This window comes from Chionomys nivalis, chromosome X (genome assembly GCF_950005125.1).
Source record: "Chionomys nivalis chromosome X, mChiNiv1.1, whole genome shotgun sequence".
Lineage (NCBI taxonomy): Eukaryota > Metazoa > Chordata > Mammalia > Rodentia > Cricetidae > Chionomys > Chionomys nivalis.
The window spans coordinates 1,286,581-1,355,531 of record NC_080112.1 but is presented as its reverse complement, the minus strand read 5'-3'; the positions used below and the strand labels follow the sequence as shown (position 1 = coordinate 1,355,531).

The 68,951-nt window shown below is 48.6% G+C and overlaps 4 protein-coding genes and 1 non-coding gene across 8 annotated transcripts; 3 read left to right on the top strand and 2 right to left on the bottom strand.

The window, feature by feature from the left end:
- Positions 1-8,391: 8,391 nt before the first annotated feature.
- Flna (filamin A) lies at positions 8,392-35,191 on the bottom strand. 3 transcript variants are annotated; one of them, XM_057760481.1, is made up of 48 exons: positions 35,133-35,191; positions 31,398-31,886; positions 28,315-28,563; positions 27,959-28,056; positions 27,723-27,870; positions 27,041-27,159; positions 26,884-26,961; positions 26,628-26,790; positions 26,344-26,544; positions 25,658-25,795; positions 25,452-25,575; positions 25,167-25,303; positions 24,876-25,069; positions 24,581-24,694; positions 24,346-24,489; positions 23,195-23,318; positions 22,947-23,107; positions 22,772-22,862; positions 22,517-22,686; positions 22,215-22,332; positions 21,828-22,090; positions 20,718-21,315; positions 20,461-20,634; positions 20,209-20,371; positions 19,968-20,128; positions 19,704-19,874; positions 19,222-19,345; positions 18,980-19,136; positions 18,197-18,386; positions 18,015-18,038; positions 15,376-15,623; positions 15,173-15,268; positions 14,911-15,013; positions 14,682-14,822; positions 14,232-14,360; positions 13,859-14,032; positions 13,611-13,772; positions 13,185-13,388; positions 12,953-13,105; positions 12,727-12,849; positions 12,372-12,638; positions 12,077-12,214; positions 11,767-11,882; positions 11,103-11,235; positions 10,276-10,452; positions 9,897-10,115; positions 9,610-9,813; positions 8,392-8,899 (listed from the first exon to the last, which is right to left on the bottom strand). In XM_057760481.1, exons 2-48 carry the CDS (start codon positions 31,768-31,770, stop codon positions 8,712-8,714), a joined length of 7,944 nt encoding a protein of 2,647 aa, XP_057616464.1. In that variant the 5' UTR covers positions 31,771-31,886; positions 35,133-35,191; the 3' UTR covers positions 8,392-8,711. The 3 variants fall into 3 exon arrangements, with proteins under 3 accessions (XP_057616464.1, XP_057616465.1, XP_057616466.1); XM_057760482.1 differs by lacking the exon at positions 18,015-18,038 and having other exon boundaries at positions 35,133-35,190; XM_057760483.1 differs by lacking the exons at positions 26,344-26,544; positions 26,628-26,790; positions 26,884-26,961; ... (4 more) ...; positions 31,398-31,886; positions 35,133-35,191 and adding an exon at positions 26,067-26,085.
- A 5,889-nt stretch (positions 35,192-41,080) lies between these two features.
- On the top strand, positions 41,081-43,539 carry Emd (emerin). Of its 2 annotated transcripts, XM_057759888.1 has the most exons (6): positions 41,081-41,377; positions 41,539-41,646; positions 41,784-41,861; positions 42,069-42,202; positions 43,022-43,068; positions 43,151-43,539. In XM_057759888.1, the coding sequence occupies exons 1-6, from the start codon at positions 41,296-41,298 to the stop codon at positions 43,479-43,481; spliced, it is 780 nt and encodes a 259-aa protein (XP_057615871.1). In that variant the 5' UTR covers positions 41,081-41,295; the 3' UTR covers positions 43,482-43,539. The 2 variants fall into 2 exon arrangements, with proteins under 2 accessions (XP_057615871.1, XP_057615872.1); XM_057759889.1 differs by lacking the exon at positions 43,022-43,068 and having other exon boundaries at positions 43,151-43,538.
- A 15,877-nt stretch (positions 43,540-59,416) lies between these two features.
- Positions 59,417-61,540, top strand: Rpl10 (ribosomal protein L10). The gene is made up of 7 exons (XM_057759545.1): positions 59,417-59,428; positions 59,522-59,567; positions 60,235-60,293; positions 60,378-60,485; positions 60,612-60,750; positions 61,070-61,232; positions 61,324-61,540. Exons 2-7 carry the CDS (start codon positions 59,545-59,547, stop codon positions 61,474-61,476), a joined length of 645 nt encoding a protein of 214 aa, XP_057615528.1. The 5' UTR covers positions 59,417-59,428; positions 59,522-59,544; the 3' UTR covers positions 61,477-61,540.
- LOC130868714 (small nucleolar RNA SNORA70) lies at positions 60,887-61,021 on the top strand. Its single transcript, XR_009056539.1, has one exon. It is a non-coding gene; the product is annotated as a small nucleolar RNA SNORA70 (small nucleolar RNA).
- An 81-nt stretch (positions 61,541-61,621) lies between the features above and the next one.
- Positions 61,622-64,829, bottom strand: Dnase1l1 (deoxyribonuclease 1 like 1). The gene is given in 8 exon segments (XM_057760528.1): positions 61,622-62,165; positions 62,167-62,244; positions 62,367-62,615; positions 62,696-62,808; positions 62,956-63,056; positions 63,801-63,887; positions 64,164-64,252; positions 64,542-64,829. Coding segments are annotated over 8 exon segments (912 nt in total). The 5' UTR covers positions 64,695-64,829; the 3' UTR covers positions 61,622-62,123.
- Between the last annotated feature and the right edge of the window lie 4,122 nt (positions 64,830-68,951).

Genomic DNA, 68,951 nt, shown 5'->3' with positions numbered 1-68,951 from the left:
CACACACATGCATGCAAGCTTGTATATTACATATAAAATAAATGAATCTAAATTTTTATTTATTTTTATGTGTATGAGTGTTTTGGCTGCATATATGTAATTATACCACCATGTGCATGCCTGGTGGTCCAGGAGACCAAAAGAGGGTGTCCATGTAAGCCCTTCAAAGCATGAACGGCTAGAGCCTACTCCCAGACTTCTCAAACATCCTTATGCCTGTCCCCAGCCCCTTGAGGTGCCAGGCCCTCCCCTACAGAAACAAAGCCTAAGATCAGTCCATAAAATCCTAAGGATCCCTGAATTTACACCAAGATCAGGCCTCAAAATCCCTCCAATCCCAGGCCACCCTGGAAAGCTCCACCCACACCATGATATCTCATAAAAGCCAGTTCTTTTTTTTTAATTTTTTTATTTATTTATAAAAGCCAGTTCTTTGCTGCTTCTTCCCTGAGCAGAGGCAGCCATCCTTCCTCCTGTGTCTTCCCCTGCTGTAGGAAATCCTTCAGCCAGTAGCCTTTAAGTTACCCACCCACTTGGGCGTGGCCTCTTATGCTATATATGCTGATGTAAAGCACACAGTTGTACTCTCTTCTGGCTGCAGGATTTGGTTGCTGTTCCCTGTTCTAGCAGAGGACTGTGATCTGTGAGTCTACCCCTAAATAAATAACCTTTTATTATACTCAATTCTGAGCTAGTGTGGGATTTCTTTTTAGCGTCTGTCTTCATTCCCCCAATAAATCTCTATATGAGATTTGTCGTGTGGTGTGACTTTGTTGTATTCCTTCACTCCTGACTGCCAGTATACCTTTCCCTTCAGAACTGTAATACTTTACAGTCCTGGACTGTCCAGGCAATTATGAGCTGCTATGTGGGTGCTGGAAGCCAAACCCTGGTACCCTGAAAGATCAGCATATGCTCTTAACCACTAAGCTATCACTCCAGCCCCTATTATTTGGTTTTTGAGATAAGAGTTCAGAGCCCAGACTGACCTAAAACTCCCTGTGGATCCGAGGCTGGCCTTGAACTCCTTATCCTTCAACTTTACATTCTGAGGGCTGAGATTACTGGTATGCAACACCACACCCATTTTAAATGTGCCCTATTTTAAATGTGCGGTTCCCACTGTTAATTCCACTTAGATCTAATTGTCCCAGAGAGATAGATACACCTTCAAGACTGTCAAGGCTGTTAGTTGAAATAAATAAGTTACAATAATAAAGAAAGAAAAGAGTATCAGCTGGAGGTTGTACAATATAATGCAGGGACCCTACCAAACACCTCAAGACCAGAAGAAAATGAACTAGGTGATTTCTATAGACATGAAAGTTCCCAGTGATTTATTGTTGCACAGGAAGATCACAACAAAAATAAACAGGCATCTGTCTTGTTCTAAAGCTGTGTGAATAGTTTGTTGGTGATCCCAAGCAAAAGCAGAGAATAGAGAAAACACAGTCTTGCTTAAAATATTCTTGTCTGGCAAATTTTTTCAATGATTTGATCTAAAAATATGCATGCTGCTATGTAGGCAACTTGACAATTTCTACTAGACTCATATATCCACTCCCACATGAACTAGCAACCACTGCCTTGGGCTTTAATTTAAGGAAGAAATAGAAATATGATTCTGCAAAAACCTATAGAGCTGAATGTTTAACCCCAGACTTTTGTGTAATAGTTTAAAAGTGGAAGTGAAGTGTTACAGATGTAGCTTAGTAGAGTGCTTATCTAGCATGCATGAAACTCTGAGTTCAATTCTCTGCCCTGCATAAATCAGGCATGGTGGCCAGGCATGTGCGTGAAATCCCAGCACTCCAGAGGTGGATGAAGAAGGATCAGATTAGTTCTATATTGAGTTCAAGGCCAGTCTTGGATACTTGATATTTTGTTTAAAAAAATAATTGAAAAACAAAACTCTGGTATTGTTTTAGCTTCAGCACAGTGGTTGTGCCTTAATGTACTGCAGTTTCAGCTAGTCATTGCAACTTTGCAGTTAGCAACCTGCTTCTCCACTGCTCAGGCTGCAGACTAACTGGAATTCTGTTCCCGCAGGCATCAGCTCTGTCACTGCCACTAAAGGTAGCTCTAACTAAATCTCTATTGTTCTATTCATAAATAAGACTCAAGATTCAATAACTTGGCTGAAAAGCTGCTAGCTAAGGTTGCAACTAGGTAACCTTCTCTCCTTGCCAGGTCTCCACGAGCTTCTACTTCACCAAACCAGAAAAAACCTGCACCACTCAAAACCCCTCCCTACTGCTCTTCCAGTGCCATTTCTTTATCTCTTTCAGATACCCTCTCATGTTCTAGGATTACTTTCCTGTCAACTAGTTGCTAACTCAGCCTCCTGACCCAAGGTTCATTTTATTTAATTAATGTAAATGTTAACTTGGGGTTCACAGTGTGATCAAATATTCCCCAATGCTCTGGTCCTTTAAACTAGTCACTGCTCCAACTGTGGTTCACCCAAATGTGAAGTATTGTACAGTCGTGAAGGGGAGAATTATTGACAAAAGCAACCACTCAATGGTCTCTTGAAAGCATCAGACTGAATAAAAACAAGACTATTGTCCAAGGTCGCCGGCTATGTGGGTACACTGCTGGCAACAGTCTTCCAGTGACTAAATTCAAGACCTGAACAGGAAGCAGCTTACACACTAGGTTCCTTGAATTTCCAGGAAGAGGGAAGCCTCTAAAAAGTCAACAGGATTCTTGCTGGGTAGTAAAATGGACCCATGTGACAAGTAAGCCCAGCACAAGCACTTTAGATACTCAGTAGGCCCAGCACAAGCACAACACTTAAAGTTGTTTTTTTTATTCCTTCCTTTGATTTTCGAGACAGGGTTTCTTTGTGTAGCTCTGGCTGTACTGAAACTCGCTCTGTAGACCAGGTTGGCCTTGAACTCACAGAGATCTGCCTGCCTCTGCCTCCAAAGTGCTAGGACTAAAGACATGGGCTACCACCAACCAACTAGAGTTGTTTTTAAAAGGGCTTGTTTTCTGAATTGCTAGGGATGGAACCCAAGATATTGTTAATACTCCAACACTAACTACATACATCTTCAGCCCTTCTTAGAGAGTCTGAAAGCCGGGTGGTGGTGGTGCACACCTTTAATCCCAGCACTCGGGAGGCACAGGCAGGCAGATCTTTGTGAGTCTGAGGCCAGCCTGGTCTACAGAGCTAGTTCCAGGACAGACTCCAAAGCTACAGAGAAACCCTGTCTCGAAGAGAGAGAGAGAGAGAGAGAGAGAGAGAGAGAGAGAGAGAGAGAGAGAGAGACTGAAGCTGCACTAAAGTCATCCAAGAAGCCCAGAACAAGGGCAAAGACAGACGTCACAGGTCTCTTGGATGCTTCTGGGAAACATTCAGTTAGTCTGTGGTTTATACATGCATTCATAGCTACATTAGTGGCTAAGGCATGAGGAAAGCAAGCTTGGCACCAAGACGAGCCATGGGCAGGACCCTGTCCCAAAAAGGGGCGGGGTGGAATTTGGAAGATTTTGTTTTGTTGGTTTTAGCACGGGATATAAACAGCACTCTTGCAAGCATCACGGGTTCAATCCCAAGCACTAAACAAAAAGGGGTGGGGAATACACTGAAACCTCAGATGTGCAGAAAGCCACATTTGTCTATTCAAACCTCAAACCATCAAAGAAAATATTTGAGATGCAAGACAGCCACGGAACACACAAGCAACGAGCACAATTAAATATGCAGAAAAAGCATCCTCCACGAGAGGGGTGGGACTTCCTTGGTGGTCGTGATTTCTCATTGGCAGATTTAGTCAGCCTCTGAGGAAAGCAGAAAAGAATTTCCGGTACAGAGCACAGCCACTGAGCTAAAGGCAAAGCGGGATCAGCGTCTCTTTTGGCAACGCCTTCTGTGTCCTGGGACGGAGACGTTGGTTTATCTCTTTTTGGTGTATTAGTTCCTTACTCCGCGAAAATACCGAGGAGAAACTTCTGTCGAGGACCAAGGCACAGGCAACCTTGTGGATTGTGGGTCTACCCATCCTTTCACCACAAAACTCATTCCGAGAGACAGGCCTTGAAGGTCACAGAAAGAGCCCTGCTTGGCAGGAATGTTGGCCATATTCCCAATCGGGTAACCATGTAATTCCATCACAATGCCTCTGGCCATGACCCAGAAGTACTCTCCAAACTCTCTTGCGCCACCTCCCGTGAATTTCATTCACTGAACCCTTTTTCCTTCCCGCTGTGTTCTGTTTTCCAAGTGTCCCTGAGCTTGAGTGGGAGAGTTAACCACTCTCCCAAGAAGTAGACAGAGTTTGCTAGCCACCTGGTGACAGCACTGGAGGCTGCTGTCAGAGGTGTTACATTCTTCTGGGGCGGGGAGTAGCGCGGTAAATAACAAAGGCCTAATCATATCACTTGAGAAGTGTGGCTCACCAGAAGGGGAATCCTATTCTTCCACTGGACCACGTGTATCTTGGCCTCATTAAGCGGGGTTTTTTCAGTCCCTGGCTCTAGTGTTTCCTAGGATAGACAAGGGAAGTCCTGTGGAGATAGCTGGTGACTTTCTACAGGGTCGCATACACCAGGGTTTCCAGAAGCTGATCACAGTACGTCCCTGCCCACAGGTAGGACCCCGGGGTCTTTTGGAGACAGTGCGGCTACTCTCGGCACCTGCACTCAAAGCCTCTCCAACTGTTTCAAACCAAGGGCTCTGCTTTGGCTACAGAGCAAGTTCTACCACCTGCATTGAATGTGGCCTAGGACTGCTTGTTGTGGGCTAGTGTTCTGCCCCTTGGGCACCCCTCACTGACCATGGTAGCTGGGCCTCAGTGTCCTCTCTGGTCTGGGCGTTGTAGAGAAAGGACACACAATGTCCTTCTGTCAGGGGATGAGGAAAGGCCCATGGAGGACACTGTCATACACTGTCCTGTCTCTGGTAGTCCTTGGCAGGCACAATGACTCAAACTGGTGCCCTCTGCCTGCCTTCACTTTCCAGTCTTGGGACCCTGGTTGATCCCTCCTGTCACCCACCTGTGTCTCCCTGCCTCTCTTTCAGGCCCTGGCTGCCTGGGATGTGCATGGGTGTCTGCTCCTCCACTGATGTCTGCAGCCCTCACCCCTGCCCGGCAGCTGCCTTGTCTGTGGCCTCTGTGGGTTATTCCCACAGTCACCTGCTGTTTGTCCCCTCTGCTCTTTTCCCACCCTGCCCCCTTGGCCTGGGCCAGCTCTCTAGAAGCCCAAGAGACTACTGGCCAGTTCTTGGTGGAGTACAGGTGCTGTGGCCCCCACTGCCAAGGGGAGCTCTACTGAAGGCATTCTCCCCCTTGCCTTATGGGGGTGGGGGGTTGAGCAGAGTGTCTGGGCTGTCAGGCTGACTAAGGGAGGAGGAATGGTCAGCTGGGCCTGCCCCCTGCCTCGCCCTGCCCTGAGTCCAGCCTGAACTTTCAGTCTATGCGCCCTGCTTTCAGCTGGAGCCAATCAGCCCCTGGTCCCCTTCTTGGTGTCACTGGGTGGAAGGGAGGTCAGGCTGTGGAAGGCTTTGGCCATGTGCCCTTGACCTCTTGGCTTCTCGTACCTGTTGGCCAACAGAGCCAGGGCATGGACTCTGTTGTGGTTAGGTATCACCACCCCACTGCAGACTCTAGGCCATGCAGCCTGGCTGACTTGCAGAACCAGCCGAGGTGGACACAACTGTGCACCCTGCCTGCCTCTTCTGGTAGCCTGTGGGACCTCCTGTATTTATTTCCTAAGTGGCTGGGTCTGTCAAGAATGGTAGGCACAGGACTGGAGAGACGGTCCAGCTGTGACTTGCTGTTCTTCCCCAAGACCTGGAATTGACTGGTTCCCAGCATCCATGTTACGATGGCTCGTAACTATCTCTAGTTCCAGACACAGGCAATCAAATGCCCTCTTCTGGCTTTTGTAGGCACCAAATCCATGCAGGCAGACACTTAATACACATAAAACAGTTAACTCTTTTTAAAAGGATCCATTAAGGATAATAGGCATACTTGCAGGTATCATATGCCTGACTCCCGGCTGGGATGGAGCACCCATCTCTTTTCCTTTTGCCTCCCCGGCTAGGTATCTTCCAGTTCACTGCCTGGAGCCTCTCACCAGGTGTCCTCAGAAGCCAGTCCCATCCCCAGTCAGGCATCTTCTGCCCTGTCTACAGCCCCAGGTATCTCAGCCCCCTGTGTCTGATGTAGAGACATGGAGACGGGGACCCCTGCTTAACTCAACTCAGCCTTGGGTGGTCAGTGGCTCCCCTGAGTAACTGCCAGGCCTTGGCTTGAGAAGAGGATGTAAACGTGGGCCTGTGTAGGAAGAACTGGTGCCAGGACTGGTTAAGAGACTCTGTCTGGGTGATTAGGGAGCAGGGGTTGTCCCAGGATGCAGAGTCCTAGCTATGTAGCATGGATAGTATTGGTCTTAATAATAAAACCCTTAGTCAGATATAGGATTAATGCTGAAAGCTCAGAGAAGCAGAGCAGCCAGCCACTAGTTCTTACCTCTACTGAATCCTCAGACCAAAGGGGCGAGCCTGTTCCTACAAGTACTCAGACTGAACGCCATCTCTGTGAAACCTCAGACTGAATCCTGAGCTTCTGTCTCCTCCCGTCTTATATTCCTTTCTCTGCCCAGTCGTATCTCTTCCTCCTTAGTGCTGGGATTAAAGGTGTGAGCCACCACCACTTGGCTGTTTCTCTTTTAGACTGAGTCAATCTCTTGTTGCCCAGGGTGGCCTTGAACTCACAGAGCTCCATCTGCCTCCTGTCTCCCGAGTACTGGGATCAAAGGTGTGCACCACCACTGCCCAGCCTCTATGGCTAACTAGTGTGACTAGCTCCACACTCTGATCCTCAGGCAAGCTTCGTTTGTTACAGCACAAAGTATCACCACATAGCTATGTAGAGGGGGAAGCTGTGTCAACTGCCTGTTAGTGCTGTACCTCCTCAGGCTTGCCTTTGATGCCTCTCTTCCCCTGTCCAGGTGGGCAGCTTCTGGAGACTCCTAGAATGTTGGGCCCTCCTCTCTATCCTGACTGTTTAACAATAATACCAATGGACGAAGGGAAGGAGTGTATCTAGTTGTGTCTGCCTGCCCCTTGGGCAGTGCCTTCTGGGACTGAGCAGCCTCAAATGCACAAAGTGAGGATCCCAGGTATACCTGCTTCTGCCTAGTGTCAGTGTAGGAATAGAGTTCAGAACCTTACAGAGTCATGGGACTTTTTTTAGTCTCAGCAGTTAAATCCTTTATCCCCTTTATATTTTTTCTTAAATGAGTAGCCTCTGGCCAAGTGCTCTGATGCCCTGCCTGATGGGGTTCAACAGAGATCATGCCAATGAGTTAATCAAGTGCTAGGAGCTGAGAGAGGACATGACCTACATGGTAGGCTTTGGCTCAGTTAGCCTGACTTCCTGGCCCTGGCCTACAACTGAGTGAAGTGATGACACTGGGCCTAAGAGCCTTGCGGAGGACTAGGTCAGTCTCAAAGAGACATCCCAGCCGCCTGCACTTTGCACTGGGAGCTTGGACTTAAGACATTGTTTAATTTTAGCTCTAGGAGACACTGGGCAGATTCCACATACAAAGGATACAGAAAGGGATTATTGAGAAAAAGGCCAAGAGATTTCCCCACTGCACTTGTGGCAAGGAGGCTCTATAAGCCCCATTTGAGGACAGAGAAGAGGACCATCAAGAATCTTAGGACCAGAGCACTATGCTTCCCTAGGAGTAGACATGTTTTCTTTTACTGATGGATAAGAAACATACCCTATTGTGGTAAGAATCTTTATAATGGTGCCTTATTTAAAGGGTTTATAGCAAGCTAAGCATGGTGGCTCACCCCTTGAATCCCATTTGGCAGGCAGATGCCAGAGGATCTAGGCCAGCCTAGTCTACATAGATTTCCAGGTCAGCCAAGGTTACATAGTGAGACCTTGTCTCCAAAAAAATCAAAACAAGCCAGGCTGTTGTAGTGCATACCGTTAATCCCAACATTAAGGAGGCAGAGGCAGATGGATCTCTGAGTTGAATGTCATCATGGTCTATAGAGGATTTCAGGATAGCCAAAGCTGTACAAAGAAACCTCTCTCAAAAAAACAAACAAAAATATTATTTTTGGTATTATGTTCATGGTGTCTAATAGATGGCTAGGCACCAATACTATTTCAAAGATTATTTACCTGATCATCACTGTTAGGGATCACCAAATAGCTAGCAATAAATCTTAATGCCCCACATTTTGCCTACTTGATCCTATATGCCATTCTAGGTGTACCATATGCCCACCTCTGTGAAGCAAAGAACAAGCATAGACTGTGCTACCTGGAGATACCACAGCCTATGCTTCTGCCTTACTGGTGCCGTTGCCAGTTTGACCTTCATCACTCTTTCCATGAAAGCTACAGACACTCACAGGACAATGAAAGCAAAATTTTATTCCTCCTAGCTGGGAAAGAGAACTAGCAGATGGTTGTACATAGGACTCCCACCGTCCCAGAACCAAAGGAGACAGGATCTGCCACCAAATGGCTCCCTCTGCCCAAGTGAAAGCCCAGAGAGGAAGGTGAGTACAGCGCAGGGCAGGGGCGACTGCAGTGACAGAGTGGCCAGAGTAATCTAGGGGAGGGAGGGCCCAGGGCTCAGGAAAGAAATATGGAGCTTCTTGGGGTTGGGATAGTTGTGAGGATGCTCTTTGCCATGGGAGCTTCTGGCTGGAATAGGTACCAGGCTCAGGGAACCATAACACGGTATGGGCTGCCTGGGATATGCTCATCACCCCACTTGACCACCAGTGTGTACTCCCCTTTGTCTTTGAGCAGGTAGGAGACACTGTAGATGCGGCTGCCCATGTGTTTCACCAGGATCTCTTCACAGGGTGTCCTTGGGCCGTGCACCCCCACCAGCAGCATGTTGTTACCTGAGGTAGGAATAGGCCTCAGTGACCAACCTTAACCCCTTCCTTCATCTGTAATTGCTCTGAGCCCTTCTTCCTATTCCACATCCTGTCCCTTGCCTGTTCAAAATAACCCTTTCCCAACAAGCTTTTCACAACCCACCTAGGCCACCAGAGGATGGATTCCAGGTCCTCCAGGACATTTTCTTCATATATTTACATATTTATACCAACATATACATACATTTGGGTTTTTCTGAGATGGGCTTTCATTGTGTAACAGTCTTGGCTGTTATAGAACTAGCTCTGTAGACCAGGTTGACCTCCGACTCAGAGATTCACCTGCCTCTGCCTCCCACGTGCTGGGATTAAAGGAGTGTGCCACCACCACCCGGCAATTTATTTTATGTACATTGGTGTTTTGCCTATATGTTTGTTTCTGTGAGGGTACTGAATCCCCTGGAACTGGAGTTATAGTTAGTTGTGATCTGCCATGTGAGTGCTAAGACTTGAACTCGAGTCCTCTGGAAAAGCAGCCAGTGAGTGCTCTTAACTGCTGAGCCACCTTTCTCCAGGAAGCCCAAATAGAAGGTAACCCCAAAAGCAACAACCATAACCCTAAAGGCAGTTCCTGCACTTCCCACATGCTGACCGTCCTGTTACTTCTGGCTTTGCTGACTGTCCTGTTATTTCTGGCTTTGTACTTCCAAGAATCTAGAAACAGGGCTGCTTACCTGCTTTGCTGCAGTCTACTGTGAAGCTGCTCTTCTGGCCTGCATAAGCCTTGTTCAGCCCCAGGCCTTTAGCTACTACCTTGCTCACATCAGCAGGACTTGGGCCTGAGGCTGCAAGCTGAGGAACAGTGGCAACTTTTGTCAGGGAGTCTACAAACACAGATGATGTCTCATGGAGGCTGTGGTTGCTAACAAGGCGGGGACCTGCAGGACAGAATGGGTGAGACTGAGAAATGACTGGAGTATCAAGGAATTGGATGGCACCAACAGCTTAGGCTGAGACTTACCTGTGACCTTGGCTTTGAAGGGACTTCCCCCAATGTGATAGGGCCCACCATACTTGATGGAGATGAGGTAGCTGCCAGGTGCCATGGGGGTATAGGTGACACGGTAGCCCTCAGGGCACTCCTGGCAATCCATCTTCACCTTGGAGGGTCCATCAATGGTAACCGAAAGGGCACCAGCTCCCGCATTGCTTGTGTTCACGATAAACTCAGCTGGGCTCCCTGGGAGCATGGAAGATCAGGCAGAGTCTACCTCACTGGGTTCCCTGTCTTCAACCACCCAGTACAGACTTAATACTTCCACATGCCTCCTGTTGCTAAGAGTTTAGATGCAGGGCCCCAACAACTGCATCCACACTCAGAGCTGTACCCGTGAACCTACCTGTGACACCACCCTCCAGGCCTGCTCCATAGGCGGACACCAAGCCTGGGTCCCCTCCATGCCCAGGTTCCCCAACTCGGATCTTGAAGGGACTTCCAGGGATATGAGTACCATTGAACTTGACATCAATCAAATAGATGCCATTCTCTCGTGGGATGAAACGCACAGCATACTTATCTGAGATATAGAAGGACATGTTAAGACCTGGGGTACTTTTCAGTATGTAAGGAGCAAATAGTGTCTGAAAGGAATAGCCTTAGTACTAACCATCCCTTTCGTTTCTCTTGCTACCAGCAGGAACCCAACTGCTCCATGGAGACTCCTCTGCTTCCAGAATTGTGCTGGGTGCCCACCCCAACAACACATACATCCTGAGGACTAAAGCTATAAATACCTAAGAAGTCTACCGGTGAGTCTTTTTGACTGACAAGCAAAATGCCCACATTGCTGCCTCCTTAGACAGTGTACTGTTAATACCATGCTGTCTACAAATTAGCAGGCTTAGCGAGGAATCCGCTCAGATCATGAACCTGGGGGGAGGGGAAAACTAGTGTGCTTCAATACAATTGCTATTCCTCTGGCCACAGGGATAGACTGTCTTTCTTGCTCTTTGTATCTCTGTCTTTGTCTCATGTATGGAACTGCTAAAGCTTTCTTCCTAGTGGCCATGCTGATAAGCCATATCTTCATGGGTGCTTATCAATCTGGGAAGCTGAGGAGCCCAATTTTGGTTGCTTACAGAATCATTACTTTTCTTGTATACACTCAGCATGGTTCTAGTCTGCTACGGCAGATAGCTGAATGGCTAGACCGGAATAGAGCCTCACCTTGGTCAATCTCTGTGACATAGCACTCCTCCAGAGCTCCTGAGGGGCTGTGCACCTTGGCATCAATTGCCCCCTTGGCTCCATTCAGGCTGACTGCAAAAGAGGCTGGCTGGTTGACCTTTAACCCTGACTCCTAGAAGCACAGCAGATATGGTTAGACAGGATGGCTAGATCCAGGGTAAATGGAAGAGCAGGAGACCCACAAGGTCACTTACCCATCTTGTGTCCAACATGGTTTAAAGAGGGAGAGCCATTAATCTGTGAGGGCAGCAAGTCACAGGCACACCCCCAACCTCCTATCCCCTAGACATGTGCTCCGCAATCACACACCCAGGAAGCAGAAAGGGGAGGTGGCCCCACCCTGTGGGTAGCACTCAGCTCTAGCAGGCTCTCCCTCTTTAAACCTTAGCCCTGGTGCTCAATGGGCACAGGCTTCTGTTCAAAGCCTTTAGACCTGAGACACGAGAAAAACGCCACGCGGTAGGCAGGGCACTTCCTGCCAACCCCAAGGGTGGGCTGTACCCGGTCAGAGCAGAAACCTAGCACCCAGAGTTGTTTCTGGGTAGTAGGCCACTCAGCTCACAGCCAATGCCTGCTTGCCATGGTGACTCTGGTCTGGCCGGGCCTAGGAGCCCCAGGTGGGCAGTTTCTCTCAGTGCCTCACCTGAAGACTAGAAACAGTAAGGCGGCGGGCATCACCAGACGGAGAAGCCACAGGCACCACGAAGGGACTATCAGGTATGTGCTCTTCATTGAACTTCACTGAGACTTCATAGTCACCTGGATAGAAAGAGAACATAGGCTGTGTTGGGGATGCCACATATCTCCAAGGACTAGCCTACGAAAAGTCTATTGCCTTCCACAGCCACCTTGGGTGTCCCTGGAACCTCAAGATGGAGATTCAGCACCTGAGGTCAACACACCCACACTCAGGTTCTACCTCCCCCTGCCCTGGCCAATTCTTTTCCCAGTACCTGGCTCCTGAACTACATAGGCCACACCACAGGAACCATCCTTGCGATCCTCGAAGGAGATCTCAGCCTTGCTGGGGCCCTCAACTGCAATGGCCAGGCCTCCAGCACCAGCTTCCCTGGTCCAAATGCTGAACTCAGCTGTGTGAGAAAGCAGTGGGTGTGCATGAATTAGAGAACTGATCCCCAACCTCAGCCAACTCCAAGCAAAGCCAAGATCAACATGATGGCCAGCTACTTCCTACAAACACCCATCTAGGCCCACCCAGGATAGCAAGAATTAGACAAGCACACCTACCTGGCACTCCAGCTTCAGCCCTCTCTAGGCCAGGACCTCCAGCACGGACCTTGTGGGCGCCCCCTTCCCCCAGAGGCCCCACAGTGAACTGGAAGGGGCTCCCAGGCACATGCTGGCCCTTGTACTTGACACTGACTGTATGCATTCCCATCTCAGCAGGCACAAATCGGATACAGTAAGTATGGTTCTCTCCTTCTACAATCTCTGCCTCGTGGGTCTTGCCTGATGGGCTGGTCACCTGGGCTGTCATATCCTGGATGCTAATTTCTACAAGTAGAAGACAGCTTGCTGAGCAGGATCCTGTCTCTACTTGTGCTTAGGGTTACCCTAGGAACCCTCCTGATCTTTTCCCTACCAGGAATCTTCAGGCTGAGGTCACAATGACTGCCAACATTGGCCACTGAAGGGGCACGTCGCCTGCGTGTAATACTTTCTTTCACCCGGCCCTCACCCGTCACCTTCACAGAAAAGGGACTGCCTGTAGGAAAAAAAAATGACAGTCCATACCCTGCACATATTACAGGTGGGCACTGGGGTGTGTCTAGGGGCTGCCAAACCAGAGGTGTGGCTGCCGCACTCACCAGGCACATGCTGGTCAGCAAACTTGATGTTTATGATATAGTTTCCAGGCTCTGTGGGACAGTAAGTGACCCTGCATGTGCCATCCTCCAGGTCTTCTGTGTTGATGTCTACTTTGCTAGGGCCTTCAATGGAAAGACTGAGCCCACCATAGCCTAGGGGATAGATAGCAGTTATAAGCCAGAATACCAAGTGAAGCTGTATTGCCCTATCTGGTAGTCCACCACTGCCTACCTGCATCTCTGGTGTCAATAATAAACTCTGCAGGTTCAAAAGTACGACCTTCATGGAGGCCTTGACCAGAGACCCGCACACGGCTGGCATCACCGATCTCCGACTGGCTGATCACTACTGGGATGGGACTGCTTGCCACATGCTGGCCATTCTTCTTCACATGCACCAGGTGCTCCCCTGTCTCCTTGGGCACGAAGGAAATCCCTGGGCACAGAGTAGGGCCATCAACAGGGTGTGGGTGGGCCCATAGCCTCTCTCCTTCCTTCTTTTTTCCCTCCACAAGCCAGGATGGCTTTAACTCACTATGTAGCCAATGATTGATTCCCCCAATTCTCCTGCCTCCACCTCCAAATATTGGGATTATAGGCAATCATCACACCTGGTTCTCTCTTTCCCAGAAATGCTTGATCCCTCTTAACCTCTTACCCACGTGGCCATTGCGCAACCGCTTCAGCAGACAGGGCTCCTCTCGGCCTGAGGGTGGCACCACTGTGGCTGTGAGTAAACTGAGGTCTGTTTCTGAGATATTGATGGGAATATCAGCAGCAGAACCCACCTTTAAGTGGGACATACGCATGGAATCATCACCTGATAAAGGTACAAGTCATCAGTCACTATGGATCCAGCCCCAAAGAGACTGTGCCCACCCTGTCATTATTCCTGATGTTCCCCACCTGTGACTCTGGCAGTGAAGGGGCTGCCTGGGATGTGCTGATCATTGTACTTGACTAGGATGCTATAATCACCAGGTAGCACAGGTAGGTAAGAAACACTGCATGTTCCATCCTGGTTGTCAGTGCAGCTGATTTCTGCTTTAGATGGACCCTCGATGGCCAGAGACAAGCCCCCTGAAAAGCATTACAGGTAAGAGTAGGAATTGTGCCCAGACATGCATTGCTTGGCCTTCGTGGATGAGCTGACTTGATGGCTCAGCAGAGGCAGGAAGACACGGTAGAGAACTTTATTCAGGATCATCTCCCATACCTAGCCCTCAGCCAAGGGAAGCAAAGACAACTTTGGCAGGCCAAGCCTAGAGCTTCTCCTTACCCTCTCCAGCATCTTTGGTGTTGACAGTGAAGGTGGCAGGTTTGTTGACCACTCCGTGGGTAAGACCAGGACCATAGGCAGTGACATGGCCACAATTAACATAATCCACATAGAACTGCAAAGGACTTCCTGAGGCAGGAATAGAAACCACAAGGAATAACAGCCTCATTCATGCACTAGTCTATTTGTTTTTGTTTTTTGAAACAGGATCTCACGTATCTCAGGATGGTTTTGAACTCGCAGCTATGAAGCTGAGGATAACCTTGAACTCCCTAATCCATCTGCCTCTACCCCCAGTGCTAAGATTACAGGCATGTGAATATCTAGTTTATTCAGAGCCTCATACATGCTAGGCAAGCAGTCTGACCTATAACAGTACTCTAACCTGTTCTTTCTAAGATGGTAGCAATAGGGGTCTGGGATGGGGTGGGCAAGAGGCTGTGAGCCCACCTGGGATATGCATATTGTCATAGCGGATGTCCATTTCATGCAGGCCAGCTTCACTGGGTGAGTAGCGTACAGTAACGGTGCCATCCTTATTGTCCGTGATAGAAGGCTGGGCCACCTTGCCTGAGGGCATTCGAACTTCCCCTAGAGGGCAGTGGTTTTGAAGTCAGGACAGGCAAATGGCACACCTTGGTATCACTGGTTTCCAAGTTCCTTCCCAGCCCTCACTCACCAGTGATCTCTCCCTTCTTAATGGTAAAGGGGATAACAAGATCAAAGGGCCTCAGGCTAGTCATATCCAGCCCATTAACACCCACCATGGGTCTCTCTGGAACCTACAGTGGAGACAGAAGAATCAGGTGAGGAGCTACAATAAGATCTGAGGTTTCTCTGCACATATGGAAGAACAGGGCAACATGCAACACCCCAAATGGCCAGCTGCAAGTGTCCCTATGGGTCAGGCAAATTGAATAATAGACCAGGTCATGACTTACCCAGGTTTGCTGGCTACCCTGAGGATATGTATACTGTGGAGCCAATTGCTGAGGCCGTAGTGGGGTCTGCACTGTAGGTTGGTCCCCAGCCAAAGCCTGCAAGGCAAAGTGAGAAAGCTAGAGACTGTTGTCACAGGGACCTGGAAGGACAAATTAGGACCTTCCCAGATCTCCCTCCCCACCCGTCTTTGGCCCCTTCTCACTGTAACTTGGAAGGGGCTGTTGGGCACATGCTCGCCACCGAAGCGCACACAGATGACATATTTGCCCGGCTGGGGGGCTGTGTAGAAGATGTCAAAGGTGCCATCCTCATTCTCCACCACGTCCACATCTACCTCTGAGCCATCGGGTGTGCACACAGTGCAAGTCACCTTGCCTTTGCCTGCTGCTTTCGTGTCCACAGTAATCACTGTCTCCTCCCCAATCTGGATGGTGGGGCCAATGCCAGCACCTGGGAGGGCAGAGTGGATCCCCAGAGGGGAGCCAGCAGGTAAGCCTGGTATTTTGGCTACTACCATCAGCCTGCCACCCATCCAGGTCTCTTACTGCTACAACCAAGCACAGCCAGCCCCAACCCCTAGCCCAACCCATACCCCAAGCTAGGATGGTGAGTGGTTTCTCAGAAGGCAGGAAGGATTCTCCTGACCACCTCAAGCCTCTTTATGAGAGAGGCCCAACAGGTGGTACCAAGGTACCTGGGAGGAAAAGTAAAGGACCATCCCATCCTAGCACAAGCATTTACTTCCTCTGCCAACTCAGTCTCAGCAGGTACCATGGTCTATGCTGACAAATACCAGCACTGTGACTAGTTCCATGGCTACCTGCGCCCTTGTTTACTGGCCCCGGCCCCAGTGCTATGTGTGGACGCAGTGAGGCGAAGTCCTGCTGCAGTGTGGGGAGTGTGACATTTTCCTCCCTACCCACCCCCCAGGCCTGAAGGTGAAACTGGAGTTTCCTGACAACTGAGAACGCTTGCTCAACCAGAGGCTTGCAGTGAGAAGCAGCCCAGCACAGCCTGGCACAGACAAGAGCAAGCAGCAGGGAGACAGCAGGGTTAGCACCCATGCAATGCATTACAGGAGGCTTGGCAAAGCAGTGGCAGCACCCAATGAACAGGGAATAGAAGGCCCAAGCCACCACTGCAGGGTTGCAGGGTAAAGCATCTAAGCAGCCTCTAGGGCCCCATAATGCCCAAGGAAAGGTAAGGACAGTGACATTATGATCTGGGGCTCAGCTGTGGAGGCTTGGGAGCTGTGGGTTGTAAGGCCTGGCAGCAAGAGCACCCCTGCAGTCCAGCCTCCCACAAGGAAAGCAGCTAGGAGCACCAAACCTACTTGAGGACCAAGTTTAAGGGCCTTCCTTACCAGCCTGCCACCAAGCCCCTGTTGACCTTGGTCTCACACTGGCAACATGAGACTCAGCACCTTTAGCTATATCGTTGGCTGCCTGCTACCCATGCTGCCCTATAAGTTTTCTGAATACCTGCCCTGTATCATCTAGCTAATGATCTGAGCCCTCTCCTGACAGCTACTTGATTCCTCATTTTTGTATCCAGGATCCAGGTGATCAGTAGGTCTTAACCATAGAATCCTCAAAGTATACCTGTTAATTGGGCTACTGCTTAATGTCCCAACAGCCACTGACCTGGTCCAAGCAAACCTTTTGGCTTGTCCAAAGGTGATTTAAGTTCCCTTACTGGCTTCCTGCCTCCATTCCACTCATAATGGTCAGAAAAATTGAAGTCATTCCAAGTCCCTAGCCCATTTTCCGATCTCCTATCCTATGAACACGTGTGTCATATCCTATCCCATGGACTATTCTACAAAGCAATCTAGCCTCTTGCCACAAAGACCTAGCTATCTTAACAAAAAAAAAAAAATTTGCCGGGCAGTGATGGCACACGCCTTTAATCCCAGCACTCGGGAGGCAGAGGCAGGCGGATCTCTGGGAGTTCGAGGCCAGCCTGCTCTATAAGAGCTAGTTCCAGGACAGGCACCAAAGCTACAGAGAAACCCTGTCTCAAAAAACCAAAAAAAAAAAAAGACCTAGCTATCTTATAATCCTGTCCTTGGCCACCTACCCAAGTGCCAGGCCTACAGCCTTCAGAGGCCTATAAGTAATTATAGTTTTATATCAGTATCCCTGGGGAGTCTTTGTCTTTGGGCAGACAAACCTGTCTGATAGGGGCTGTCTAATTAACGTCACTGCTGAGGGAATAGAAGGAGAGAAGGAAAAGAGATGGGTTGCAGAACGCACTTTGGGGCTCTGAGGCTGGGCCAGGCCCCGCCATGCTGGCCACCCAAGCAGTTGACTCTGGCACTACTGCATCACCAGCCAGCCCCACCCACTCATGCACCTCCCTCAGCCCAGGACACAGATGCCCCTGGGAGGCAGGGATGGAAGTCTGTGGATCTGATGAGGTCTAGAGACTCCCACTGGGTGGAGGAAACCACCTTGTCCCCTGAGCCCACACAGGAACCCTTGCGAGAAGGAAGCACCTGCTGCCATCCCCAGGGGTACCAAGATCCCCAGACCCCAAAGTCCCCAGTGGGGTGCCTCCTAGGATACACTTTACCCCAAAGCTCTCAGCTGCAACCCGAGTTCTCAGATGGGGAAATGGAGGCCCAGAGAGGGGAGAACCAGAGCATTCATGCTTAGCTCCAGAAACCTCCCTGGGCCCTGACCCTCCAGCCCATGACCTTGTCTGCACAGCCTCCCCCGCTCTGTCCTTGCCTAGAGCTGCAGCTGGAACTGTCCTGGGAATGAATTAGCAATGAAGAGGAAAGAAAACTGCCTCTCTGGGCAGCAGGGGCATTGGGAGTGGCCCCAGCAAGCAGCTTACCTAGCCCGTGACCTCCGATTGACACTGAGGTGAGAGGGCAGAGAGCAAGGAGAAAGGTCAGGTGAGTCACTCAAGAGGGCGGCCCCCATTCCCACACGCCGCCCCAAGCAGCGAGCCCTTGCACACAGGCACACCCAAGCCCCGTGCTGAGCGCCACGGTGGCCGATGGTGGGCTAGCTCACCTGTGACTGTGCACTTGCTGGCATCTCCAGTGGGCACAGCCCGGACACGGTATGGGGAGAAGGGGATCTCATCACCACCATACTTGATGAGGATTGTGTACCGGCCTGTCACATCTGGCACATAAGCCACTGTGTATGTGCCATCATGGTTGTCTTGGATATGTGTTTTCTTGGGCTTGCCTTCAGGGTCCTATGTAGCAAAGCACAGGGGAGGAGGTTGGTCCAAACCTAGCAAGGCCTGGACTATCTCAGGCCTTCCATAAAACACCAAATACTGCTATAATAGAAATAGTTTCTGTTCCCCTCTACCCCCATGGCCCCAGTGGCTACCTGCCTGTGGCAGAGTCCAGAATGGAAGCCCCCAAACATCCAGCATTCCTTGACATGACAAGAGAGCAGCTTGGTGCCCAACCTCAGTACTGGGCCTGTCATAGGGGCACTAGGAGCTTACAAGACCTCAATGTTATAACATTATACCTGTCCTGTGAGACTATTACATGTGAGGAAGCTGAAGCATGTATAGGCTTTGGAACCACACTCAATAGCAACAAATGTATATTTGAGAACGCTTGTTCCTTTCAACTTGGAGAAAACTGCTACACATCCTAATGCAGACCAAAAGCAGAGGTTCTTCCCTTACAGTACAGCTCCAGGCAGATTAGTTATCTAGACTGGGCTGCCTGTCCATCTGCAGCCTTACACTCCATCTGCCCAGGTCTTGTTCCTCGCCTCTCCTCCCTTTGCCTGAAGTTACAGCACAGCTCAGGGAGCCAGCAAGCTCACCGTAATCTGGACAGCCAACAGACCCTCCCCAGCATCCTTGGCATCAATGGTGAACTCCACAGGCAGGCTGGCAGGTACACCAGTTGTGTTGAGTCCAGGTCCACTGGCCTTCACCTTACTGGCATCATGTGTGGGCAGTACTTTGACCTTGAAGGGGCTGTGGGATCAGGGTGTTATGAACCATCAGAAAAGTTTCAGTGCCCAGCCTGCCCCCAGCATGCACAGTGAACTCTGCTTCTTACCTCCGTGGAACCTCTTCTTCCCCATATAGCACAGAAATGCTATAGGACCCTTCTCGGCTGGGCACATAGTTGACAGTCTGAGTACCATCGGCATTGTCCACTACATCCACTGGCTCCACCAGGCCTACCCCCAGTCCCAATGACAGAACCTTAGGTTGGCTCCTTGTACCCATCCCCAACCCCATCTCACTGAAGGATTGGGACTGGGCCCAAAGCCTAGACCTTATCATGTCCTTAACTATCCAATTCCAGGAATGACTCCAAGACCCTGTAGTATAAAACATATCTAAGTGCCTCCCTCCTTAGGCCCTCTCTCTTGCCACATCTATTCAGTGGCCAAGTCCTGTATTATACCTTCTGTAGAGTTCTGCCTGGTTTTGTGGTTACATGAAACCCTTCCACTATCTGCCCTAGCCTCCACATGCTGGCCTAAAAAGATGATAGCTCCATAACTCCCCGCTCCTAGGTATGTGAACTCTCACCTTTAGGCCCCTGCACTTTGACTTGCAGTGGGGCAACTCCAGCCTTGCTTGTGTCCACCTGAAAGGACTGAGGAAGGTTGGCACGAACCATGCCTGGGGTTAGGCCAGGCCCAGAACACTTGACTTTAGATGCATCTGTCACATCATGCACAGGGACCTTGAAGGGACTACCTAGGGGTTGATACAAAAGGAGGGTAACTATGTAAGAAACTGTAGGTATTAACAGACAGTCCTAGGGTTCCATCCTCATGATCATCTCCTCACCTGGCACTTGGTGACCACCGTAAGTGACATTAAGGCTATAGGTGCCAGCTTCATAGGGTATATATTCTACTGAGCAGCTGCCATCTTTATTATCCATGCAAGACATCTTGGCCTCGGAGGGGCCCTCAACAGCCAAGCCGAGACCACCTGTGCCAGCTCCCCTATTCCAAACAGATAGTCTGTCATTACCTGGGATTCCCAAGTCCATTGGCTGCCCTTGCCTCTTCAGTGACTCACTCACCTAGTCTCCACTGTGAACTTGTTGGGTTTGTTGGTAGTACCACTTTGGATGCCTGGCCCATGGACACGCACCCGGGAGGGGTCACAGCCCTCTGTTACAGGCACCTTGAAAGGGCTACTGGGCACAGGACTGCCATCATAAGTCACATCCACAGAGTGTACTCCTAGAGGGTAGGGCAAGTCAGGTCAGGAAAAACTGGGCTTCTCCACTTACTCTCTGCCCTGCCTAAGCTATATCCCAGCACATTCATACCTTCTTCATATGGGGTGTATTCCACTTTGTATGTGCCATCACCACAGTCCTGAACATAGGTTTCAGTCAGGTTGCCTGAGGGGTTGGCCACACGAGCCTTGACATGTGACCCTCCAGTCTGTGTAAGAGCCCGGGCATCCACACTAAACTCAGTGGTTGCTTCTCGGAAGACACCTGGAAAAGGCCACAGTGAAGAGGCTGTGGCTACGGGACTCTGCACCCCATAACTGCTACTCCCCTACAGCAGGCCTCCTTACCTTGACCCTCAATCCCAGGTCCATAGCACTGCACACCTGAGGTGTCCACAGCAGGCTCCACCTGCAGCTTGCTGGGGAAGTTGGGCACAGGCTGGCCGCCATACTTGATTGTAACAGTGTAAGCCCCAGGACAGAGAGGAATATAGGTGATGGTGTGTGTGCCATCACCATGGTCCTGAATGTATACTTCAGCTGGCAGTCCTGCCTCAGAGCAGATCTCAATAGTCAACTCAGCACTGCCAGCACTTGAGCAGTCCACTTGGAACTGGCCTACCTCACCAGCAGTAGCCCGCTCCAGCCCAGGACCTGAGCATTTCACCTTAGATGCATCAAAACAAGGAACCACATGGGCCTTGAATGGGGATCCAGGGATGTGGGTGTCAGCAAAAAGGATGTTGATGTTGTAGTCCCCAGGCTCGGTGGGCACATAAGACACAGAGCATGTGCCATCCCCATTGTCCAGGCACTCAAGCTGTGCTTCACAGGGGCCTTCCACTGTCAGGCCGAGGCCACCAGTGCCAGCTCCCTTTGTATCAATGGTGAAGCGGGCAGGGGAGCCTGCATTGCCCCCCTGTAGCCCTGGTCCAAACGCTTTCACCTGAGAGAAAGAGGATGTCAGAAGCAGCTACCAGCCCAATCTTTCTTCTGCCTCTTTTTGCCCTAGCTCTCCTCCTTACTCAAACAGAAACATTAAAGGCATAGGCTGTCTAATAGGTAATCTACCCATCAATCATAAAGACAGAAATGACAAAGGGTCAGGACAAATCTGGAGAATATAGGGTGCCCTCAGGAAGATGGGAGCTGGGTGTGGTGGTGCATGCCTTTAATCCCAGCACTTGGGAGGCAGTTACAGGCAGATCTCTATAAGTTTGAGGCCAGTCTGGTCTACAGAGTGAGTTCCAGGACAGCCAGAGAAACCCTATCTTAAAATCATCCCCACCCCCCTCACCCCCAAAAGAGGGAAGGAGGGAAAGAGGGAAGGAAGAGAGGAAAGAAGGAAGGAAGGAAGGAAGGAAGGAAGGAAGGAAGGAAGGAAGGAAGGAAGGAAGGAAGGAAGGAAGGAAGGAAGGAAGATGGGCCCTCCCCTTATAGACTCCCAAACCCAATTACCTTGCTAGGTTTGGTGGGAGCCACAGCTTCCAGTGGAAAGGGACTGCCAGGCACAGGAACACCATCATAGGTCACCTCCACCTCATAGGGCCCCTCTTCTCGGGGCACAAAGCGTACCACACTATTGTCAGCTCCCAGGCCTGGCTCTACCTTGCAGGGCACTGCTGCACCTGAGGGACTCATAATCTTGGATGCTACTTTGCCTTGACCACCTGCACCCTTTGACTTCACTGTGAACTCCTGATCTTTGCCAACATCCACTTCTGTTGCAATTATGAAGGTAGAGAAAAAAGAAATTAACCATTTATTTATGCAGCTCTAGGCAAGACTCAGCTTTATGGAGCTAAGTGGTCCTCAATGGCAATAGGAAATATAGCAACTACTTACTGTCACCAAGGCCAGACACCTTGATCTTGCTGAGGTCCAGGGTTGGAGATACTCCCACTGAAAATGGGCTCTTGGTGATGTGATCTCCTCCATAAGTAACACTGACACCAACTGGACCCTGAAATAGGTACAGAAGGGCAGGGGTCACTAATCAGCACTCCAGTGTCTTTGGCCTACAGCTGCTGAGCTTTGCTCCTCAGCCCCGTTCCCAGGTGAGAAATTAGAAACTTCTTGCAGCAGCCTAACTAGCCCGCTATATAAGGAAGGGGAAGGGTATGGCTGCAGCAGATAGAGATAGCTACCTGCTGCACAGGAGTGTACTTGACTGTGTAGGTATTATCGTGATGATCAATGATGTCCACATCTCGCACTGCATCTCCCTTAGCCAGTCCTGAGAACTGGACATCCAGCTTGCCTTTCCCAGCAGTTTTAGCATTGACCGTGAAATGGGTGGGTTTGCCAAGTTCAACACCTGAGGAGTCATAACAAAACTGAGGCACCCTACTCTGAGCTCCCTGCCCTTGGCTCCACTCAACGTACAGAATACTCATCCTTACCAGTGCGACTTAGGCCAGGGCCCTCAGCCTTCACCTTGCTGGCATCATGAGAAGGCTCCACTTTGACTCTGATGGGGCTGGTGGGTGTGGCCTACAAGTGATGGAAAAAAAAACAGCTGAAGACAGCAGCACCCAAACACTTAGCAGTCTAAGAACTGGGAGCAGTAACACCTACCTGGTCAGCAAAAAGAACCATGATGGTATAGCTGCCAGCCCCACGGGGTGTGTATTTCACAGTGAAGGTGTCATTGTCATTCCGGATGATATCAAAGTCAATATCAGCCTCAGTGGGACCCACCACTCCAGGGGCACACTTGATACCAATGCTGACATCTCCTGTGGTTAAGAAGTGGGATAAGAAGAGACTGGAACTTTGTAGAGACAGCCTACCCATCTGTCCTCCCATTCAAGGCTAGGCCTTACCCTGGCCAGCCTCTGTACAATCCACAGTAAAGTAGGTGGGTTCATGTGCCTTGAGCCCAGTTTTGGCCACTCCTGGACCATACACCTTGACTTTGTTTGGGTGGCTGCCAGCTCCCACATTCACCTGTAGGGTACGGGGCAAGTGAAAAGACATGATGAGTCTGTAGTAGGAGAGGTGAAAGGCTCCCTCAGCTATTGCTGGTAGACAGGACAAATATTGCTGCTGCCTTGGGACAACCGGAAGTTCCTCAAACAGGTAAAAGTGACTGCATGATACTTTGATTGTACTTCTAGAGAGGTGAACACCTAGGTCCACACAAACACGTACCCAAATGTTCCTACCAGAGCTATTCGCATAGCCCAAAAATAACACATATCTGCAAAATAATAATTTCCATCTATACAATGTGATGTAAAAAATATTCAGCCATAAAAAGGTCTGAAGCACTGACAAAGGTCTGACAAAAAGTCACAAAACAAACATGGTGGCACACTTCTTTAATCCCAGCACTTGGGAGGCAGAGGCAAATGAATCTCTGTGAGTTCAAAGCCAGTGTGGTCTGCAGAGCAAGGTTCTAGGCCTGCTTGGTCTTCATGGTGAGGTCTTGTCTCAAAAAGAAAACACAGGGCTGGAGAGATGGCTCAGAGGATAAGAGCACTGGCTGTTCTTCCAGAGGACCTGAGTTCAATTCCCAGCAGCCATATGCTGGCTCACAACCATCTGTAATGAGATCTGGTGCCCTCTTCTGGTCCACAGGGATACAAGCAGGCAGAATATTGTATATTTAATAAATAAATAAATCTTTAAAAACTTAAAGAAAACACACACACAAAGATCACACTGTGTATAATATATATAGTTAAAATGTATATAGAATTGCATCTATATGAAAGGCCCAGAAAATGCAAATTCATAGACCAGTGATTACCAATGCCTAAAGAAAGGGGAATGGAAAGCATAGAAGTTTCTTTGGGGATGATGAAAATGTCCTAGACTAGACTATGGTGATGGCTGCCAAGTACCCTGTAAATAGGAAAACTGCATTGGTATGCAAGCTTGATCCTGTTAAAAACTGTTATAGGAAAAAAAAAATTGCTATAGAACAAAAGGGTTCTGGGGAGATGGGCTAATGGCCCATGGGCTGGCTTACCCGGAAGGGACTGTTGGGGATGCTGACACCTCCCCAAGAAACCATGGCTGTGTGCTTCACTGGCTTTCTGGGCACATAAGAGCAGCTGTAAGTGCCATTGCCATTGTCCTTGACTGTCGCCTCCACAGGGCAGCCCTCATTGTCCTGTAAGGCAGGCAAAAGCAAGCAGCCTTCTGGTCAGTACCCAGGTCTAGGGGCCTACCAGTCCTGACCCCAACATTGGTAGGCATCCCACCTGGACTTGAACTCGGAGAGGGGCCTTCCCAGCATGCTTGGCATCAACTATGAACTCTGCTGGCTTGTTGACAGCCACACCAGTCTTCTCCAATCCAGGCCCACGTGCCTTCACCTGGTAAGAAGTCAATCCAATCTCAGAAAATCAAGGCAAGGCCACCAAAGGCAGGTAGGGCAGTAAGTAACACACACACTGGCAGGACACATTTCTGGGAATACTAGCCAGGGTCTGAGCTCTTAACCCCACCTCACTGAAAAGATGGCCAAAGCTCAGGTCAGTGTTATCTGCCATTTACCCTGTCTGGGTAAAAATCCTGAGGTGCCTCACGGATGTCAGCCATGAAAGGACTAAGACGGATGTCTTCACTGTTACACAGCACATGAACAGCATACTCGCCAGCCTCCTGGGGCCAATAGCGCACATCACAGGAGCCATCACCCTTGTCGTCACATTCGATCTTGGCCTGTGATGGACCTTCCACAGAGAAACCTGAAAATAGTCATCAGTTGTATTGGTATCCTGGAGCCTTGGGATAGGCTTCCTTTGTCACCCTCTGCTTTGGGTGCCTATGAAGCCTCCAACTTACCCAAGGTGCCTACATCATCACCAATAGCCTCTACCACAAAGTCTGCTGACTTGCCAACAACACCGCCTTCCAGCCCAGGGCCCCAGGCTCGCACCTTCTGATTGCCACACTCAGTGCCCACCTTCACCTCGAAGGGACTGCAAGCGAAAGCACCACATAGGTAAGCATCAAGAGGCACTGCTCTGTGCCCAACAGCTGTGGGCCAGGCAGAAAGATGTCACTGGTCCCTTGCCAGGTAGGAAGATGAGAGGGCTCAGAAATGGTTGAATAGTAGAGGGAGCTCACCTGCGGCCAATGTTCTGGCCACCCCATGTGATAGTGACAATGTATGTGCCAGGTATTGTGGGGTAATATTCAAAGCCATACACGCCATCCCCTAGGTCCTTCTGCTTTACACGCTCCTCACCCTCTGCAAAGACAAGAAAGAACTCAGGCCTGTCTAACTATGACCTGAGGTCCATTACCCTAACCACCCCACCAGACAAACTTACTGGGGCCCTTTACAGTGACCTTTAGCTCCCCACTGCCAGCGCCCTTGGTGTACACCTTGAAGTCGGCTGTCTCCTTCACTCGCACACCTTTAGGCTGGAGGCCTCGACCAACTGCCCGGCAGGCAGCTGGGTTACAAGCTGTGGGCAAATAAGCCAGCTGAGTTGCTGGAAACTGGGGCTTGTTGCCCCTTCCCTTGCCACACACAGGGCCAGGCCATTGAAATTGGAGGGTTACTCAGAGTTTGGCCCAACAGGCTGGTAAAGCACATGCAAGAAAACTGAAATGGGCCATGACCCCAGAACCTGCACCCCAAGCAGGGACATGGCAGGCTTTCTCCCAACTGTTTGACACCAGCCCCCAATACCTCCACCCAGCCCTCCACACCAAGAGGAACATGGATTCAAGTACCGTTGACCCTGTGGGCAGAGCAGAGAGCAGCAGGTTTCTAGACAACTGGAGCGAGCTCTTCCGAAGGTAAAAGCATGGAGAAGAGAGATGAGAGGGGCAAGGAGAGGAAGAGGAGCAAGAAGGGCCCAAGTGTGGGAAAGGAAAGATAGTGCTTGCCCAGACAGTAGAAGCTCGGAGACTGGGGCTTCAGTGGGACAGCCCTAATGGCCTACTCCCCGCCCCCCAGGAGGCCCAGACCACAGCACCACAGTAGAGGAGCATCCACGGCCAGGCCTACCTTGGCCAACAGTGACAGTGTAGGGGCTGCGAGGGATGGGAACACCGGCGAAGGTGACATGCACTGTGTGGACACCCTCCATGGTGGGCTGGTAGCTACAGCGATAGGTGCTGTCACCCCTGGCCTCCAGTTGAGGCTCCACTGTGCCTTTCTGTCCAGTAGGGTCCTGGATGACGACTTCCACCTCGCCTGTGCCAGCACCTGTCCCAAGGCACAGACTTAGCTCTGGGACTCCAGCACAGCTCTCCCCCATGGCTGGCTGGGGCTCGGCTGCCTCCCCTCACCTGCAGTGAAGATCTCAAAGTAGGTAGTCTTGTTGGCGATGTTGCCGCTGGGCTCCAGACCAGGGCCCTGGGCAGTCACTTTGCTGGCATCACCCTGTGACTTGTCCACATATACCTCAAATGGGCTCTTGGCAATATGTTGGCCAGCAAAGAGTACAGTCACCTATTCCCAGGAGGGGCAGGCTGTGAGGGTGAGGTAAGGGGTCCTCTGCCAACTACCCATGGCCACCAACCTCCTTCTCAGTCAAGTACTCACCTTATGAGTCCCCGTCACTTCAGGGACATACCAGACAGAGAAGGTACGGTTCTTGTCATTATTGGCAGTCACTTTTGCCTGTAGTGGGAAGGCGTCTATGAGTGTTAAGAGCAGCCCTTCTAAAAGAGGATCCTGCCCTGCCAATGGATAACCCTACCTCTTCCTGGTGTCCAGCTGGGTCTTCCACATACACCAGCACCTCTCCCTGGCCAGCACTTCGGGTCTCCACAGTGAATTCTGCTCTCTTCTTCACCATATTGCCTGTAGGCTCGATGCCTGTCAGGAGAGGGTGAGGAAGCCATGGACCAGCTGGTAGGGCCACACCCTCACTTCTATACAGTAACAGGGACACATCATTAGAGACCCCATCCTTCTACAGGTTCAGTACCCCTCCCCAAGCTAGGGACAATCCAATCAGGAAAGTTTGTTCAATGTAAGCCCAGTATATTGAGCCTGGTCTCAGAACCCAGCTGTGTGTGCTCTTGCCCATGCCCATTCTCTGAAACAGTCTGATTTGCTGCAGTGGTTTCCCAAACCCTTGCACTTGCTTCATCCTGACTGCTTCATCTCCAATTATAGAATAGCAGCACACTGGGTCCTCTTTCAATCAAGAAACTTCCCACAAGCCAGTATGACTTAAGGAACTTATGACTATTCCCTTGTCAAGGCATCATTTCTGATCAACCCTGATCCATTCACCCCCCTCAAGAGTGATTATTCCATTGCCCAGCTGCCATGACCCCAAACCTCTTAGGACCCAAGTTGAGAGAAAATACTGTTCTATGGGCCAGATATAAGTGTTCCACCCCCCTGGAATGTCACTGACCAGGCCCCCTCACCTGGCCCATAGGCTCTGGCTTTCTTTGGGTTCAGTTTGGGCCGAAGAGGAGCCCCTGGCTTCAGCTTGGCCTTGGGGAACTGAGACAGGTAGGTCATGACAGAATGTTCATCTACATTGGGGTCCACAATTTCCTCTGGGGTGATCACCTGTCACAGAAAGAAGATAAGCGGCATTGGGCCTCTCCTCACCATGACCAAGCACCCCTTAGCTGCTGGGGCCAGTCAGGGAACATACCTGAGGAATGCCTAGCCAATCATCAGCCTGCTGCATAGCTTCTCGTGCATTGTTCACAGGCTTACTAGCATCCCAGGAGTCCCAGTCAGGACATAGGCCTATAACACAGGAAAGGTCATGTTGTGAGTCTGGGACTATAGGTCTACCTTCTCGGTTGACCAGACAACCTTAGCCCAAGATCTCTCATCTGGGGTCTGGTGCCCTCTTCTGGCCTTCAGGCATACACACAGACAGAATATTGTATACATACTAAATAAATAAATATTTAAGAAAGAAAGAAAGAAAGAAAGAAAGAAAGAAAGAAAGAAAGAAAGAAAGAAAGAAAGAAAGAGATCTCCCATCTCTGCACTCCTCACCTGGGGCACAGCTATCAACAAGAGCACCCAGGGCCCGGCCACTCTGCCAGTCCCTACTGAAATTGGTAATGGGCAGCTGTGGTAGCTTGTTCTGAATCCAGCCTAGGAGCCTCTGTTTGGGTGTTTGCTTCTTGGCCTCTTCATCTTCCTCCTCATCCCACATGGGCATTGAGATTGAGTAGTGCAGGATCAGGGTCCAGATGAGGCCTAAAATCAGCTTCAGATTCCCATCCACAATGGCCTTGCTGTCTGTGGGAAGCAAGGGGGAGGCGACAGTGGGCAGTTAGGGAGGAACCTGGGTGGACAGGCGCAACAAGTCAATTAGGTGACAAAGGCTCCTCCCAGCTAAGGGCGAAAAGTGAATCAGGTACCCTCTGCTCAGGGCCTCTAAAGGGGTTCAAGAAATATTTAGTGCTAAAGGAAACTTTTGGTGGGGGAGAAAGAGACCCATAGACACATGATAACAATATAATGCAATAAGGGGACAGTGCCAAAAACCCCAAGGCCCAGGAGGGTGGGAGAGCAAGTGAGATGAATGCTTTGCAGCTGCTGAGATCAAAACATGCCCCCACTTCTTGGGATACATGGGAATGGAGAGAAGGAAACAAGGCCCCTGACCTCAAGCTGAGCTGAGACCAAAGAAGAGGAAGGCTAGGTTGGCAAAGAGTAGTTAGGAAATATAACTGCTGCTCCAGGGTGGGGGATGAAACAGGGGAAGTGAACGTGTTGGCAAGGATCCTTGTGTGAAGGGGTGTGAGCCACACCCTTTGCCACTTCCTTGTCCCCTTACCAAACTAGGAATTGGAGGTGGCACAAAAGAGGACTAGTTTGGGGGAGGGGCTATAAGTCAAAGGAACTATATTTGGTCCTGCTCATTGAGGCCTATCGGGAACTTCTGGGGTAATAGGCCCCATTGCCCAGTTGAAGGAGGAAGAAGAGGAAGAGTAGAGAGGGGCTAGTTTAGTGTGCCTCTGGTGCCAAGGCCCACTTGGGAGCCCCTGTTGTAGAGACCTTAGGTGGGGTCTTCAAGTCCTGCTGCTTCAGCATAATCTGCCTAGCTGTTACCACCCAGCCTACTTGCCACCTAATGGGACAGGTCTCAGACAGTCACCAGGCTTACCACAAGGGAAGTGGTTAAGGCGGGCACCCTGAACACCCATCACCATGGTAACACCTCTGAGCCACACCCAAGGTCACCTCTGGATCTTAACCTCTTCAAGTGTGGATGGCTTATGGTGGGTATGGTTTTCTACAGCTCATCTTTGGGAACCCTACAGAACTTCCCTGCAATCAGGGAATATTTATCTAGTGAGTCAATGGGAGTGGGTCATGAAAACTAGAACACCAATGGGAGGGCCATCTAGAACAGGTGGTATCCCAGTCCAGTGGGACAGCACCTGGGGGACAACTACTTGAGCCTCTCCAAGCAGAGTGATCTTTTCCTATTCCCAAACAAGTTGGTCCTGGTCTCTTGTGAATGTTTTTCATTGTCCCAAAATGGTGAAAAGATTCAGGAAGAAGTTCAAAGAAGATCAAAGACACAATGATCCTACCCCAAGTCACAAGTCCAGCACAAGAGCTCCCAAGGAAACTATAAATTCTTAGTGGCCTCCAAGAGGAAGCGCAAAGACAGACCCACCATCCCATGAAGGTACAGCTGGTCCCTCCCCTGGCTCGATTAGGCTGGCTAAGCTAGCTATGTCCCCCTCCCAAGAGGAGGACCAGGGCCCAAGGTTGGGAGGCAGCCTGGTTAAATGGCCCCGCCCCATCCCACCCCCTATCCCCAGCCCCTGGGCCAGCCGGCCCCCTCCCTCTCCTAATCACTGCTGCTTTCCAACATTTTTTTGCCTTATATGGCAAAGCTCTGGGAACTAGGCCTGCTCCAGCCAACTCACAAGAAGGAGGGAGAAGGGAGGCGGGAGGAGACCCCCCCCAGGAGCTGGGGTGTGGCCTGCCTCCCCACATCCGGCTGCCCCCCCCAAAGACTCCGAAATGACTCAGCTGGCTAGACTGAGGCTGGGACTAGGGGTGGGCCCCCAAACATCCACAGGCATGCCTCTATAGGCATTCCAAAGAGCTCAGCACTTGAAACTTGCTCAGTGAGGGGCCAGGAGAATCTTGATCCCTCGTTGCTTTAGCATGTACCATCTCAAAGTATAACAGAAAGCCTTTTCTATTATGGAGAAAAGTTCATTCTCCTCCTCTCCCTGTTCCACATTCCCAAGTTACCAATTCTGTCCATGAGCGGCCCCTACTCTGAGAAAGGCATGGGATCCTTCAAAAGGCAATCCACTGCTAACCTCTCCAATTCAATGGCATGGGCACTGAGCTGGCAGTAAACCCAGTATACACTGGAGCACCTTTCAACTAATCTCTGCATTGTAGATGCAGAAGGTTTACACGTTTGTTTGTTTGTTTTACAAGATTTACAAGGTTTACATGACAGACAGCAAAGCTGGCAATCAAGCACACTACAGTCAGATGCCCAGGTGCCTTCAGTCAACCACACCCAACACAACTGGGGTACAATTTTGCCAGCAATACATCTCTTTGCCCTCCTCCAAGTTCGCCAGAAAGGATATAAACAGGGGATTTCAACTACCTCCAATGGGGGAGCATGTTCCAGGGCAAGAAGTTGAGGCCGTCCTATATAATAGGAGTCACAAACTGCACCCACAACTTTAGAACTAGAGGCACCTAGAGGTTAGAACTACTGTTGTAGGGGGAAGACCCTAGACATCCCACTGCCCAAGGATGGGTTGCGGCTCTCGAGGACAGAAACCTAGTCTGTGCCTGTCCCACCACGGGTGCAGTTTTGGGGGCGCGGCCTTCAGAGGATGTGAGCTCAGCCTGGGAGCAGGCCAGGAGGGCACAACGGGCGGGGGCGCCTAGCGGTTCGCGTGCTCAGCAGGCCTGCGCGCCTTTGTTCTCGAGGACCTTAGGCTGAGAGGCCTAAGGGTACTCTTGGTTGTGCGGCAGCTAGGAAGGGAGTCGGAGAGAGGGCCTCTAGAGGGTAAGGGAGGGAGAATTGTGGTGACCCCGCCCGCGCCCACGCGGTGCCCCAGTGTGACCCATGCCCTCACCTATGGACACGAGCTTGATGCTCTCACGGTCCAGGAACTCAAGCGCCACCGACACATTTTCGAGCTGCATCTGGCGAAAAGTGGGTCGTTGGTTGTGCTTGCGGTGCATCTTCTTCTGGCTGAGTACCTCGAGCAGCGCAATAAGCCGCAACCCATCGCTCAGGTCTGTCTGCAGATTGGCGATGCGCTTGCTCACGCACTTAAGGTGCTCATTGCACCAGCGGGTGAATGTGTTCTGCTGGATCTTCTTCCATGGTGCGTCCTCCGCTAGGTCTTTCTCAGTAGCAGGCATCTCGGCGTCCCGCGTATCGGTACCGCCTCCAGGAGCCGCGCCCGCTGCGCTCTGACCGGAGCGGGAGTGAGAGCTACTCATTTTGAGGCGCGAGGAGCGGAGGGGCGGTGCTGCAGCCTCGGCGAGGGGGACGGCCCTTTAATTAAAGCCGAAGGCACTTCGGCGCCGGAGAGACGAGGCACAGAACAGAGGTTGCGCTGCGGAAAGAGCGAGCCCTTTAAATGCGGGCGAAGGGTGGAGCCAGAGGCAAGATTTCCTTGGGGTGGGACCTCCGGGTGGGGCTTCTGGGCTATGCCCGCCCCACCTCGCCCCGCCCGTTGGAATGCTCCCACAAAGCACCCCTCCCCTGCTCCGCCCAAGGCGACCAAGTTCTGCTTCAGGGAGGGTCACTGAGCCCCAAAGTACACAAGAAGTTCCAGCAACATCTCTTTACGGTACTACAAGAAACGGATCCCAAAGCTAGGAAAGGATGAGCAATTCTGGCACAGGATTGCTCAGCTCCAGTTGGCACACCCTTACAAGGGACTCTCCCCAAGGTCCTGCAGGGGGTGGAGCAAATAGTGTGCCTGAGTCACTTGGACTCCACCCAGATCCAGCACCCTCCCCGCTATCTTTATTTTCTCCTTCTCGAGCTGAGGGTCCTCAGCCATAGTCTGGTTCACAACAATGCGAAGAGTCCAGTCCTAAGAGCGAACCTTTCCAGAGCGCCTGGTGATGCTGCGAGCTCTTTGTGTTATGCGTACTAGTGCCGAGAAATGGCTGCCATTCAGTGCTCTCATCACCTAACGTAGCCACCCGCAGACCCCTGGTCCACCCCACCTGTCTTCGCTGGTCTTTCCAGTCTCCATGGTCCTGGCCTGCGCACCTGCACCAGCCCATTCCCACTGTCTTCTTTTATGGCCCCTAGTTCCATCCGGAAGGAAATGAGGCAAACAGCTGAGCCAGGAGGCTGCCAGCACTCCAGGACCAAGCAGTCTTCCAAAGGCCCAGGGCATGCCAATGGGCAAAATCCGAGGGCACCCGCCTTGTGATGCCTCTAGCCGGGCACACCTCGTGCCTGCCCAACTCACAGTTCCATCCTCCTGGGGCCCTGAGGAATTCTGGAGGAGAGTTCTCCCGTGGCAGAGTAGAATAGCCCCCAAAGTTTGGTGTGACCTTGGAGGTGTGGAGGGACTCAGGGATAGGTCCCAGATTACTGGAGGAGAATCACCAGGGGTCAAGGCTTGCTAAGGAGCCTAGGTTGTGTTCCCTGAGTAGTGTAAAGCTATTCACTAAAAGTTAATTTTATGATAGATAATTCTGGGGATAATGATGAGGATCTGCACTGAGGCAGAGTTGAGCAAAGGCACAAAGGTAAGAAACTGCAGAGGAGGACTACTGAGAACTGAAGAACAATGGCAATGGGTTCTTGATCCTATTGCTCGTAATGGCCTTGTGGGAGCCCAGGTAGTTTGGATGCTTACCTTAATAGACCTGGATGGAGGTGGGTGGTCCTTGGACCTCCCACAGGGCAGGGAAACCTGCTTGCTCTTTGGGCTGAGGAGGGAGGAAGACTTGATTGGGGGAGGGGGGGAATGGAAGGTGGTGGCGGGGAAGAGGCAGAAATCTTTAATAATTAAATAAATTAATTAATAAAAAAAAGAAACTGCAGAGGACATTCCTACCACCCTCCAGTTAAGGGAATCCAGCTTACCTTTCCCATAGTAGACTCTTTCCAATTACATTCTCTATACTGAAGTACAGCCTCTCCAGAATGTTCCCTTCTCTATGTTTTTCCAGAAAGGCAGGCTTTTATCCCTACTTCTCAAATTCTAGCAATGTATTTACCCGTGGCTGAAGGAGGCCCTGGGTTGGCCAACATGGCATGCCCAAATATGGTTGGCTCTCCTATAGCCTGGAGTGTCTGCATTGTCTATGGTGGGGCTATGGTAAGGCTATGATCACAATGGGCACCACCTTTGTCACAGCATGTTCATTTTGGGACTGTCTATAATCTCATCAGTCAAATAACATTTTCAGTACATAACTCCCCTATCCCACCTCCAGTCACCTGCATACCCTCTCCTATTCTATTTTCATATATACCTGCACCAAGTAAGCCAAAGGGAAAGTTGGGGAACAGGATGACAGAACTGTGAGGGGGTAACCCAAATGGAAACTTCCAGAAATGTCATTCAAGATATGATTAGAGTTATCTTTCTGGTCCCCCAACCTACTGGAGAACAAATCCCCATGTATGGAATTGCATCAATAATAGATTTTTCCATTGTCATTTGGCTAGATCACCTGAGTTCATTAATTTGCAAGGAACAAGGAAAATGGAATCATACTAATGGAACACACAGCATTTAGGTGTCCCTGTTTCTGGCCCCATTTGGCTATTTAGGGGAAAAGAGGAATGGGGGAGTAAAGAATTCTTGGCCTTAGAGGAGACACAGTGCCACCACCAGATGTCGCTCCATCCTAAAGACCCAGATGGGCAGCCCCAGGAAGCCAAAATCCAACTCTTTCATATTTTCCCTTATTTGGAGTAGATTCTTGGATGTTACACACACCCCGCCCATCTCCCCCACCCCTACCATCAGACCCCAGGCCAGGCCCTCCCACAGGGAAGTATAGGCTCAAGCCCACCAGCTATACTCTCGATCCTTAAGAGCTGTTTCTAGACCTGTGTAGCCAGGGGGCGCCAGGAGGGAAGGAAGCAGAAAAATCCCCAAAGTAGAACCAGTGCCCATGAGGCAAATCCAGGTGTGACAGGAGAGAACGTTGATTTCCTGAACTCTCACCTTGGCCAGACTGCTTGGAGCTGTAAGGACTGCGGGCGGATTTTACCCACTTTTTTTTGGCCCGGGTCTAGCATTGGGATCTGGGGACGTTAGTGTTTATGTTCTAGCTGACAGTGACCATCATACTCAGAACCAACCTGAGACAGGACCCAAGATCTAGGCTGGAAGTCAAGCTGGTTATACCCCTGCCGCAGCCCCAGAATCGGCTCCCTGTGCCCAAAACCAATAGGGGACTCATCTCTCAAATCCACCCTTAGCATTGGCTGAAAAGTGTCCTTCCAAGTTTCCACTCACCCTTATCCCAATCAAGGTACTAATCTCAAAAGACCTTTCTTTCCCAGATAGACACGCAATGACCAGTTTATGGGTACCCACACCTGTACCCATCTCCTGCCACACAATCAGATACCGGTCCCCTATTCAGAGACTCCCATGACCCCAAGCTCCCAGATTCCTGAGCACAGACATAAGTTTGTGTGTGGTGAACTATGCAAGGCTACCTCTGGACACTAACGCGATGCCTGTGACCTGAGTCCACACCGAAGCTGCACCTGGCCTCGGCCTTTCTGCCTGCTTTCCAGACCTCTCCCCAGCTCGCGAGCAGCGCACCCACTATCCGACGACTATCCAGCATGGAGCTGGCCACGGAACCCTCACCTGCTGTCCCTGCAACCGCGGGGTGGCGCCCAGCTCTTCACCCTCGAGCCGGATGCCTCAGAGTTCTGCTGGTGTCCGCTGCGCGCCGCGCGCCTCCACGCGAATGAGCCGCTGCCGCCCGCCTTCTTGTTGGCCGCATCCCCGCCCCACGTCCGCCCCGCGCGGGGCCCGGCCGAGCCCGGCCCGGCAAGAAAGCCTTAATTGGTAAAATCGCCCGGGAGCCGGGGGCGGGGAGGGGATGCGGGGGCGCGCCACGAGCTCAAGTGCCCCAGCTGACTGACGACACCGCCCCCCAGAATGAGCTCACCGCTCTATGAGGGCCGCCAGGCTTCCAGGGAAGGGGGCTCACCTCCAGAGCGAGGTCTGCAAAACCTATGTTTAGGCCCAACCTTTAATAGGCTAGATGAGTATAGGGGAGTCAAGTGCTCACTGGCTGGAAAGGAGGCTCTGCTCCAAGGCCACCTATTCTGGGGAGTTGTCCACAGTCACAGCCTTCTGTCTCTACCCAAGCCTGGGTTGGCCTCACAGGTCAGGTCTTGTTCCAAGGGAAGAGAGATGCAACAGGTAATTGTAGTGAGCACCAGTCATTCCTGAGGCCCCAATAGGTCCTGAGCCCTGTAATGAACAACTCCACCCCACCCCCAACTATCATTGATTTGGTCCGTTCTAGGTACAGATGTTGCATGGGAGCAAACAGTAGAAATACATTGAATTCTTAAAGCAATCAGGTGCAGTCTCAAAGCCTGGGAGTGTGCAGTGTGGTACAAAGTGTCAAGTATATGTGAACTTGGTGGGCACAGCCATTACCTAATATTGTCAAGCTTTCTCTGCTTCTTCTATGTGCCCATTTCCTGGTAGCTTTAGATTCAACTCAAATGTCACTTTCTAGGGAAAGGATACATTAAAGCAATGGCTTTTTTTTTTTTTTTTTTTTTTTTTGGTTTTTCGAGACAGGGTTTCTCTGTGGTGCTGGGATTAAAGGAGTGCGCCACCACCGCCTGGCAGCAATGGCATTTTTTAAACATTTTGTTTTACCATTTTGCCTGCAACCCCAATATGAGATACATTTGTATCATGCCAGTGTGTACACATACACACGAAATTGAAATAGATGTTGCAAATGAAAATTTCCTTACCACCTATAATATATTCTGGTGTGTGTGTGTGTGTGTGTCTGTGTGTATGTGTCTGTGTGTGTGTGTGTGTGTGTGTAGACTAAGTCTCACTCTGTAGCTCAGGCTGATCTGGAAATCATTATGTAGCACCCAGACTGGGCTTTAAAGTGGCAACCCCCCTATTTCTGCCTTCCAAGTGCTGGAATAACAGGCCTAATTGATTTGTTTTCCTACTCTATATTATCAAAAAGAGAAGGTTGCATATACTACATAATAAGATAAAAGGGAGGAAGAAAAAGATAGAAGGGAGGAAAGAAGAGAAAGGGAGGAAGGAAGGAATAGGAAAGAACAGTGAGAGAGAGTTTGATCACATCTGCAAAGTCAATTTAGTAATCTATAGTTTAACTTGAATAGCAAAGTGCTGGGGTGCCCTTCAGGTATGATGCGTCCATTGCTACCTTTGCTGGCTCTACTGGCAATGACATTTCACATTCTGGACTCTTAATAGGACCAAGGTCTCTCACTGTACTGTCCAGCAGGAGACCTCTGCTAGGGAAGCCAATGGATTATCATCATATGCTAAATTAGTGGCTTGATTTCAGGTTCATGAGGAAGCTTAGAGTTGATGTCAACAATTGTTTTTCCAGAGAGAAACCCTTTTTCCCACATGTATGGTAATCAGATCACTGGATAGGTAGATGGAAGGTGCATGGGGGAGGTAGTGAGTGTGTAGCTGCATTTCACACACACACACACACACACACACACACCACATTTGAACTCTCTTTACTGTCCCTGCCAGTGCACACACACTCAATTTTCTTGCTGGTCAGTGGCCTGTCTCGAAAAAACAAAACAAGACAGGCGGTGGTGCACACACACCTTTAATTCCAGCACTTGCGAGGCAGAAGCAGGCAGATTTTTGTGAGTTTGAGGCCAGTCTGGTCTACAGAGCTAGTTCCAGGACATGCTCCAAAGCTACAGAGAAACCCTGTCTTGAAAAACAAACAAAAAAGGAAATAAATAAAAAACATTTTCTTCCTGTGTTAAATAAATGTTTTCATGTAGACTTTTCTTTACAATGGGTGGGGTCCAGATTGAACCCAGAATTTAATGCATACTAGCCAAGTAATCTACTATAAAGATAACTACATCCCAAGCTCCCATTCATTTTTTTTCTCTTCTTTTTTTTTTAAATATTTATTTATTACGTATATAATATATTGTGTCTGTATATGCCTGCAGGCCAGAAGAGGGCACCAGACCTCATTACAGATGGTTGTGAGCCACCATGTGGTTGCTGGGAATTGAACTCAGGACCTTTGGAAGAGCAGGCAATGCTCTTAACCACTGAGCCATCTCTCCAGTCCTCATTTTTTTTTTTTTGAGACAGGGTTTCTCTGTGGCTTTGGAGCCTGTCCTGGAACTAGCTTCGTAGACCAGGCTGGTCTCGAACTCACAGAGATCCGCCTGCCTCTGCCTCCCGAGTGCTGGGATTAAAGGCGTGCGCCACCATCGCACGGCCCTCATTTTTTTTTTTTTTTTGAGACACGGTTTCTCTGTGTAACAGTCCTAGCTGTCCTGGAACTAGCTCTTGTAGACCAGGCTGGCCTCGAACTCACAGAGATCTACCTGCCTCTGCCTCCCGAGTGCTGGGATTAAAGGCGTAAACCACCACCGCCCAGCTCCCCAGTTTTCTTTTGGTTTTGAGACAGGGTGTTATTATGTTACCTAGGTGGCTTTGAATTCACCCTGTAGCTCAGGCAGGCCTTGAACTTTCAATTCTCAAGCCTCAGAATCCTAAGTGCTGAGTGGGATTTCAGGACCAATAATTTTCTTATTCTTAGAATAGGCCACTTTCAAAAATTTTCCCCCATTAGCCACACCTGCCAATGGCTACTCCTTCCCAGGAAGAACTTACCAGATACTCACAGAATGCCTTGCACACATCCTTCTAGTCCCTCTGACAAATTCTGACTGAGGTACTTCTTGGGGAAACTATTTACATGAATCACTCAACTCGGGACTATTGCAAAAGCCTCTTTCAATTCTGGGGTCTTGATTCTTCTGCTGAATGATAGAGAAGGGAGCTACACTGCAAAGGGGCTAGACTTAAGCTCCAGGTGTGTGCAAGAAAACCACAGTTCAGTTTCCTGGTAACATCTGTGATTGGATTTTATAGTGGGGTAGTGGGGGGATTAAGAGGCAGAATGCTGAGGCAGGTGCAGAGGGTGCTCCTTAGGGAGAAGGCAAACCTAAAATTCCTTGACCTCATAAGGAAGCAGCTTGATTCTGTATGGGGGGGGGCATAGGGGAGTACTGAGCAATCACTCTGTATGCAGAGGCCTCTGGGAGAGGGGCCAGCACGGGGTGGGGGGGATGCTGGGAAATCTGATTTTGCCAAAACTAAAAAAAAAAAAAATTCATGAAGCAGCCTCTGAATGGGCAGAATGTCTCACACACACACTCCTGTCTCTCCCTAAAATAGTATCTTTTCCAGGGATTCATACAGCTCCATTTCCAGGGACAGAGGAGGGCACTGTCTTTTAGCTTCATCCAACAGCAACTCTACTTCATTAACGACATTTTATGTGGTCAAAATGGGGCTCCATCTCCTCACCATTACCTATTTTAAACTCCCCATAAAGAATTGGCCTGTGACCTTCACCAAAGTGCCATCAGGCCAGTCTAGAACTCACCAGAGTACTCTCTATCACTACTATTTAAGACAGTGGTTCTCAACTTGTGGGTCTTGACCCCTTTAACAAATCCCTATCTCCGAAAATGTTTACATTAAGATTCATAACAGTAGCAAAATTACAGATAGGAAGCAGCTGTGAAAATAATTTTATGGTTGTGAGGAGTCACCACAACATGAGGAATTGTATTAAAGGTGTTCTAATTTATTTTAAAATGCCAAGAAGAGAACCCATACCATGTAACAGGGCTCACATGGGAGGTTTATAGGAAGAGGACAGAGAAAGGGTAAAAAGGGGGACTAAGAAGGGAACAGAGAGGGTGGCAGAGACCAGTCCCTGGGGACAAGAGTCGTGGGAGAAAAAGAAAGAGGGAGAGAAAGAGACAGAAAGAAAGAGAAGGGAGGTGGGCAAGGCCCACCTTTTAAAAGGGAATGTAGCAACGGGCAGTGGTGGCATACGCCTTTAATCCCAATACTTGGGAGGCAGAGACAGGAGGATCTCTGTGAGTTCGAGGCCAGCCTGGTCTACAAGAGCTAGTTCCAGGACAGACTTTAAAGCTACAGAAAAAAACCCTGGCCGGGCGGTGGTGGCGCACGCCTTTAATCCCAGCACTTGGGAGGCAGAGGCAGGCGGATCTCTGTGAGTTCGAGACCAGCCTGGTCTACAGAGCTAGTTCCAGGACAGGCTCCAAAACCACAGAGAAACCCTGTCTCGAAAAACCAAAAAAAAAAACCCTGTCCTGAAAAACCAAAAGTGTGGGGGGGGGGAATGTAGCAAATGTGCACAGGAGGTGCTCTTAGTGGCTGCAGCTGAGGACGTCTCATGTCAGGACCCCAATGGCAGGCCAGGACAGATGCCTGAATGCTAACAAAAGGGTCTCAGCATTAGGAAGGTTGAGAACCACTGATTTAAGTGATCAGGCAGCCCAGGCACCTTTTCTACATGTACCCTTCCTTCTAGGTCTGCCTAAGAAGGGGTAGGCAACCTAGTCCCAGATGACTTTGTATAGAATATAATGGTCATGGTCAGTCTCGAGACAACCTTTTTTTTTTTTTTTTTTTTTTTTTTTGGTTTTTCGAGACAGGGTTTCTCTGTGGTTTTGGTTCCTGTACTGGAACTAGCTCTTGTAAACCAGGCTGGTCTCGAACTCACAGAGGTCCACCTGCCCCTGCCTCCCGAGTGCTGGGATTAAAGGCGTGCGCCACCACCGCCCGGCTCGAGACAACCTTTGTATGATACAGATTCTTAGTAAGATTCCTCAGCCGATCCCATGGTTTGTACCCTGAAGGCCTCCAAGGTCACACCAAACTTTGGGGGCTATTCTACTCTGCCACGGGAGAACTCTCCTCCAGAATTCCTCAGGGCCCCAGGAGGATGGAACTGTGAGTTGGGCAGGCACGAGGTGTGCCCGGCTAGAGGCATCACAAGGCGGGTGCCCTCGGATTTTGCCCATTGGCATGTCCTGGGCCTTTGGAAGACTGCTTGGTCCTGGAGTGCTGGCAGCCTCCTGGCTCAGCTGTTTGCCTCATTTCCTTCCGGATGGAACTAGGGGCCATAAAAGAAGACAGTGGGAATGGGCTGGTGCAGGTGCGCAGGCCAGGACCATGGAGACTGGAAAGACCAGCGGAGACAGGTGGGGTGGACCAGGGGTCTGCGGGTGGCTACGTTAGGTGATGAGAGCACTGAATGGCAGCCATTTCTTGGCACTAGTGAGCATAACACAAAGAGCTCACAGCATCACCAGGCGCTCTGGAAAGGTTCGCTCTTAGGACTGGACTCTTCGCATTGCTGTGGACCAGACTGCAGCTGAGGACCTTAGGCGCTAGAGCACTGGGGAACAAAATCAGTGATAAAGGTATGTGAGATCTCACAGTCTCCCAGCCACAGGCTGGTTTTGGCCAGCTGGGAGCAAGCACTTCCCACCCCTCTAGTAGGTCTAGCTCTAACACATGCTCAAATGACGCCATCTAACCCCGCCCCTCAGCAGCCGGGTTCCCAGAGCTACTCTCCTTAGATGCCCCTCTGGCTCTCCGGCAGGCCCCGCCCTCTTCCTGTTCTAGCCAATCCCACACAAGTGTGATGTTTCCGCTCGCCAGCCCCGCCTGTTCCCTCTGCCAGACCGGTTTGTACCGGCCATTCTGGCGGGTTTGAGCCTGCCTTGAGCAGCGCGCGCAATCCGCGTAGCCGCGACTGTGACGCAAATGTGACGGAGGCGTGACGCAACCACAGTCGCTTCTGAGGCACTGGCGCTTCCTCTACCGCGCAGGGAGCTGTCTTTTTGGGCTGTGTTCGTAGGCCTGGGCTGCCCCCTACGTTCGACACCGTCTCCCAGTTCCGGTCGTGTCTGCCATGGACGACTATGCGGTTTTGTCCGACACTGAGCTGGCCGCCGTCCTACGCCAGTACAACATCCCGCATGGGCCTATCGTGGGTATGCGGCAGCCGGTGGCGCGCAGAACCTCTCCTGGGCCCCGCTTTCCTGTGCTCCCAGAGCGTTCTCTCCCACCTCCTCGTCCCCTCCCCGTGTATCCCGGCGCTCTCGGGGTGCTCGGCTCGCACCCCCTGACCGCCTCACACCTTGTGTCTGACCAGGCTCCACTCGCAAGCTCTACGAAAAAAAAATCTTTGAGTATGAGACCCAGAGACGGAGGCTCTCGCCCCCCAACTCATCATCATCTTCATTCTCCTATCGATTCTCAGGTGAGGCCCCCGTCGCAGAGCCCCGTTGAGCTGCTTGGGGGGCACAAGGCTTGGGAAAGGGAGGGTGTGACTGAAGCAACGGAGGAAGTAGGGGGAAGCCTGGAGAGCTAATGGTCTGTACCTCCCCCTTAATGCAGACTTGGATTCAGCCTCAGCGGACTCAGACATGTACGATCTGCCCAAAAAAGAGGACGCCTTACTTTACCAGAGCAAGGGTAAGACAGGTGTGGGGTGGGCACTGATGTGTTTACCCCGTACTTCGGGGATTTGGGCACATTAAAAATCGTCAGACTTCACTCCCTCATACTAGTTCTCAGTGGCTCTAGAGTGGAGAAACTAGGACAGCACATACACAGAATTTGGGGCTATGAGGCCAGGTAAGGGACACCACCTTCTCCTCTACCACTGTTTTCCTTCCCAAGACTATAATGACGACTACTATGAGGAGAGTTATTTGACTACCAGGACATATGGGGAGCCCGAGTCTGTGGGCATGTCCAAGAGCTTCCGCCAGCCGGGGACCTCACTGGCAGATACTCACGCCTTTCATCACCAGGTGAGTTGGCTGGCAAGCATACTTGGGTGTAGTCCGAGGGGGGATCCTAGCTAGGTCTGGAAAAGTCCAAGGAGATATTAGGTGCAGAGAGTGGTCCTTAAGCCTTTAAACAGAGCTAGGGTCGGCATATAGCTGTTGGGTCAAAAGTTCTACTTTGGGGCTTCCAAAACTATTGATTTGGGGGTGGACATGAAGCTCAGTGGAGTACCACTTACCTATGGTTCCATCTCCAACCGGTACACAAACTGTTTTTATGTTTTGGGCTTTCTTTTAAGATTTAATTACTTTGCTGGGCAGTGGCGGCACACACCTTTAATCCCAGCATTTGAGAGGCAGAGGCAGAGGCAGGTGGATCTCTGAGCTTGAGGCCAGCCTCTTCTACAGAGCAAGTTCCAGATCAGCCAGGACTACAAAGAGAAACTCTGTCTCAAAACACCAAAAAATTACTTTGTTACATTTATATGTCTGTGGTAGTATACATGAGTGCTGGTGCATGCAAAGGCCAAAGGTGTCAGGTTCCTCCTAGAGCTGGAGGCACTCATCAGGCAGTTTACAAACTTTTTTGATCAGAGTACATGTAGCTAGCATTCCCTGCACTCTAGTCTGGGATCGAAGTTTAAGCCTTGTGAGAATATTGGGGAATAAAAGGACAGAGTTGACAGAGATAGTCACTGAGTGGCAAAGTCCCACAGATAAAAAGGTCACAGACCCACCAGAATGGTTTTGAAGAAAGGGGTCAATGGTCTGGCTTCTAGGGTAGCCAGAGACATTTGTGGGAAAACACCCTTCTCCCAGATCCTAACCCCTACTGTCCTATAGGTGCGTGATGATATTTTCTCTTCTTCAGAAGAGGAGGGCAAGGATAGGTGAGTAGTGAATACACATACGAAGAGGGACAGATTTGGGACTCAGGCTCTCCTGCCCACCTGTTCCCTTCTTTTGCCACAGGGAACGCCCCATCTATGGCCGAGACAGTGCCTACCAAAGCATCGCACACTACCGTCCCATTTCCAATGTCTCCAGGAGCTCCCTGGGCTTATCCTATTATCCTACATCCTCCACCTCTTCTGTGTCCTCCTCTTCATCTTCTCCCACTTCGTGGCTTGCCCGACGTGCCATCAGGCCAGAAAAGCAGGCCCCTGTTGCTGCTTTGGGCCAGGATCGCCACGTTCCACTCTGGGGTCAGCTATTGCTCTTCCTGGTCTTTGCTGCTTTTCTGCTCTTTGTTTACTACTCCATACAAGCTGAAGAAGGCAACCCTTTCTGGATGGATCCCTGAGGGTATTGGTTTCAGAGAAGCTCTTAACAAGTTTTGGCTAATTGCCTTAGCAGTGTTTGCTGGGGGTGGGGTGGGTGGGGGCTTTTTGTGTGTTCTAGTTAAGGGGTTCAGGACCTAGCCTAGGGCAGTGCTTATCTCCCACCTCCTCCTGCCTAGGAGGCAGCAAATGCTGGCCTTCCACAGCCCAGTGAGCCCACAGGTACCTTCCTCTGGAGCTTCCTAGCCCTATTGCCTCTGACCCTTAGGGCTCTGGAAGATAAGACTTCACTTTAGAGGAAAAGTTGGTGGTGGCAGTGATAGTTGTTATGCATGCCTGTTTGTTGTCACCTTTTCAGGGTGTGTTAACCAAAGCCACCCTGGCTTTGTTTTTGTGGACACAATAAAAAGAAAAAACCACTTTTATTTTTACTTTGTTGGCTCTTCCTACTGGGATGGGAGTTGGGCAGCCATGGTACAGGTGTTTCATCATAGATCTCTAAGAACACTGTGGCTTTTCCCTTTGGTTGTGCATTTTACTTTGGTCTTGTGGAAAGGACCAAATGCTACCCAAAGATAAAAGTCTGGTTTAGTTGTGGGTTTTATTTCTGGGCTCACTCCCTGAAGCACTTATAACTACTTACAGAAATAACTCCCATGTAACCAAATGTGCCCATGGTAAATGTAGGCAAAACTGCATGTATGATGATACACACAGGCATTTTACCCAGGAGAGGTTCATGCCAATATCCGAGGCTACAAGGTTAGAAAAGAAATAAGGCATCTTGCCAGTGGATTGTTGCTCAGCCCCTGGGATTGATGGTCATTTAATGACATGGGGATAGATTCAAGACTACAGTGTTCCTGTGAGTATCCTAATTCTTTGCCTGTTTATTCTTGCTCAGTTTCCAGGTTTTCTGTGCTAGATATAACATAATATTAAAAAGTTTTTATCCAGGGATAGTGGTACACATTTGGGAGGCAGAGACAGGAGGATCTCTTTGAATTCAAGGCTACCTGGATCCACATTATCACAGTTTGAGAACAGAATCTCAAAATGAAAATAAAAAAAAAATCAAATCCTGGGCTGCAGAGATAATGCTTAGTGGTTAAGAGCACTGGTTGCTCTTCCTAAGGACCCAGGTTCAATTCCCAGCATTCGCATGATGGTTCACAAACTGTGACTCTAGTTCCCAGGGAGCTGATACCCTCTTCTGATTTCTGTGGGTAAAAGACATACATGTTATGTACAGACAGATGAGGGCAAAAGTCATACATGTATTTACTTTTTAGTATTTAAAAAATAAAGGGCTGGAGAGATGGCTCAGAGGTTAAGAGCACTGACTATTCTTCCAGAGGTCCTAAGTTCAATTCCCAGCAACCATATGGTGGCTCACAACCATCCAGAATGAGATCTGGTGCCCTCTTCTGGACTGCAAGGATACATACGGGCAGACTGCTGTATACATAATAAATCTAAGAATAAAATAAAATAAATTATTTAAAAAAAATAAAATAAAAATCAACCAGAAACCCAAGATTCTGGCTTTTTTTTTTTTTTTTTTTTTGGTTTTTTCGAGACAGGGTTTCTCTGTAGCTTTGGAGATTCTGGCATTTTTAAAAGTTCATTTGTCCTGTCATCTCTCTTTTGTTAATACAATTTTTATTTTTTTTGTACTGTTTTTCAAGACAGGGTTTCTATATCTTTTTGTTTTGTTTTCTTTTTTTGTTTTTCGAGACAGGGTTTTACTGCAGCTTTGGAGCCTGTCCTGGAACTAGCTCTTGTAGACCAGGCTGGTCTCAAACTCACAGAGATACTCCTGCCTCTGCCTCCTGAGTGCTGGGATTACAGGGTGCGCCACCACCACCCGGCTCAAGACAGGGTTTCTGTGTAGCCCTGGCTGTCTTGGAACTTTTACTGTAGATCCGGCTGGCTTCAAACTTAAAGATCCATCTGCCTCTGCCTCCTGAGTGTTGGAATTAAAGGTGTGTACCACCACTGCCTGGCTTAACATTTTTACTAATTGAGAAGTTTTGTATATTTATAGAACATTTTTACCATTTTCTCCCCCAGGTAACCCCTATCTAACCCATTTAGAGTTGCTTGTATGTTCATTTAGGGCTGACCACTTGTACTGGCTGGTTTAGTGTCAATATGACACAAGCTAAAGCAATTAGACAGGAAGGAAACTCAGTTGAGGATTGCCACCATGAGATCCAGCTGTAAGGCATTTTCTCAGTTATCAATGGAGGAGGGCCCAGCCCATGGTAGGTGGGCTATTCCTGAGTGTCATGGATTCTATAAGAAAATAGGTTGAAGCCAGGTGGTGGTGGCTCATGTCTTTAATCCCAGCAATCGGGGAGGCAGAGGTAGGCGGATTTCTGTGAGTTCCAGGACAGCCATAGATACCAGAGAAACCCTGTCTCAAAAAACCAAAAAAAGGAAAAAAAAAGAAAAGAAAAAAACAGGTTGACCAAGCCAGTAACCAGCATCCGTCCATGGCCTCTGCATCAATCAGCTCCTGCCTCCAGAATACTGCCTTGCTTGAGTTCCTGTCCTAACTTCCTTTGGTGTTGAACAGCAATGTGAAAGTGTAAGCTAAATAAACTCCTCCCCAACTTGCTTTTTGGTCATGGAGTTAAGTTGCAGCAACAGAAACCCTAACTAAGACACCACTTGCGATTGGTAAACCTATCAAAGAAAAAGAAAAACCTATCAGGAAGCTTGTACCTGAAGATTGCCTATAGTTGTTCACCTATGGATGGGACCTTGTGAATTTTCCCTCATCCACATTGTCATGTCAAGTGGAGTTTTCATTATATAAGTCTTTTTTGTGAGGCGGGGTTTCTCCACAGGCTTTAGAGCCTGTCCTGGAACTCACTCTGTAGATAAGGCTGGCCTTGAACACTGTCTCCCAAACGCTGGGATTAAAAGCACGTGCCACCACTACCACCCGGCTATACAGCTCTTATTTAACCAACCATATCTTATTTTTTTCAGTTTTGTACTTCACGTGTTTTACTCATTCTTTCCCCTCCCCCCCAACTCTTCTCATATCCGCCCCCTTTCCCTACCCACCCAACTTTGTCTTAAAAACCTTCCAAGGCCGGGCAGTGGTGGCACACACCTTTAATCCCAGCACTTGGGAGGCAGAGGCGAGGCAGGCAGATCTCTGTACAAGGCCAACCTGGTCTACAAGAGCTAGTTCCAGGACAGGCTCCATAGCTACAGAGAAACCCTGTCTTGAAAAACAAGGAAGGAAGGAGGGAGGGAGGAAAGAAAAAGAAAGAATACCTTCCAGGTGAATTTATGCTGCTCAAATATTCTTGAATGTCTTCCAATTTAGACAAAACTGTCTCCCTCTCCTAGAAGATTTCAATTCTTATTCAATCCATGACTAGGGGTGGGATTGTATGGCCAACTCCCCTCTCCATGCTGAGATTTGTTTTCTGGTCTTTTATTTTGGTGGTGGTGGTGTTTTTGAGACAGGGTTTCTCTGTATAGTCTTAGCTGTCCTAGAACTCTCCCAGTAGACCAGGCTGGCCTGGAACTCAAGGATCTGCCTGCCTCTGCCTCTCGAGTGTTGGGACTAAAGGCACGAGCCACTATGGGTATGCTAAGACTTGGAAGGTAAAAACAGCATAAGGAGTTCAAGGCCAGTCTGGGCTACATGAGACCCTCCTCAAAAGCAGGGAGGGGGGCTAGAGAGGTGGTTCAGTAGTTAGGAGTACTAGCTGCTCTTCCAGAGGACCTAGGTTCAATTCCCAGAACCCACAAGACAGCTCAACTGTAAATCAAGTTCCAGGGAATCAACACCTCACACAGATATAACATGCAAGCAAAACTACAATCCACATTTAAAAAAATACCTTATTTCAGAAAAAAAGAAAAGTGGACAAGATGGCTTAGGGTAAAAGTGCTTTCAGTGAAAATCTGACAACCTCAGTAAACACACAATAAAATTTGAATTAAAAAACAGCCAGGCAGTGGTGGTGTACACCTTTAATCCCAGCACAGGAGTCAGAGGCAGGCAAATCTAAATTCAAAACCAGCCTGGTCTACAAAACAAATTCCAGGACAGCCAGAGCTACACAAAGAAACCATGTCTTAAAAAAATCCAGAGTAGCCGAGCCGGGCGGTGGTGGCGCACGCCTTTAATCCCAGCACTTGGGAGGCAGAGGCAGGCAGATCTCTGTGAGTTCGAGACCAGCCTGGTCTACAAGAGCTAGTTCCAGGACAGGCTCCAAAACCACAGAGAAACCCTGTCTCCAAAAACAAAAAAACAAAAAAACAAAACAGAGTAGCCGGGCGGTGGTGGCGCACGCCTTTAATCCCAGCACTCGGGAGGCAGAGGCAGGCGGATCTCTGTGAGTTCGAGACCAGCCAGGACAGGCTCCAAAACCACAGAGAAACCCTGTATCGAAAAACAAAAAAAAAAAAAAACAAAAAAATTTAAAAACTGGGTATAGTGTACAATTTTAATCCCAGCATTTCCAGGGGACTAGACATCCATCTTCTGACCTCCTTAGTCACTCAGTGTACATACATCCATGCAGGCAAAACAAACACATAAAACAAAAATAAATCTTTTTTAAAAATAATTTATCTTTATTTTATGTACATTGGTGTTTTGCCTGTATGTATCTACGTGAGAGTGTAGGATTTCCTGGAACTGGAGTTGCAGATAATTGTGAGCTGCTCTGGGTGCTGGGAATTGAACTGGGATCCTCTGGAAGAGCGGCCAGTGCTCTTAACCACTGGACTGTCTCTCCAGCCCCAAGACTTTTTTAAAAGTGTGTTTATTTAAAAAAAAAGTAGCATGATGACACATACCTTTAATCTCAGCACTCAGGAGGCAGAGGCAGGCAGATCTCTGAGTTCCATATTAGCCTGATCTACATATTTATGGTTTCAGGACAGCCAGAGCTACATAGGGAAAATGTCTCAAAAAGGTGTGTTTATTTCTGTATCTTTTATATATGAGTGCTCTGTCTGCATGTCACAAGAGAGTATCAGATTCAATTATAGATGGTGGTGACTCACCATTCGTGTACTGGGAATGAACTCAGGAACTCTTAGAAAAACCAGTGTTCGGGGCTGGAGAAATGGCTTAGCGGTTAAGAGCACTGACTGCTCTTCCAGAGGACCTGGGTTCAATTCCCAGCACCCACATGGCAGCTCACAACTGTCTGAAAAATCCAGTTCCAGAGGATCTAACACCTTCACACCAATGCACATAAAATAAAGATAAATAAATCATAAAAAAAAACCAGTGTTCTTGACCTTTGAGCCATCTCTCTTTAAGACAATAAGTATGGGGTTGGGGATTTCGCTCAGTGGTAGAACACTTGCCAAGCAAGCACAAGGACCTAAATTTGGTCCTTAGCTATGGAAAAATAAACATAGGATGGGGATGTAGTTGGTAGAGTGCTTGCCTAGTATGCATGAAGCCCTGGTTTGGATCCCCAGCATTACATTAGCTTAGTGTAGTGGTTCACAGGGTGATCACAACATTCCAGAGATAAAGTCATAAGAATCAGAACTGCAAGGTCATTCTCAGGTATATTAGTGAATCCTAGTCCAGCCTAGGGTGTTCAGGAGACAGTCTCAGAAAAAGAATTGATGCAGAAAAACATGAGCCAGCTAGACATGGTGATATGGTGCATGCAATCCCAGCATTCTAGATGTGGAAATGGGGGTAGCAAGGTAGAGGCCAGACTGGGCAACTCAATGAGACCCTTGTGCATTGCTTCCCCCAAGAAGGATGAGTTATGAGCTGTGTATCAGGTTTTCTTTTAGGCCACCCACCAACCAGTTCCCAAACCATGACATGGAGACTTCTTATTAGTTATGAATGCTTGGCCTTATCTTTTTTTTTATTTATTTTTTATTCTTTTTTAATTAAAATTTCCACCTGCTCCCCGTTTCCCATTTCCCTCCCCTCCTCCCAAATATTGCCCCCTCCCCCCACTCCCCTCCCCCTATCCCCACTCCTCTTCTCCTCCCCCCACACCATTCCCCCTCCCTCTCGATACTGAAGAGCAGTCCAAATTCTCTGCCCTGCGGGAAGACGAAGGTCTTCTATCTACGTCCAGGAAGGTGAGCTTCTAAACAGGCTAAGCTCCCACAAAGCCAGTTCATGTATTAGGATTGAAACCTAGTGCCATTGTCCTTGGCTTCTCATCAGTCTTCATTGACCGTTTTAAGATTTATTTTATGTATACAAGTGTTCTTTCTGTATGTATGCCTTTATATCAGAAGAGGGCATCAGATCCCACTAGAGATAGCTGTGAGCCACCATGTGGTTGCTGGGAATTGAACTTAGGACCTCTGGAAGAGCAGCCAGTGCTCTTAACTATTGAGCCATCTGTTCCAGATTTCCGCTTGGCCTTATCTTATGCTTCTTATTAACTCATTCTTCCATTAGGCCGTTATTCTTGTCTGTGTTAGCCATGTGGCTTGGTACCTTTTCGGCGAGGCAGTCACATCTTGCTTGCTCTGTGTCCGACTTCCTCTGTGTATCGGTGATAACTGTAGACTGACTCTTTCTCTTCCCAGAATTCACCTGTTCTCATTGTCCCACCTCTAATTCCTGCCTGGTCACCCCGCCTATACTTCCTGCCTAGCTACTGGCCAATCAGCATTTTATTAAAATACAATTGACAGGTTACAGACCATTGTCCCACAGCATGCTTTGGGGCTTTTTACCTTTTCGTTCTTTTCTTTCTTTCTTTCTTTCTTTCTTTCTTTCTTTCTTTCTTTCTTTCTTTCTTTCTTTCTTTCTTTCTTCCTGTGTCTATCTGTTTTATTTTCACTGCTTCTTGTGTCTAGCTGGCTGACAGCTAGCTGGCTTCTGGCCCTGGTGGGTCCCTCTCTTTTTCCCCTCATTTTCTCCTCTCCTATCCTATTTATTCCCTCTGCCCACCAGCCCTGCCTATCCCTCTTCTGCCTAACTATTGGGCATTCAGCTTTTTATTAGACCTATCAGGTACCTTAGGTTGGCAAGATGAAACAGCAACACACCTTTACATAATTAAATGCAGCACAAATATACCTTTATATCATTAACAAAGGCAGCATAAACAAATGCAACACACCTTTATAGAGTTAAATATTACACAGCATATACAAATGTAACACATATTTATATAGTTAAAATAATATTCCACAACAAAGCTGGGCAGTGGTGGCTCATGCCTTTAATCATAGCACTCAGGAGGCAGAGGCAGGTGAATCTCTGAGTATGAGGCCAGCCTGGTCTAAAGAGAGTTTTGGGACAGCCAGGGCTGCACAGAGAAACCCTGTGTCAGGGGAAAAAAAAGAATGAGATATTTCTATTTTTACCACTCACAGCCTAAATCTCTCTTGTTTGTTGTAAAGCATTTCCACCTGACTGCTTCCCCAGCACCTCACCACTGTTGTCTATGACCCAGGTTACTGCCTTCTGCTCCTTACAGTGCAAAGGGTTGAAGTCTGGCACTACCTGCCCAGTGATCCATTGTAGGTGGTGAACATGCTGCTTCCTTATAGATCAGTCACTACTAAGGATGTAAAAGTTTTGTCAAGGATTCTGTACATGGGGTGTCAAAATAAGCAGACCAATTCCCAACAGCACCTTCAAAGGACATGACAGCATCCTGCTTCATCAACTGCTCACACAAAACACTGAGAAGGGACTACATGCTCGGGATGGCTATTGGACTGCATCTGATTTGATTAGAACCAGGCAGAAGTAGGTGGGGTATAATACCTGGGACCTGTGGTTGTATCAAGGTTAGCCTCCCAAAGCTATGAGGCAGTCAGTGGTGAGAGAAGGGACCACACAAGGAGGGGATCTAGGTTCTGAAAAGCCCAAGGATAGGGATCATTGTCAGGGTTTGGAACAAAAGGTTCCCCCTCTACCTCAGGTCTCAAATCTGTTGCAAGTATGGAGAGCATAACAGCTCTGATGTATCTATGTGTCAATTTCATATTTTCTGGCATTAAGTATGAAAAGGAAGAGTTACCTTAATATGTCAAACTCTCCCAATTTTTATTCACTCATTAATTAATTTAAGGGTTCCTAGGTTCATCCATGGCCAAGGACTTAATAGAAAGTTCCCGGAGGCTAAAAAAATGGCTCAGGGGTTAAGAGCACTGACTAATCTTCCAAAGGACCTGGGTTCTGTAGTTGGTTGTTTTATTACCCTTTAACTCTTTGCTCTTTTGGGGGGCCCACTATCCAGGTCCCAAATAAACACATAGAAGCTTATTATTACTTATAAAAGCCCAGCCTTAGCTTTGATTGTTTCTAGTCAGATTTTTCTTAAATTATCCTGTCTATCTTTTGCCTCTGGGTTTTTAATTTTCTCTATTTCTGTATATCTTTTCTTTCCTTCTTACTCCGTGGCTTGCTGTGTAACTGGGTGACTGGCCCCTGGAGTCCTCTCCTTCTCTTCTTGTTCCTTCACTTCCTATAATGTTGTTCTCTTTCTATTTATTCTCTTTATTTTATGTGCATTAGTGTGAGGGTGTTGGATCCCCTAAAACTGGAGTTACAGACAGTTGTGAGCTGCCATGTGGGTGCTGAACCCCATTCCTCTGGAAGAGCAGCCAGTGCTCTTAACTGCTGAGCCATTGCTTCAACCCCCTATCAGGTGTTTGAGACGGGCAAAGAATCACAGCTTCACAGAGTTAAACAAATGTAGCATAAAAGAATACAACACATCTTTGCATCATTAAAACAAATGTTCCACAGTATAAACAAATGTAACACATCTTAAAATAATATTCCACAACAGGGTTCAGTTCACAGCACCTATATGGCTGCTCATAACCATCTGTTACTTCCATTCCAGGGAATCTGATGGTCTCTTCTGACCTCCACAGGGATTAGGCATGTACATAGTGCATATATATGCACGCAAACATTTATGCGCATAAAAATTAAAATAATAAAAAGGGTTCCTGGGGACTTTGAGCCTTCTTTAAGACTCTCTAGCAACCTGCCTGGGCTTCTCTCAAATTCCTGAGGCCTCTCATTTTACTTTGGTCCTCAGCCTCCAAGGCTTCTACGAGCTATGAGTTTCCAACTCCATGCCTCATTGAATCTTAAGGGTTCTGGTGCCTCAGAAAAGCACATGAGTACCCAGACATGAACTAAGCGTTGGGCCACCGACTTGTGATGACTTTATAGACCTCCAAGGGAAATAAAGGCTGCCAGCTCTGTAGAGCTCCAGAACCCACTCTCCAATACCTGAGTGGCAGCTGTGACTCTAACCCCTAAAAGTTTCCAAGGGTTCAGTTTACCAGTGGTCAAGACTTTTGAGGGATCTGAGACTTCTACACACACAAACACACCCATCCCCACCCTCAGGACTCCAGTAGCTGATGGAGACAGCAGGGTGTAGTTGCTCAAGTGTCAACAAGAGACTGTGCCAGACACTGATCAGCCTCCCAGTTCTCCCCTCTATGACCATGAAAGTACAACCTATGCAAGTATGATGTGTATACAATTACCATGACTGTGTGCTAGACCCTGATGACCAGGGAAGAGTCTAACAGCTAGTGGAGGACATAGCAGAATTGACAGTGGGGGAAGACGTCCAGGAAGGTCTGTACACTATAGAGCAAGGCAAGCACAGTATACATCTGATGGAGTGAACATATAAGAGAGGGTTAGCTGGGCTGGAGAGATGACTCAGTGGTTAAGAGCACTGACTGCTCTTCCAGAGGTCCTGAGTTCAATTCCCAGCAACCACATGGTGGCTCACAGCCATCTATAATGAGATCTGGTGTCCTCTTCGGGCCTACAGGCAGGATACTTGACTGAATGAATGAATGAATACATAAATAAATCTTTTTTTAAAAAAAAGAGAGAAGCCGGGCGGTGGTGGCGCACGCCTTTAATCCCAGCACTCGGGAGGCAGAGGCAGGCGGATCTCTGTGAGTTCGAGACCAGCTTGGTCTACAGAGCTAGTTCCAGGACAGGCTCCAAAACCACAGAGAAACCCTGTCTCGAAAAACCAAAAAAAAAAAAAAAGAGAGAGAGAGAGGGTTAGCCAAAGGGTTGTTCTGCCTGACTTCTACATGACAAAGCCAGAAGAATTTGCGCTAGGAGAGCACCTACAAGACAGTGACAATTTGGCATCTGTTAGTTTTTTATTTATTTATTTTATTTATTTATTTGGTTTTTCGAGACAGGGTTTCTCTGTGGCTTTGGAGCCTGTCCTGGAACTAGCTCTTGTAGACCAGGCTAGTCTCGAACTCACAGAGATTCACCTGCCTCTGCCTCCCAAGTGCTGGGATTAAAGGCGTGCGCCACCACCGCCCGGCTGTTAGTTTGTTTTAGATAGGGTCTCATGAACCTCAAGCTAGCCTCAAACTCATTGTATAGCCAAGAATGATCTAGAATTCCTGTTTTTCCTGATTCAATTTTTCAAGTACTGGGATTACAGATGTGTGTCATAATACTGAGAATATTAAGTGCTGGGGATGGAGTCCAGGGCTTTATGTCTGCTAGTCAAGAACTATAAAAATTGGGCCACATCCTGAGTTACCAGGATTTCTTCTGAAAAGAACCCAATGGTTGGCAGGCAATGGGACACTTAGAAAGGACAAAAATGGGACTAGATCATCACTTTTTAGTTACTTTTTGTGCTGGATCCATACTTTTTTTGGGGGGGGGGAGTGTTTCGAGACAGGGTTTCTCTGTGGCTTTGGAGCCAGTCCTGGAACTACCTCTTGTGGTCCAGGCTGGCCTCGAACTCACAAAGATCTGCCTGCCTCTGCCTCCAGCGTGCTGTGATTAAAGGCGTGCGCCAACACTGCTGGGCACTGGATCCAGACTTTCTAAACCTAGTACTGGCTTCATGGTCTGAGGATATCTGTTCACAGAAGGCACTGCCCAAGGGGCAGGCAGACACAACTAGATACACTCCTTCCCTTCGTCCATTGGTATTATTGTTAAACAGTCAGGATAGAGAGGAGGGCCCAACATTCTAGGAGTCTCCAGAAGCTGCCCACCTGGACAGGGGAAGAGAGGCATCAAAGGCAAACCTGAGGAGGTACAGCACTAACAGGCAGTTGACACAGCTTCCCCCTCTACATAGCTATGTGGTGATACTTTGTGCTGTAACAAACAAAGCTTGCCTGAGGATCAGAGTGTGGAGCTAGTCACACTAGTTAGCCATAGAGGCTGGGCAGTGGTGGTGCACACCTTTGATCCCAGTACTCGGGAGACAGGAGGCAGATGGAGCTCTGTGAGTTCAAGGCCATCCTGGGCAACAAGAGATTGACTCAGTCTAAAAGAGAAACAGCCAAGTGGTGGTGGCTCACACCTTTAATCCCAGCACTAAGGAGGAAGAGATACGACTGGGCAGAGAAAGGAATATAAGACGGGAGGAGACAGAAGCTCAGGATTCAGTCTGAGGTTTCACAGAGATGGCGTTCAGTCTGAGTACTTGTAGGAACAGGCTCGCCCCTTTGGTCTGAGGATTCAGTAGAGGTAAGAACTAGTGGCTGGCTGCTCTGCTTCTCTGAGCTTTCAGCATTAATCCTATATCTGACTAAGGGTTTTATTATTAAGACCAATACTATCCATGCTACATAGCTAGGACTCTGCATCCTGGGACAACCCCTGCTCCCTAATCACCCAGACAGAGTCTCTTAACCAGTCCAGGCACCAGTTCTTCCTACACAGGCCTACGTTTACATCCTCTTCTCAAGCCAAGGCCTGGCAGTTACTCAGGGGAGCCACTGACCACCCAAGGCTGAGTTGAGTTAAGCAGGGGTCCCCGTCTCCATGTCTCTACATCAGACACAGGGGGCTGAGATACCTGGGGCTGTAGACAGGGCAGAAGATGCCTGACTGGGGATGGGACTGGCTTCTGAGGACACCTGGTGAGAGGCTCCAGGCAGTGAACTGGAAGATACCTAGCCAGGGAGGCAAAAGGAAAAGAGATGGGTGCTCCATCCCAGCCGGGAGTCAGGCATATGATACCTGCAAGTATGCCTATTATCCTTAATGGATCCTTTTAAAAAGAATTAACTGTTTTATGTGTATTAAGTGTCTGCCTGCATGGATTTGGTGCCTACAAAAGCCAGAAGAGGGCATTTGATTGCCTGTGTCTGGAACTAGAGATAGTTACGAGCCACCGTAACATGGATGCTGGGAACCAGTCAATTCCAGGTCTTGGGGAAGAACAGCAAGTCACAGCTGGACCGTCTCTCCAGTCCTGTGCCTACCATTCTTGACAGACCCAGCCACTTAGGAAATAAATACAGGAGGTCCCACAGGCTACCAGAAGAGGCAGGCAGGGTGCACAGTTGTGTCCACCTCGGCTGGTTCTGCAAGTCAGCCAGGCTGCATGGCCTAGAGTCTGCAGTGGGGTGGTGATACCTAACCACAACAGAGTCCATGCCCTGGCTCTGTTGGCCAACAGGTACGAGAAGCCAAGAGGTCAAGGGCACATGGCCATAGCCTTCCACAGCCTGACCTCCCTTCCACCCAGTGACACCAAGAAGGGGACCAGGGGCTGATTGGCTCCAGCTGAAAGCAGGGCGCATAGACTGAAAGTTCAGGCTGGACTCAGGGCAGGGCGAGGCAGGGGGCAGGCCCAGCTGACCATTCCTCCTCCCTTAGTCAGCCTGACAGCCCAGACACTCTGCTCAACCCCCCACCCCCATAAGGCAAGGGGGAGAATGCCTTCAGTAGAGCTCCCCTTGGCAGTGGGGGCCACAGCACCTGTACTCCACCAAGAACTGGCCAGTAGTCTCTTGGGCTTCTAGAGAGCTGGCCCAGGCCAAGGGGGCAGGGTGGGAAAAGAGCAGAGGGGACAAACAGCAGGTGACTGTGGGAATAACCCACAGAGGCCACAGACAAGGCAGCTGCCGGGCAGGGGTGAGGGCTGCAGACATCAGTGGAGGAGCAGCTTCAGACACGCATGTGGTGTGGTGTGCTTACATGTATACTGTAAAACACTCATACACATAAAAATAACTGGCTGAGTGTGGTGGCACACACCTTCAATCCCAACACCCTGGAAACATAGGCAGGTGGATGCTGTGAGATGGAGGCTAGCCTGACATACACAGCTTCAAGCCAGCCAGGGTAACACAGATCTTTTCTCAAAAAATGTTTAATTGAGGGGGCTGGAGAGATGGCTCAGAGGTTAAGAGCATTGCCTGCTCTTCCAAAGGTCCTGAGTTCAATTCCCAGCAACCACATGGTGGCTCACAACCATCTGTAATGAGGTCTGGTGCCCTCTTCTGGCCTGCAGGCATATACACAGACAGACTATTGTATACATAATAAATAAATAAATATTTAAAAAATGTTTAATTGAAAAAGAGACCAAGGGGCTGGAGAGATGGCTCAGTGGTTAAGAGCACTGCCTGCTCTTCCAAAGGTCCTGAGTTCAATTCCCAGCAACCACATGGTGGCTCACAACCATCTGTAATGAGATCTGGTGCCGTCTTCTGGCCTGCAGGCATACATGCAGACAGAATCCTGAGAATACTGTATACATAATAAATAAATAAATCTTAAAAAAAAAAAGAAGAAAAGGAAAAGAGACCAAGGACTGGAGTGATGGCTCAGAGGTTAAGGGCACTCCCTGCTCTTCCAGAGGACCCAAGTTCAATTCCCAACAACCACATGGTGGCTCACAGCCATCTGTAATGAGATCTGGTGCCGTCTTCTGGCCTGCAGGCATACATGCAGACAGAATCCTGAGAATACTGTATACATAATAAATAAATAAATCTTAAAAAAAAAAAGAAGAAAAGGAAAAGAGACCAAGGACTGGAGTGATGGCTCAGAGGTTAAGGGCACTCCCTGCTCTTCCAGAGGACCCAAGTTCAATTCCCAACAACCACATGGTGGCTCACAGCCATCTGGAATGAGACCTGGTGCCCTCTTCTGGCCTGCATGCATACATGGAGATATAAAATGTGTATACATAATAAATAAACAAATCAATCTTAAAAAAGAAAAAGATGCCAAAATATATAGATAATAAATATATAAATGTTTAAAATAAACAAATAAATCAAAAAATAAAATGTTGGAGAAGAGAAGTGCCATTCATGTAGAAGTCACTAACCTTGAGGGCTGGAGAGATGGCTCAGAGGTTAAGAGCACTGACTGCTCTTCTGGGGTCCTGAGTTCAATTCACAGCAACTACATGATGGCTCACATCCATCTATAATGAGATCTAGTGCCCAGAACACTGTATACGTAATAAATAAATCTTTAAAAAGAAAGATACTAACCTTGAGGTTACCTGCTGCACAGCAGTTGGGAATCAGCAAAGGGCCGTCCATCCTGAGTAAGCCTAAAGCAATGAAAGCCCGGAGGGAGTTGGAGAAGAATGACAAGTGAAAAGGGAAAGGGTTGAGTACCTGTAGGTGACTCTGGGAGATATCTCTTCCCACAGTGGTAATATGCTAGGCTCAGTCAGGGTGTGATGGCACATGCCTTTAATTCTAGTACTGTGGAAGCAGAAGCTGGTAGATGTGTGAGTTCAATGACAGCTTGGTCAGGCCAGCCAAGGCCACAAATAGTGAAAACTATCTCAAAAAGAAAGAGAGAGAGAAAGGAAGGAAGGAAGGAAAAAAGAAAGATTCTCATTTATCCCCCTCCAGCTAAAGAACCAGCCACCTCCACAACTGCACAAATATCAATCAGGGAAAGGACTGACTGGACACAGCTGTCTTCAGGGGATAGATGGCAACGTTTGAGAATGGACTACTGTGCAGAAGCCTACAGGAACTCAGGGAAGCAATTTGCGAGAGAGGCAGAGGAAACCTACTAGTTCTGGGCTGGGGCTGGGACTCCTAAGCATGTTGGGACAAGCTGGGCCTGTGTACTCAGAAGCTGCACTGAGAACTGTAGGGATGGAAGGCTCCTAGTTCCTACCTTTACTTCTAGAAAAGGCAATGGCTTTCTTACAGTTACTGTCCCTATCATGCCCCCCCCCCAGGTGACACTAGAGCCAGGAACTCAGAGTCTCAATGATTGATAGTCAGTCATGTGCTCCTGGGTCAGAACAGTATTCTCCTGGTGTCTCCCTGGATAATAGCCTTGTATGGGAAAGCAGTCAGTGGTTAGCTGCCAATCCTCCTAGACACACCCAAATGTACATCTTGAACTCGTCATAGTGAAAGAAATGGTGTGCTACATTTTTTTTCTTTTGGAAAAGAAAGGAGTTCTGGTGCCTCTATTGGGGCATGGCCCCAAGGCCCTCTAAATGGAAGTACTGGTCAAAGACAGTTTACAATCTCCTTGGGAACATAAGTTATCTTCCCCGAGAGTTTAGAGTGAGTTGGGGGAGAGCCCAATTAGCGATGACGACCGCAGTCACCTACGGAGGCTTTTAGTTGGCCTCTTGAGAGCAACCAAGCACCTATCATGGTGCTCTTTGTGGGCTCTTCGGTGTAGGTAGAAGCGTTGTGGGTGGGTCTCCGGCTCCAACCTCCCTGCTGACAAAGGAACACAGAGTCCCAAGCATGGCGCTTTGCGCCGTTTCCTGTACCCTTGAGGAAAACCAGAACCAGTGATGATCTGCAGCCCCATAAACTAGAGAAAGAACATCTGCATGACAGCCCAGTTTCACTGAGAAAAACTCCTTTTTTCAAGTCTTAGTATGTTGTTAGAATATTAGTTACAGCAAAGTCAGCGAACGACTCCCCGCCCAAAATGGCCAAACGGAAGCTGGTTTCTCTTGCCTATGTGTCGAAACCCCATTCGCTAACGCGCACCTCCCAATTCCGGTGTCCAGTCACCAACGCTTTCTGCGTAAGTTTAGGGCTGGCCTCGTACACATGCGCAAAGCGTCGTTGCATCTATGATCCTGGCGTCTGATAGAGTGTCGACACCACCCAATGGCTGGGACTCTATGGTTACTCGCTGGAAGATAGGCCGCCTATATAAGGCATGTGCAGGCGTGGGAGCCTCTCTTTTCCTCCGGCGCGGTGAGTGAGTTGTCTGGTTAGTGTGTTCTCGGTTCTTTCAGCGTTCGTTTTTTGGGATTCTTAGATTTATTTTTGGGTCTCTCTTCTTACTTTGGCCATTTTATTACAGCTACCGACGGTCCTATTGTCATCATGGGTCGCCGCCCCGCCCGGTGGTGAGTGCTAAATCTATATATTATTTTTCTACTGTAAATACGGGGAAATGGTTACATTTCTTCCCAAAGACATTTCTTTGGGGCGGACCCTCCGCCACTCAGCGACCCTGAACTAAAAACTGACCCCAGGGGTTCTTTTAATACTTTACTGGGAGCTTTGTTTTTTGAAGCTTGTGCGAGGGTTGACTCAAGACTAGTTTAAAACGCTTGTGTAGAAGTATAAGCATGTGCGTATGCATCCAATCTTCTGTCTCTCAAGTAAACCTTATCACACAGATTCCCATGTCCTTTTGGTGACTTCTGTGTCCATCTTTATTTCTCGGCCTTGTGCATTGTGGTTTTAACCGGACACCAAGGGCCGGCCTAGAGGTTGTAGGCGCCACCTAGCCGCGTGCCTGCAGAGGGCGCCATATTCTCTTCACGTGGTTGAGGCGGGTTTTATGTCACATGCTCAGAAGACTTAAGAAATTGTGCTTTCTCACCCTATTCTGATAAGGGAGGGGATTCTGGTGCTTAGTTTCTGTCTTATGTGGCAGGTTGTTTAATATTACCTTAGAGTCGGTTTCTGGTAATGGAGACTGAATTTACAGTTGGTCTTGTCCCTTTTTCACTATTAAGCCTTGCCGTATTTAGTTGCTACCTAATCACATTTGACTTCCTCCTGCAGTTACCGGTATTGTAAGAACAAGCCGTACCCAAAGTCTCGCTTCTGCCGAGGTGTCCCTGGTAAGTACTTACAAACTTGCAAGTTGGATCTGTGGTGCTGTCTTATTTCTTACTCCGTGGGCACTTAATACCACGTGTTTTCAGATGCTAAAATCCGCATCTTTGACTTGGGACGGAAGAAGGCAAAAGTTGATGAATTCCCGCTTTGTGGCCACATGGTGTCAGATGAATACGAACAACTCTCTTCCGAAGGTGAGATCCCTTTTGTTGATCGACTTTTCCTGTGTAGACATTAATCTGAGATTTTCTGCGTGGTTTATTCTACTAACGATTTCCATCCCCAGTCCTGTTTTAAGTGCTGTATTTGTCCCCACTCAGCTCTGGAGGCTGCCCGTATTTGTGCCAACAAATACATGGTAAAGAGTTGTGGCAAGGATGGCTTTCATATTCGAGTGAGGCTTCACCCCTTTCATGTCATCCGAATCAACAAGATGTTGTCCTGTGCTGGGGCTGACAGGTAAGGTGGCAGTTTGCACCCTTTCTCATGATCCGTCCTTAATGTTGGCTTTGCTTCAGCAGTCAAGGTAGTTGGGCTGGAAAGATGGCTTGGTTCTGGCTAGGAGTCATTTGGAGGGTTTGGGTTTTTTTTTTTTTTGCAACTAATTAAGCCGACCGGGTCCCTTTCCCCTTGGGGCCCTGGTGTGCAATGGTTGCATACAGCAGCCTCCTTGGTAGTGTATGCAGCCTGTTACCTGTATGGGTTGCCCTAAGGGACCTTGGAGACAACTTTCTGGCACTTATTCAAGTCTTTGATCTCAATGCTGTCTCCAATGTAGGCTTCAGACAGGCATGCGTGGTGCCTTTGGGAAGCCCCAGGGCACAGTGGCCAGGGTTCACATTGGCCAGGTCATCATGTCCATCCGCACTAAGCTGCAAAATAAGGAACATGTGATTGAGGCTCTTCGTAGAGCCAAGTTCAAATTCCCTGGCCGCCAGAAGGTGGGTGATATTCACTTCTGCTTGCTTTTTGTTTTATCAGTTCAGAGACTGATCCTTGTCACTGAGTAATTTTTTGTTTTCTGTCTCCTAGATCCACATCTCAAAGAAATGGGGCTTTACTAAGTTTAATGCAGATGAATTTGAAGATATGGTTGCTGAGAAGCGACTCATTCCTGATGGCTGTGGGGTCAAATATATTCCTAATCGTGGTCCCCTGGACAAGTGGCGAGCCCTACACTCCTGAGGGCTTTCACGGTGCTCTCCTGTACCCTACCAAATCATGTTCAGTAATAAATCTCACATCCAGTCTGCTTATGTATTTGTATCTGATTCTTAAGTCCATGGGGTTTGGTTAAACAGGGCAAAGTAGTGGACTGAACATACAGAGTTAAGATTGGTGACTTTATTTGTATATTTTGTTTGATACCCCTGACAGAGCCATGTAGTAAGTATATGAGTACAGAGTAAGTGAACCATACACAGAGACAAGGCTGGCCCATATAGTTTAGCCATTTGAGAAACAGGATTAAGTTATGTTTGTAGTGCTATGAACAGTTCTTTATCTACCAGAGACTATCTGGCTCTTGATGTCAGTTGTATAAAACTTTTAGGCATAGTCTGAGTTCTTAGCCCATTCCTAGTCCTGGAACCTCCTTTGTGCACCTGAGTTGCATACAGTGACAAGTCTTATTTCAAAAAGGAATCAACCCCAGGGCATTGGATATACTAGGTAAAAACACTGCCAGCCCTGTCTTCCTCTTGAAATAGCAAGCAGCAGAAAGCCTACATAAAAAGAGAAGGAAAAGCTGTATTTGAGGCTGTGCTTTATCTCCATAAGATGTCAGTGTCCTAGTCAAGTCAGTGGTCATCTGAAAGGAAGCGTCAAGCCACCTAGCCCAGCTGAGATGGCAAAAGTGACAGCAGCAGAATAGCCCAACATGAAGGGTTGGATGCCCTGAGCTGCCTGGCTCAGCTCCACCTCCACAGGATAATGGTCACTGATTCTGAGAGCCTGGGGAGGGATAGCAAAATGGAGGTGTCAGTGCTTGAGATTGAGGGGTTTTCCTGTCAACTTCCCTCCACAATTCTGCCCTTAGCCATTGTGTAACTCTCCTGTCAACCCAACTAATCTACCTCTTCCTCAGTCAGCTGAAAGTTCCTGGGGAAGTTGAAGGGGGCTGCAGCTCTCAGCAGTGTCTGACAGCCCTGCCCATGCATCACAATTCGGTCATAGGTACAGTTGGTGCTGGCTCTCACTGTAGTGTCCTCCCCATCAGAAATCACCCAGTGGAAGCCTGCTTTAGTCCGCAGTAGCAGGCTGTTGAGACGCTTTTTAGTCAGTGATGCACAGTCAGCATTGAAGTCTCCAAGCAGGATCACATCCTAAAGATGAAAACAAGCAGTTGGGTTTTGCCACAGGAAAGTCCCACCATCCCCTCTTCTGTGCAAGCTCTCACCCCTACCTCATTTTGCCAGCGTTGGGAGACATCCAGAAACACATCATATAGGGCATTCAGCTCCTTTTCTACATCCTTGGGAGTAGTGTGGAGTGGAACCAGAACCACATTTGGAAGGACTGCAAAGCCCAGGAAACTAAGGCTGCCACAGCTGCCAGCCTTTCTCACACATCCACTTCTGTTTCCCCTTAGGAACAAACCACAGGAGAGCCAGCCACACCCCCTCCTGTTTCCATGTACCAGGTCCACCTTTCTTTCCCGCTTACTTTTGCTAGGGAGAGTAAACTGGGCCACAAATGGTTCTCTGGCGAAAACATCATCTGTGTCATTGTACTGGTAAGAACTCAGGACCCGTGTCTTGTCAGACCTGGGAAAACCAAGGGGCGGGAAGTAGTGGCCCCACATCTTACGCAAAACAGCAAAGCTTGTCAAGGAGGAACACTCTTGGTTCCTTGTTCTGCCAGTTTCATATGGGCACAACCTTTTTTTCCAGAACTCCAATTTTTTTTTTCTTTTTTAAAAATATTTTTTTAAGGCAGGATCTATTATATAGTCCCAGCTGTCCTGGAACTCTAGATCAGGCTGACCTTGAACTCACAGAGATCCCTCTGTCTCTGCCTCTGGATGCTGGAATTAAAGGTGTGTGCCACCACTTCTAGCTTAGAGTTTTTCTTTTTTATCACCGGGGATAAATGTGTACCCTGCCACCGAGTTATTTCTCTGGCTCCCTGGAACTGTTTTTAAGATTTATTTTTATTTAATGTGTATAAGTGTTTTGCTTGCATGTAAGTTTGTGCACCATGGGTCTGCAGAGGCCAGAAGAAGGTGTCCCATCCCCTGGAACTGAAGTTAATGATGGTTGTGTGCTGTTGTGTGAGTGTTGGGAATAAAACAATAGTCTTCTGAAAGAGCAGCAAGTGCTCTTAAACCACTGAACCATCTCTCCAGCTCTACCTAGAACTTTCATGAGATTTTTTTTGAGATCCATTTTCATTATTGCCCATCTGATCTTGAAATCATGGACTCAAGCAAATAGGCTAGCTGGGTCTTCAGAACACCAGGACCAGATAGAATTGTCTTTATGAAGATAGAATTAAACCCCTTTACTCACCGGTAGATATACACATACTTCTCCTTGTATGTGCTACGCCCCAGTAGGGAGCTGTTTAGGAAGCTGTAACTCCTGGAACCCTCAAATCTGCCAGAATAAGAACTCAGAGTTAGGGGCCCTTGAGGCTCTGGGTGGAACCCCGATTAGATTGACAGGACCCTTCTTTTTTAATTTATTTTATTAGGTACAGGGTTCTGCCTGCATACATGTATACCTGCATGACAGACTAGGGCACCAGATGTCATTATAGATGCTTGTGAGTCACCATGTGGTTGCTGGGAACTGAACTCAGGACCTCTGGAAGAGCAGCCAGTGCTCTTAACCTCTGAGCTATGTCTCCAGTCAGACAAGACCCTTCTTTACCTATTAAGTTCTTGAAGCAGAAGGGAGACAGTTTTCTGGGAAGAATCTACCACCTCCTGAAGAACCGTGATATCACATCGGGCCAGGATCTGCAGGGAATGAGGGATACCAACCCAATTAAGAAGGGTTGACATATATAAAGACCACAGTAGCAGAAGACAGGAGGACTAGGAGGAACCCAGAAAAACAAAGAGCATCATTCCATTATACCTTCCTCTTTAGAGGAAGAGATTGGTAATTAAATGATAGTTGAAAGGTACTTTTCACATCTGTGTACTCACATTTCCTGATGCCCCTTCCTTTTTAGTGCATGTCCCTGGTCAGGCAGAGCTAAGGGCCTTAGGGACACAGATTTCTGCAACAATGAACTTAACTTACCTGAACTAAGGTATCCATCACAGACTTCTTGGCCACCTTGGGCTGTGCCAGTCTCTGGGCATTGAAGGCACAGATACGAAAGGCTTCAGCCCCACCAGCCAGAAGGATGAGCAGGAGAGACAAAACAAGGCCATGCATGGCCATATGTGGCATCAGGAGTCTTCCAAAGGAATCCAGGTTGTCCAGAGTGCATTGGCACTGTAGCTGATCTCAGCTAATTGGTACTCTTCCTGCTACTGGCCCTGAATGTTTCTTGCATCTCTTCCTGGGAAGTGTTTCAACTTCTGTACACTAGGCTTGAACACCTGATAAGATATATGTGGTATTGCATAAAATTTTCTAGGCATGGTAGAGAAGCACTCTGTCATTTAGCATTTCCCCAGTCCTGAGACCCTGTCTTTCCAAAAACAAAAACAAGGCTAGGTGTGGTGGCATACTCCTATAATTCCAGCATCTGGGAAATGAAGGTAAGAAGATCATAAGTTTGAGGCCAGCTTGAGTTATATAATGATACCCTGCTTCAAAACACAAGCACAAGCCATGGGCAGTGGTGAAATGCCTTTAATTCCAGCACTCAGGAAGCAGAGGTAGGCATATCTCTGTGAGTTTGAGGCCAGCCTGGTCTACAGAGTGAGTTCCAGGACAGCCAGAGCTACACAGAGAAATCCTGTCTGGAAAAAAAAAAAAAAAAGCAAACCATAAGCATAGCCACCATAAGCAAGGTCCACCTTCTGGATCTGAAGAAATTTATGGACAAAAAATTATCATTGGCCGGGGGGAGGGGAGTGGCATACACATTTAATCCCAGCACTTGGAAGACAGAGACAGGCGGATCTCTGTGAGTTCAAAGCCAGCCTGGTCTACAGAGCTAGTTCCAGGACAGCTAGGACTGTTACACAGAGAAACCCTGTCTCGAAAAACCAAATAAATGAAATGCAAAGGGTGAGGGGGCTGGAGAGATGGCTCAGCAGTTAAGAACACTGACTGGCCAGGCACTGATGGTGCACGCCTTTATTCCCAGCACTTGGGAGGCAGAGGCAGGCAGATCTCTGTGAGTTCGAGGCCAGCCTGGTCTGCAAGAGCTAGTTCCAGGACAGGCTCCAAAACCACAGAGAAACCCTGTCTCAAAAAACCACACACAAAAAAAGAACACTGACTGCTCTTCTAGAGGTTCCAGGTTCGATTCTCAGCACCCACATGGCAGCTCACAACTGTCTGTAACTCCAGTTCCAAGGGATCTGACACCCTCACACCAATGCACATAAAATAAAGTTAAATAAATAAAAAAAACAACAAAAAAGAATTGTTGAAGTTAAATAGTGGCAGATATGTACAAGGAATCAAGCCTTTTAAAGACTCAGTCCAGCAACCTAAGACACAAGCACAGTGTACTGTTACCAGCCTAGATATGCAGAGTTTCTTCATCTTCTCTAGTTGAAATTGTGTACTTAGTAAGTATAACTTCTTTGCCAAAACTGAGGCCAGGAATTCACAGAGGGTCAGCCACAACAACAAAGTTTATCTGTCTCTATGTTTGTCTTTAATCCTTTTTTTGTTTGTTTGTTTGTTTGTTTGTTTTCAGACAGGGTTTCTATGTGTAACAGCCCTAGCGGTCCTGGAACTTGCTCAGTAGACCAGGCTGGCCTTGAACTCACAGAGATCTACCTGCCTCTCCCGCCTAAAAGCCTGCGCCACTACTACCTGGCCCCATCTTCCTTATTAAGGGTAGTTAACATTTCAGTCTAAGCCGGGCGATGGTGGCGCACGCCTTTAATCCCAGCACTCGGGAGGCAGAGGCAGGCGGATCTCTGTGAGTTCGAGGCCAGCCTGGTCTACAAGAGCTAGTTCCAGGACAGGCTCCAAAGCCACAGAGAAACCCTGTCTCGAAAAACCAAAAAAAAAAAAAAAAAAAAAAAAAAACATTTCAGTCTATGCTCAGACACACTTTGTCCATCAGCATTGGGGTACATCCACTACTTGGATTATTTTATTTGTTTTCTTTCTTTTTTTTTTTTTTTTTTGAGACAGGGTCTCTTTGTGTAGTCTTGGCTGTCCTGGAACTCACTCTGTAGACCAGACCTGCCTCTACCTCCCAAGTGCTGGGATTAAAGTTGTGCACCATCTCTGACTGGCTCTTATTTTTTATATGTGGTACTGGGGATTGAAGATGGGGCCTTACCAAGGCTAAGGAAGTGCTCTACCATTGAGCTATATCTCTAACCTTGTAGTGTTTTGTTTCTTTGCCTGTTTTGTTTTGTTTTTTTGGGACAGGGTTTCTCTGTAGCTTTTTTTTGGAGCCTGTCCTAAAGCTAGCTCTTGTAGACCAGGCTGGCCTCGAACTCACAGAGATCTGCCTGCCTCTGCCTCCAGAGTGCTGGGATTAAAGATTAAAGGCATGCACCACCACTGCCTGGCAGTGGTTTTTTTTGTTTTGTTTTGTTTTGTTTTGTTTTTTTGGCAAGCTGACTTCAAACTTCTGATTCTCCTGCCTGTACCTCCCCCACACTGGAATTACAGGTGTATACCACCAAGCTTGGCTTGTGCAGTGCTGGGGATAGAACCCAGGGCCTCATATGTTGGCTATGTAGGGAAGGCTATACTATGTTAAGTATCATAACTAGCCAAACACTATATTATATGATTATTATATGATCCTCCAGCTCAGCCCCCCCCCTTTTGTTTTTCAAGACAGGGTTTCTCTAGGTATCCTGGAACTCACTCTGTAGACCAGGCTGGCTTTGAACTCACAGAGATCCACCTGCAGCTGCCTCCCAAGTGCTGGGATTAAAGGTATGCACCACCACCACCCAGGTCCAGCTCAGCCATTTTGAGTAAAGCAAGCACCTCAATTTCCTAACATAGAACTGCTGATTCATATGATAGTTTTATTTTTAATTTTGAAGGAACACCAAACTGCTCTCTATTGCTGTTGTGACATTTTATATACCCACTAACAGTGCATAAGGGTTTGATCTCATTCTTTTAACCTACTTCCTCAAAATGTCGAGAAGCAGCTGGGCAGTGGTGGTGCATGCCTTTAACACTAGCACTCAGGAGATAGAGGCAGGCGGATTTCTGAGTTCTAGGCCAACCTGGTCTACAAAATGAATTCTAGGCAGTCAGGGGTAGAGAAACCCTGTCTCAAAATATAAACAAGCAAACAAACTGCTGCTGTGTACCATTTTTCACATAGGCCCACTTCCTAGTTAGGACAGAGATAGTCCCAGATTCAAGAATGTCCAGTTTATTCTATCCATATTAGAAAATCAAACATGAACCTCTTCAGGCATTTTTGCTTCTTCTTAACCTTTTTTCTTTTTAAAAAATATTTATTTGTATGTGTTTGTGTATGTATGCATGTATACATGTGTCTATGTGAAGTCTGTTTTTTTTTTTTTTTTTTTTTGGTTTTTCGAGACAGGGTTTCTTTGTGGCTTTGGAGCCTGTCCTGGAACTAGCTCTTGTAGACTAGGCTGGCCTCAAACTCCCAGAGATCTGCCTGCCTCTGCCTCCCCCGAGTGCTGGGATTAAAGGCGAGTGTCACCATCGCCCGGCCGAAGTCTGGTTTTTTACTTATACCACGTGAGTTCCAGGGATCAAACTCAGGCTATCAACTTTAACAGCAAATGTTCTTTTTTTTGTTTTTGTTTTTGAGACAGGGTCTTTCTGTAGCTTTGGAGCCTGTCCTGGAACTAGCTCTGTAGACCAGGCTGGCCTCGAACTCAGAGAGATCCACCTGTCTCTGCCTCCCGAGTGCTGGGATTAAAGGCGTGCGCCACCACTGCCCAGCAACAGTAAATGTTCTTATCTGCTGAGCCATTATACTAGTCATCTCCCTCTTTCTATTTGTGACATGGTATGTGCTTTCCTTTTCCACTTTTCTTTTTTTTTCCATTCTCTTGGTTCATATACAGGTCTCAATTTATAACCAAGGCTGACCTGTAACTCACTATGTTACAGTCCCAGGCTGGCTTCAACTTTACTGGGTGCTACTGGTGCCCCTTTTTGAGCATGTATCTGGTTTATCTTTGTCTCAGGTTCACCTCTGCCTTACCATATCTTTTGGGCTCAGCCCTTTACTGTACTGTCCATATCACATTCTGAAGCATGAGGCCCTCTGTTTCTGTCTGCTTGCTTTTCTCAGTCACCCTGTCACTTTCTCCTCTCTGTTAGTTTCATTCTATCTGTCTTGTTCTATCTTCCCGGTTCTGCCCATCTCAGTGTTTCTGTTAGTGTTTTTCTGCCTGGCCTTGGTATTTGTTTCTCTCTGGCCATCTGCTCTGTCACTCATGCTTATTTTTGTCTCTTTGCACTGGTGCCTATTCTGGGATACATGTGAGTATTGGTGCAGCTTTGTACTGACCAAGCTACATCTGAAGACTGAGACTGCTAGGACTCTGGGAAAGAATC

What these genes read in the sequence shown, in the direction of transcription:
- Flna (XM_057760481.1), bottom strand. Translation starts at nt 31,770, where the DNA reads ATGAGTAGCTCTCACTCCCGCTCCGGTCAGAGCGCAGCGGGCGCGGCT. An exon ending in TGATGATGTAGGCACCTTGG is followed by an intron (nt 25,070 to 25,166) that starts GTAAGTTGGAGG and finishes GACTATTTTCAG; the next exon opens with GTTTCTCTGTGGAAGGTCCA. An exon ending in TTGTACAGAGGCTGGCCAGG is followed by an intron (nt 23,108 to 23,194) that starts GTAAGGCCTAGC and finishes TCTTAACCACAG; the next exon opens with GAGATGTCAGCATTGGTATC.
- Emd (XM_057759888.1), top strand. Translation starts at nt 41,296, where the DNA reads ATGGACGACTATGCGGTTTTGTCCGACACTGAGCTGGCCGCCGTCCTA. An exon ending in ATTCTCCTATCGATTCTCAG is followed by an intron (nt 41,647 to 41,783) that starts GTGAGGCCCCCG and finishes CCCTTAATGCAG; the next exon opens with ACTTGGATTCAGCCTCAGCG. An exon ending in CTTACTTTACCAGAGCAAGG is followed by an intron (nt 41,862 to 42,068) that starts GTAAGACAGGTG and finishes TTCCTTCCCAAG; the next exon opens with ACTATAATGACGACTACTAT.
- Rpl10 (XM_057759545.1), top strand. Translation starts at nt 59,545, where the DNA reads ATGGGTCGCCGCCCCGCCCGGTG. An exon ending in GGTCGCCGCCCCGCCCGGTG is followed by an intron (nt 59,568 to 60,234) that starts GTGAGTGCTAAA and finishes TTCCTCCTGCAG; the next exon opens with TTACCGGTATTGTAAGAACA. An exon ending in CTTCTGCCGAGGTGTCCCTG is followed by an intron (nt 60,294 to 60,377) that starts GTAAGTACTTAC and finishes ACGTGTTTTCAG; the next exon opens with ATGCTAAAATCCGCATCTTT.